Genomic DNA, 72,089 nt, shown 5'->3' with positions numbered 1-72,089 from the left:
GCAGGCTCAGCGGCGCGAGCAGGCCCCCGGGGTCCTGGGGGGGCGGGGGGCGATCGGACCCGGGGGGGTGCCCCCACGGAGGCCTGGCCCGCGATCGGGGCCCCCCGCTCACTCCGCGGGGCAGTGCCGTGGGGGCACTCTTTCTCCTTCCGCGCCGCCACGGCCTCCGCCATGGCGGACGCGGAGGAGAACCCCGCATCGCGCATGCGCCGGCAGTGACGTCAGCGGCCAGCTGCCGGTGACGTCACTGCCGGCGCATGCGCCTACCGCCGAAAGCCTTTCGGCCAGCCCCGCTTCCGACTGCGCCGGGTGTTTGCGCCAGTCTTCTGGGTCAAACTGCTCCGGCGCGGGGCTGGCCCCCAAAGGTGGGGAGAATTCCCCACCTTTGGGGCGGCGCGACCCCTGAGTGGTTGGCGCCACTCCCCTACGCCGGCACCCTCCGTCACGCCGGGTAGGGGAGAATCCAGCCCATGGTGTGTCCTTCCCTTCGAATCTGTCTTTCTCACTTGAATGTATCTTTTCTGAGTATACTGAAATATCTCCTTAAATGTCTGTCACTTCATCTCTACTGACCTGCCCCTGAACCTAAATTCCCAATTGACTTTAGCCAGCTCTGTCTTCACGTCCTCATTATTGTCCTTCTTAAATTTAAAATACTATTCTTAGGTCCACGCCTCCCTACCTCAAACTGAATGTAAAATTCAAACATATTATGATCACTGCTACCTCGGGGCACCTTTGCTATGAGGTCAGTAATTAATTCTGTCTCATGGCACATTATCAGATCTAGTTCTGCTCTCTGGTTGTTGCGAAAATGTGCTGCTCTAAGGAACTTTGCAGCAAACACTTTATGAACCTATGATCCAGGCTATCTTTGACAATCTAATTTGTCCAATCTAAAATCACCCATGATTATAGCCGTGCCTTTCTCACAAGCCATGTCACTTCTTCCTCATAGAATCCATAGAATCCCTACAGTGCAGAAGGAGGCCATTCAGCTCATCGAGTCTGTACTGACCCTCCAAAAGAGTACCCTTCCTCTGCCCACTGCCCCGCCCTATCCTCGCAACCACACAACCTAACCTACACATCTTTGGACTGTGGGAGGAAACCGGAGGAAACCCACGCAGAAACGGGGAGAAATGTACAAGCACCACGAAGACAGTCACCCAAGGTCGAAATCGAACTGAGGTCCCTGGCGATGTGAGGCGACAGTGCCAACCACTGTTATCCCATGCCGCCTTCCTGTATTTTTTGATGTGACCCCCCAGAACGCTGGTCCCAGTATGGTTCAGGTGAAAGCTGGCCGAAGGATACAGCTCCCACTTACCCCAGTACTGCTGCCCCATGAATCGAAATGCACACCAATATTTGAGCCATGCTTTTGACACTCTCTGATTTACTATACACCAAGTTTCGGGTAGCTCAGGCAGGAATCCAGTGATTATTCCCTTTGGGGCTCTGTTTTTCAATTTTGCCACTGTCTGCTCATACTTCCATAGATATATCCTCCCAGATATATCATCAGAAAATAATTTCCCAACCATTAATGCAGCATTATAGTTTTCTTCAACAAAGCAATATTGGAGCGTTATTTTGTATTAAAAAACTACATCACTTATTGTCGTTATATGGTGATAATACAGATAATACACGCCACAGATATAAAGAAAAGCTGAACCATGAGGCTAAAGGGCATCATTGAAATGAACAAAATAATTCATAAGTTGCAGTTTAGACATTTGCTTAAGAAATCACACTCTGTACAGAACTTACCACATGGTAGCTGACTCAAGCACATTGAACAGACAGGCGATGGTCATGAAACAGAAACAGCTACGAACAGAGTGAGTCATGTTGGTCTCTATGGAGTGAGCAGACTTCTTGTTCTATGTTGTTACCAGCTATCCTCCTCAGTGTTTCCACCTTTTTCGATTTCAGCTGTCCAAATTGGGGCTGGTTTAGCACAGGGCTAAATCGTTGGCTTTGAAAGCAGACCAAGGCAGGCCAGCAGCACGATTCAATTCCCGTACCAGCCTCCCCGAACAGGTGCCGGAATGTGGCAACTAGGGGCTTTTCACAGTAACTTCATTTGAAGCCTACTTGTGACAATAAGCGATTTTCATTTTCATTTCAATTGGTTCCATTAGCATTTGAACATATCAGAAAATGAGTAGGAGGAAGCAACAAAGTGCAGGGAGGTTATTGTTAAAAACTAAAGGAAGAAAAAGTGCTCTGAGGAGAAAGAAAGAGAGGGGGGGTTAGTTCGGACTTTTTTTTACTAGCGAAGTGCTGCTTTGTTAAGAAGTTATTGGATTTTTCAAGAAAGAGAAGAGACGCAAGGGACTGAGTTATTGGGAGCACTGAATAAATCCTTCTTCTTCTTAGGAATTCCTCAGTATTGAAGATGACTTGCTTCCACTCCGTGGAGGTGGGTTCTGCAGTGACTGAATAGTTCTATCCTGGATCTGCAGACTCTGCCACAGGTTTGCCAGGTGGTGTTTGAGAGGTGGGTGGATGGGACGCTCTGGATTCTGAACTCTCCTTCCACTTGACCTCCGCGTGTTCCACCCTATGACGCTCGATTGGCGCCTTTGCGGATGCTTCTTCTCCAGTTTGTGCATTCTAAGACAAGCAATTCCCACGTGCCGATGGGGATGTTGCATTTATTTAGGGAGGCTTTCAGAGTGTCCTTGTAGTGTTTCCTCTGCCCTCTGTGTGATCACTTGCCATTGCAGAGCTCGGAGTAGGGCCCTCTTTTGGGAGTCTTGTATCGGGCATGCGGCCAATGTGGCCCGCCCATCGCAGCTGGGTCGCACCTGACCCGTGCCTCGATTTGGGGATATTGGCTTGGGAGAAAACACTCACGTTGGTATGCCTATCCTGCCAGTGGATTTGCATGATTTTGCAGAGGCAGCGTCGGTGAAATCTCTCCAGAGATATGATGTGTCTGCTGTACATTGTCCATGTTCCTGATCCATACAGAAAGGTGGGAGCCACAGCTGCTCTATAGACCATGAGCTTGGTGCTGGATACATCAGGCTGCTATTGACTGTGCTGCGATTTTGTATCATTGATCAGTTAGGACAATCACTAAGTAGAGGAAGTATGGAAAATCTGTGGATGAGTGCAGAATATGTCACAAGGTAGAGGTTCTGTTGTATTTCCAACATGGTTTCAGCGAGGTTTATAAAATAAAACTACAGACTTGACACTTGAGGCAATAAATTTTGCAGCATAATAGCCAATTGAGATTTGTAATTCCGAATAACATCATTCTAATTTACATGATTTGCATTATATTTTGTCCTGTATGTCATCTACAAACATAACACCTTAGTGCTAATTATTGCCCATTCAAGAGGTGTCAGTGTGGTTGAATGTGCTTTCGTTAATAGTGTGCTAATTGAATAATTAGCGTAAGGGTGACATATTCAGAAGATGTACAGTATTGGGCTGAATGCGTGTTCCTTTTAAATTATTTATAAATGCAGAAACACTTATTCGACACTTAATTGGTGCTTCAATTTTATCACTTTTCCTTCTCCCAAGTGTAGTCCCTCTGGTAACTGCTTTGGAAATTGACTAATTCACCCTGGTGGCTTTATATCGGTTCTTATTGATTTCTTTCTGACTTTTCTCGATTGCCAAGTGTTTTTTTATTATAAATTTTGAATACCCAATTCATATTTTCCAATTAAGGGGCAATTTTAGCTTGTTCAATCCACCTACCCTGCACATCTTTGGGTTGTGGGGGTGAAACCCACGCAAACACGGGGAGAATGTGCAAACTCCACACGGACAGTGACCCAGAGCCGGGATCGCACCTGGGACCTCAGCACCGTGAGCCAGGAGTGCTAACTATTGCCAAGTTTACAGATCACAAAGCATAATTATTAAAGTAGTCCAGTGACACGGACTCCTTGAGGAGTGCAACAACATTCCTGAACTCAAATTACAATGCAGAAAGCTCTTGGTTATTTTAGAGAGAGACAGCAGAGTGAGGATTGTTCTATTGTTACGATCTAGTTAGAGAAGAGTAACTTCTGGTTCAAAGTAAACAAAGTTTGAATGGCCAGCGGAATTAGCTGTCGGCGGGATCCTTCAGTCCGGGGCAGCGCACCCATACCCACGGGCCTCCCGACGCGTGAGCTGCCCACAATGGGAACGTGGGGTTGGGAACGGAGAATCCCGCTGCCGACAGGGGTGTGCCGTGCCGGAAAATGCAGTTGGCGGGCCGGAGAATCCCGATTTATAAGGGAGTAAAGCCACAAGATTCTATAATTTGAAACATTAAAATAAACTCTACAAAATTAGGAAACTAAAACAATCATTGAACACTGGGCCCAGAGGCCAGATCCAGCCTGCCAGACTTTATTTCCAACCTGCAGAGCCACGGGCCAAACTACGGGGAAGTCAATGAATGACTTTGCAAGGACATGCTCCTCCTGTCTTTGTTGCTGATCACAGAATCATAGAATCTACAGTGCAAAAGGAGGCCATTCAGCCCATCATGTCTGCACCGGCCCCTGGAAAGAGATCCCGACCTAAGCAGACAGCTCCTAACCCCGTAACTCAGTAACCGCACCCCTTTTTTGGCAGGTCATGTTACAGTTGTATAAGACTTTGGTTCGGCCACATTTGGAATACTGCTTACAGTTCTGGTCGTCACATTACCGAAAGGATGTGGATGCTTTGGAGAAGGAGCAGAGGAGGTTCACCAGGATGTTGCCTGGTATGGAGGGCGCTAGCTATGAAGAGAGGTTGAGTAGATGAGGATTATTTTCATTGGAAAGATGGAGGTTGAGGGGGGACCTCATTGAGGTCTACAAAATCATGAGAGGTATAGACAGGGTGGATAGCTAGAAGCTTTTTCCCAGAGTGGGGGTGTCAATTACTAGGGGTCATGAGTTCAAGGTTAGAGGGGAAAAGTTTAAGGGAGATATGCGTGGAAAGTTCTTTACGCAGAGGGTGGTGGGTGCCTGGAACGGTCCTTAGAAAATTGGCAAAATTTTTAGAGGATCTGGATCGGCGCAGGCTTGGAGGGCCAAAGGGCGTTTTCCTGTGCTGTAATTTTTCTTTGTTCTTTGTGTGTGTGTGAGCGAGTGTGTCAGACTTTTTGAATGAGTTAGTCTGTGTGTCTGTGTGTATGTGTGAGTTAGTCTCTGTGTGTGAGTTAGTCTGTGTGTGTGTTAATCATTGTGAGTGAGTGAGTTAGTCTGTGTGTGTGTTAGTCTGTGTGAAATGAAATGAAAAAAATGAATGAATGAATGAATTAGTGTGTGTGTGAGTTAGTCTGTGTGAGTGAGTTAGTCTGTGTGTGCCTATTAGTCTTTGTGAGTGAGTGAGATAGTCTGTGAGAGGGAGTTAGTCTTTGTGCGTGAGTGAGTTAGTCTGTGTGTGTGTTAGTGTTAGTCTGTGTGTGAGTTAGTCTGTGTGTGTGTGTGAGTGTATGAGTTAGTCTCTGTGTGGGAATGAATTAGTGTGTGTGAGTTAGTCTGTGTGTATGAGTTAGTCTGTGTGTATGAGTTAGTCTATGTGTGTGTGTTAATCTTTGTGAGTGAGTGAGATAGTCTGTGTGTATGCGTTAGTCTATGTGTGTGTTAATCTTTGTGAGTGAGTGAGATAGTCTGTGTGTGTGAGTTAGTCTGTGTGTGTGTTAGTCTGTGTGAATAAATGAATTAGTGTGTGTGAGTTAGTCTGTGTGTGTGAGTTAGTCTGTGTGTGTGAGTTAGACTGTGTGTGTGAGTTAATCTGGGTGTGTATGTGAGTTAGTCTTTGTGAGTGAGTGAGTTAGTCTGTGAGAGGGAGTTAGTCTTTGTGTGTGAGTTAGTCTGTGTGAGTGAGTTAGTCTGTGGGTGTGTGCATGAGTTAGTCCCTGTCTGTGAGTTAGCTTGTGTGAGTGAGTGAGTTAGTCTCTGTGTGTGAGTGTCTGTGTGTGTGTTTATATGTGTGTGTGTTAGTCTTTTTGAATGAGTTAGTCTGTGCGTGTGTGTGTGTGTGCGTGTGCATTAGTCTCTGTGTGTGTGTCAGTCTTTGTGAGTGAGTGAGATAGTCTGTGTGTGTGAGTTAATCTGTGTGTGTGAGTTAGTCTGTGTGTATGAGTTAGTCTCTGTGTGTGTCAGTCTTTGAGGATGCCACCTCAGACGAAAGGGACAAACCTTTAAAACAGAGATGAGGAGGAATTTCTTCAGCCAGAGGGTGGTGAATCTGTGGAACGCTTTGCCGCAGAAGGCTGTGGAGACCAATTCACTGAGTGTCTTTAAGACAGAGTTAGATAGGTTCTTGATTAATAAGGGGGTCAGGGTTATAGGGAGAAGGCAGGAGAATGGGGATGAGAAAATATCAGCCATGATTGAATGGCGGAGCAGACTCGATGGGCCGAGTGGCCTAATTCTGCTCCTATGTCTTACGGTCTTATGTTCAATCTCCGAGACTCCTGAAGCGATCCCCGAACTTCCCCCAGCCCGAACACACTATGGGAGGGTCCCCGCCCTAAGACCCACACAGGACACTGTAGCCACCTGAGTTGGCCACTTCCCCACACAAAATGGAGAAACACAAAGACAGCAGGGAAAAATGGACAGTCTAACCAAACAAGCAGTTTTGCAGAGTTCCTGTGTATTCTGCCTGCAAAAGAAGCAGACAGCACTGAAACCAGCAGTTATACATATTGATGAAATGAAATGAAAATCGCTTATTGTCACGAGTAGGCTTCAATGAAGTTACTGTGAAAAGACCCTAGTCGCCACATTCCGGCGCCTGTCCAAGGAGGCTGGTACGGGCTGATGAGCGATCCCCGGGAACAATAGCTACAACAATTAGCTACATTTAAGACACTTAATAGCAAGTCAGACTCCTCGGCGCCAACGGGAGTCCGAAACAAAGGAGACAAACAAGCCAGAAAGAACTGCCCAGCGATCGAGAAACAGCCCCAGTATTGGGGAATTCAAACCAATCGATTGGTATGGGATCCAGTCGATTGAAAGTATGCTCGGGGTTTCCGCCCAAAAGGGTGAAAAGCCCCTGGGACCTATAAAAGACAGGTCCCAAGTTCAGTTCACTCTCTTAGCCGGCCTTCCCAGCAGAACATCTTAGCAGCTCTCGAAGAACTTGACCGTAAGAAGGAGAGGCCTGGCCTACTGCTGCACCATCAAGTAAGTGTCCAGTCAACGCACGCTACAAAATAGATGCTCCTGACCCCTTAGACCGTAGCTGGAAGTCTGCAGATCCAGTACAGAGCAAGAGGCCATTGTTCCCTGACCCAGCGGGTTCCCTTATCCAGATAAGTATTGGCCTGTTAGTGGTAGGAATAGCCTAGTCTTTTAGTATTGTATGAATGAGTAGCGATTAACTGTGTATTAATAAACGTGTTTTGATTTGAACCTTACCAATTGGTGTCTTGAATCATTGATCTGAACTTGAACTTGAACCTCGTGGTGGTATCATAAGGATACCTGGCGACTCTAGAGCTAAGTAACAAAACAGAGCCAATTGAGTGTAAAGCGTACTCACCAGAACGAGCAACAGCACTCCCGGCCCAATCACATGTGCACATAAAGGCAGTGCCCATGTCAGCTATTAATGATTGGTGAGCCAACAACCTCCAACACTTTGTGAAATTTAACATCCTCGGAGACTCCGAACACAAAGTAATTTAACCAGTTGATGAAGCTGGTCAGGGCGCATTTCACCCCAGACCCTTGATCATGGCTGCAGCGATATAAGTTCCACTTGGTTGTTAGGGACCTAGGAGAAACAATCTCCACCTTCGTTACCAGACTCAGGCAAATGGCCGAATATTGCAAGTTTGGTGCAGCATTCGGTGATATGGTGCATGATTGTTTTGTATGTGGTATTAACAATAGAAGTGTTCTGGCTGAGATGAAGGTTAACCTAGACAGGGCAGTTGACTGAAAGTTTGGGGAGCCCTGACGCATTCTTGCTTTGCATCACTGGTTACCCTGGTGGACATATTGCCGTAGATACGAAGATCAAACTCGACCTGGCCATTGCCTTAATCGCCCTGCTGTCTGGCACAGAATCCTGGGTCTGCTACCGGCACCACATCAAAGCTCTAGAATGTTTCCTCCAAACTCACCTTTTTTTTCATCCACGGGATGTGGGTGTCGCTGGTTAGGCCAGCATTTATTGCCTTTTTGAACCCCTGCAGACGCTGAGACGTAGGTAAATCCACAGTGCTGTTATGTAGGGAGTTCTCGGATTTTACCTCAGTGACAGTGAAGGAACGGCGATATATTTCCAAGTCAGGGTGGTGAGTGACTTGGAGGAGAACCTCCAGGTGGTGGTGTTCCAAGGTATCTGCTGCTCTTGTCTTTCTAGATGATAGTGATCATGGGTTAGGAAGGTGCTGCCTTAAGAAACCTTGGCAACTTACTGCAGTGCATCTTATAGATGGTACACACGGCTGACACTGTTCATTGGTGGGAGAGGGAGTGAATGTTTGTGGAAGGGGTAGAAATCATGCGGGTTTCTTTGTCCTGGATGATGTTGAGCTTCTTGAGTGTTGCTGGAGCTGTACTCATCCAGGCAAGTGGAGTGTATTCCATCACACTCCTGACTTGTGCCTTGTAGAAGGTCGACAGGCTTTGGGGAGTCAGGAGGTGATTTACTCACCGTCTGATTCCTTGCCTTTGACCTGCTATCGTAGCCACAGTATTAATATGGGTAGTCCAGTTCAGTTTCTGATCAATGGTAAACCCCGGATGTTGATTTTGGGGAATTCCGAGATGGTGATGTCATTGAATGTCAAGGGCCGATGGTTAGATCCACTCTTGTAAGAGATGGTCATTGCCTGGCACTTGTGTGGTGCAAATGTAACTGGCTACTTCTCAGCCCAAGCCTGGATGTTGTCCAGGTCTTGCTGCATTTGGTCATGGACTGCTTCATTATCTGAGGAGTCACGAATTTCATAGAATTTATAGTGCAGAAGGAGGCCATTCGGCCCATCGAGTCTGCACTGGCTCTTGGAAAGAGCACCCTACCCAAGCCCCTACCTCCACCCTATCCCCATAACCCAGAAACCCCACTAAGGGGCAATTTTGACCCTGAGGGCAATTTATCATGGCCAATCCACCTAACCTGCACATCTTTGGACTGTGGGAGGAAACCGGAGCACCTGGAGGAAACCCACGCACACACGGGGAGAACGTGCAGACTCCACACAGACAGTGACCCAGCGGGGAATCGAACCTGGGACCCTGGCGCTGTGAAGCATTTGTGCTATCCACAATGCTACCGTGCTGAACATCATGCAATCATCAGCAAATATCCCCACTTCTGACCTTATGATAGAAGGGAGGTCATTGATGAAGCAGCTGAAGATGGTTGGGCCTAGGACACTATCCTGAGGAGCATCATGCAAGATCAATGGCAGGATACATTGACAATGACGTCCTTAATTGTGCTGGGCTACAGTGCCGAAAATTCAACTTTGATGGGAAAACTATGAATCCCTCATGGGAGACTACAGAATCCCCAAGAAGATGTTCCATGGGCAATTGATGTATAAAATGCTCAGTACAAACGTTATAGGGACACCATAAAAAAGTGCTTTGCAAACTTCTGCATTGTGGATCACCTCGCTTGGAAAAACACTGCAGCCAATTGGCAAGCACTGAAATTCGGTTCAGCGTGTTTCAAGGACTAGCTTCGGGAAACTCACAACATCCAACATGCTCATAAAAAGGCCAGAGGTAGCAGACGATTCTCCCAAGTACTTACAACAACATGACTGCCAGTTCTGTGGATATCCATGTCCACATGAACTCTTCAATCAAAGAGGACCCACAGAAGGCAACAAACTCACAGCTTTAAAATACTCTTATGCTCTTATGCTTATGCTTATGTCGGGGATGCATACTACCTCTTTGTGATGTGCACAATCATGATGTGCTCTGGAGTCTGCTATTTTAAAAATTCTATGCAGGAACTGGCTTCGCACAGATTCATGAAGAGCAAAGCTGCATGTCTACTGTTCTTCTGAGAAATGGGCCGCGTTATGTTTCTTTCAAGACTGCCGTTGAACAAACCATATTTTGCTTGTTCTCAGATTTAACTGAAGAAATTCTTATCGGTTTATCAGCCCTTGTTTCCTATCACTGCAAACTGTCGGCTCTCTTCTCTTATCAGGTCCCCAGGGTTTGTTTGCTTTCGAAGGTCTTGTAGTTTCGCAAAAACTCCACTCAATCTTGCTGACACATACTTAACGTTCCGAACATCCGGAAAAAATAAGCTGACAGACCTGTGCTCTTTTACCAAGTAATGCAGGGTTTCAAATCTACTCTTTTCCTCAAAAGCAGGTATTAGAAATTCATATCAAAAAGTCCAAATGCCCTCAGTAGCGACTTTACAAACTGTGCTGCTGGCAAGGAGCCTCACCCAACGGCAGCACATAATAGGACTGTGCCCTGCACCATCTTGCACTTTGTTGAATTTATTAGAGCAGCAGTAACTGGCAGGACATCAGATGTGACCTACTTCCCACCAACAGCAGCAGTGACTTACGACGTTACTCTTTACGTTTTGACATTTCTTTTTTTGCAATTATTACAGTCATTCCAAACTTTAATTACTAGTCTGGGTGGGAATGGACTGGCTAATTAGAATATGCAAATTCCTACTTCATAACTATGTAAATAGGATGCGTCTGATTTCCTGTCCCTCTCTGAGGCCATCAGTTCGATGGAGAAACAGAAGTTTTATTGCCTAGCTATTATCTCGTGATAGAAGCAATTACTGTGGATTAATGATGCTCTGATCTTCTCAGGTTTACAGTCTATTTAATTTATTATCGTATCAAGCCCTCAAAAGATCACCGGCCATCTCAATAGAGGGACTCTGCTTATCAGACACACTCTTCAGCCTGGACTGAGAGCTCAATGACAGGCTTTGGCGTTGCTGAAACCTGTTTTTGACTGCTAACTCTGCACTTGTCTGCCCTGGGTTTAAATGTGGCACACTTTTCCTGGTTCTTGAGTTCCCACTTTGACACGCTGTTATTTGTGTGAAATCAAGTGGAGGATTCCGCGACATACCTTTCTCACGTAATAGAGTTATTCGTAAAATTCCATTCCCTATCTTTCTTCCCAGGCCTTGTAATATCTGTGAAAATACGTTTTCTCTATTTATACAATCAAAGCCGTTCACCATTTTTAAAAAAGAAAATCTTGCCTCCCGTTAACCATTTTTGTTTGAAAACAGCAAAAAGACACAGCACCTTGCACAACTTCAGGATGTTCCAGGGCGCCTTGCAGCCAATGATGTTCCAGTGACAGCATCTCAGATTAATTTGCACGCAATGAATGGCTCAAGAGGCTAAATTGCCTGCTCCCCCTCCTCGTTCTTATGGTCCAAGAAATAACTATTCTGTCCAATTCCACCATCCAGCTCTTGATCTGTAGCCCTGTAGGTGACAGCACCTCAAGCACAAATCTGGTGTTCTTGATCAATAAGGGGATTTCTTGATTAATAAGGGGATCAGGGGTTTTGGGGAGAAGGCAGGTGAATGGGAATTTGGAACACATCATCCATGATCGAATGGCGGAGCAGACTCAATGGGCGTGTGGCCTCATTTTACTCCTATATCTTTTGGTCTTATGGTCAGTGTCACGTTTTATTCAAAGGCAGCATGGGGGCAGTAGATATTTTTGCTTTGTGTCTTATCAGGAATTGAAATATTTTCAATCTTTTGATGGGTAGCACTCTGAAATTACTGTTCTTAAAACCCAACGTTGAATGATAATAGGGAAAGGGCGAGATTTATGGGACTGAAAACAAGTTTACGTACAATCGCTGAGCCCCTCTCGCATCCAAAATCCTTCATACATGTGATCACCCTTTTCGAGTTTGAATGCCTGCAGTAATTTCTTAATTGAAACACTAATGCTGCGGAGGCCAGCAATGGCTCACACTAATACTGCAATCCCATTACAAATAAAGATTAACAGCTGATATCAGAGGACACAAGTAATTTACAACAGGAGGTTCACAAGGAAGTGTAAAGTGGTTTGCCGATATTTAAGTTTAAAATATTACTGTGTTTGACACATGGATGCAGGTAAATGTACATTTTTTTTTAAAGTTGGAAAGGCTTGTCTTCTCTCCGCAGAGTTGAACTGAATTCGAAGGATGGGGAAGTTTTTTTCTGTATAAGAAAATGACAGAGGAAAAGCAATTTAATACACTAGCAGTTTTTGCTGCAACTGCCTGGCAGGCTTTAGTGAGAGAACCTTTTGCTAGCAAGGCAGTGTCACGCTAAGGAGATAACGAGATCTCTCAAATATATTAGAAAATAGACTGCAGAATGAACCTGACCCCTGTCAAGACTCTGACATCTGGTCATGGAAATGCAAGTTACATCTAGCAGCTTAAGGTGGAATCAGTCGGTCACTTTTTTGCAGTGTTTTCCATGTGTGATGCACTCTCTTTGGGATTCCGATTGATTTAATGGACTGGGAAAATAAGCTACAATATTAACCCAGCGAGAACGAGTTCGCTCCATGGGTCCCATTTTCAAATGTGCTAATAGAGAACAAGACCTCTATTATTCCCTTGGAGATGAATGTGAAGTGGTCTGAGTTTACAACATTACTTAGAAATGATGGCCCAATTCCATGTCTCTTTAGTAAAAGCTGGAATATTAAACCTTTTTTTTTATCTCCAATGAAACATTAAAGGCACGATTTGGTGCCACACCTGTGTGTTAACGGCTTTGACAAATTGAGGTGTTCGTTTACAAGGGGCGGGATTCTCTGGTGGCCGACGTCGGAATCGTGAATCGCGATCAGGCTGAGAGTACAGCGTGAGCCGGAAATCGAGGCTGGCGCCAGGCGCTCAACGGAACGCCATGCTCCGCCGCCTCGATAGCGGTATGAATGCGGATGGTCCACGCCGCACGCCGGTGTGGACATGCAAATTGAACAGTGGTCATTTCATTTACATCTCATTATCGGACCCGACCCAGTACTCTTTGGCCTCACGTAATGTTCTACCTCCGGCAGGTAGAAGTGACGACGGCGTGGTTCTCTTGTGGTACTTCAAATTGGGAAAGAGGTGCCATAGCTGTGAAGGGAGAGAGAAGAGGCAGGCAATGTCCCTGACAGCGCAACAGTGGGCTAACAGTTGTGCCGCTTGCTGGTGGCCATTACTGGGGGAGTAGCGGGGGTGACCAGAAGATGGGCCTTGGAATCGGGGTGCCCCCCTGGGATCAGGGTATCCAGGCACAGGCTGGCACTGCTGCGGCCTGCAAGGCAGCCATCTGATTGTGCACCCTACTGACTGCGTACCCCACCAGTGGCCACAGGCCATCCTCCTAGAATCCCACAGACCCCAGCCCGCCCATTCACGGAACGGGCGTGGTCCAGCCCAGCCCGTGGCCCACCAGGTATTGGCACACCTGCCTGCACAAATGCCACCAAACATGGCGGCAGTCAGTGGCACATTGAGCCCACCCTCCCACAACCTGGTTCCACCCTGCTGGAGGGGTATCACATGGCCCACCCAAGGAGGACCCCCTCATTAGACCCCATGGGAGGGAACAGGCGAGGGCCGCAGGCACTGATGGGGCAAGGGGTGTGGTGTGGAGGGCAAAGTGTCAGGGGGAACGGTCGAGGGTGGCGGTGGGAATGGGAGGGGGAAGGACGGACATGCAAGGGCAAGACAGCAGTTCAGGCCATGGCCACCAGGCAGCCCAGAAGTGTGGACCATGCTAACTGCCCGTTCCCTCCTGCAGACAATGGAGTTCGGTATTCAATCAGTAATGGTTGGAATCTGCTTGGCCGCCGCGGCCCTTGCGGCCCATTGAGGCTGCACGAGTGGGAGTTACTCAGGGAGTACCCTGTTTTGTTATGCTCTTGACGTAGCATAAGCTGCTGCCTTGATGTGCACTCTGACAAAGGAAGGTTCAGACTTGGAGATAGCTTTAACACATTTATTAAACTGTTAATGAATCTCCTACTTGGATTCGACTCGCCTGTTAATCCTGCTATAGCTACTCAGACTGACAAACCAGTCTGCTACAATCCAGGTGGTGGGTGTGATGTGTTCAATCAACCTTGTGTACTCACTAAGTGTCTCCACTGGAAAGAGAAAGATCGTGTGCGCTGCGTCCTTATATATGGGTTGATGTAATGCCCTCCTGTGGTACTGTCTTGAATGCCCATTGGTCGTGTCCTATCTTACTGGCCTATTGGTTGAATGTCTGTGTGTCATGTCTCTGGTGCTCCCTCTAGTGTCTATCTAGTCTACATGTATTTACATTAACCCCTTGTGTATTTACAGTGATGAATATCACCACATACCCTGCAGGTTAGGAGCTTGCCCCAGAAGAGCAAAGCCAGCCCGTGAGGATGGATACCCGGCTATCCAATAGGCCAAGGAGGAGCTGGGAAGGTGGCATCGCATCAGGCATCGTGTTGGTTTAGTACAGGGCTAAATCGCTGGCTTTGAAAGCAGACCAAGGCAGGCCAGCAGCACGGTGCAATTCCCGTACCAGCCTCCCCGAACAGGCGCCGGAATGTGGCGACTAGGGGCTTTTCACACACCCACGACAAACTGGCAGCGGTACACAGCCATCCTCCCTAGCCAGACATCTAGGTAGTACCTTTGGAAGTGCTCATCATGTTCAGAAATGACGTCACCTACTGCAGGCATCTGAACCAGCACCATCGACCACCACCGGAACCCATGCATCCAGCCTGCAATCCAGGCCCTCTACACCAATGGAAATGGAGGCTCCCCCAGGGGCCCATACAGCAAGCCCTGCAGCCACTGGGAACACTGCGAGGATGCCTGATGCCATTCACACTGAGGACATCAACCCAATAGCATCTCCAGCACAGCCAACTGGCACAATCACATACTCAGAGCCTTTGACTGAACCAAATAAAAGGTTAGAGGACTATGTCATGGACTAGTCTGAGCCAAGTCTGTGCTGGGAGGCACCTGCTAATAAGAGTATTGGTGCTCAAATATGAAGTATTTTAGCACTGGTGGGGCTGAGAGTGCCTGCTTAAGTTTGTTGAAAGCAGCAGTATGATTCTCCTGCCAACACTATTTAACACTTTGGTGGAGGAGCTGACAAGGGGTCTGGTGACCTCACTGTAGCAGGGAATGATCTTGGAAAGATAATACATCGGGCAAAGGAAACGCTGCAAGCATGTTTATTCACTGAAATGGACATCTGTTGTGTAGCTATTTTCTTGTCTGGATCAGGCTTCACACCATTGGTGGTGAGTAAGTGACCCATGTCGGGAACCTGTTAGACCCAGAATCTGCATTTAGCAGGGTTGAGCTTTAACTGAATGGTTTTTATTCTGTTGAGCACCAGACAAAGACGTGCATCATGTTCTTGTGCTTTACCACCACTGACCAAGATGCCAGCAATAGTGATTTTGCAGGTTTGTCCTGCAGGATTGCTCCATGCACCATTGGAAAACTTCACTGCCAGTGGTGATTCCATAAGACGGACGGAGAAAATTACATCTGCCTACTGAAGACACAGATGTGTTGAGTTTCAAGGATTCTTCATCCAGCCGGATTTGCCAGAACCCACACTTCACATCCCAGATGCTGAACACCTTGTCATTGGCCATGTCTGCTATAACCTGTTCAACTGGAATCATCGGGTGATGAGGTCTGAGCATCACCTTGTTTAAGTCGACTGGGTCGATGCAAATCTTGACCGTGCCAGTTTCTTCACTGCAGCCGCCATTACTGAAACCCACTCTGTGGCCTCATCTATGGGGGCTATGGCACCCAATGTAGTCATTCAGCCCAGATCATTGACTGACGACCTTCTGCTCCATAACTAAGGGTACTCTTCTCAGAGCACAGACTGTTGGCATTTCTGTGTCATCTCGGCTCATGTCGTATATTACAGGTAGCCTACCTGTATTAGCACATTAATGTAAGCCTACTTGTGACAATAAAGATGATTATAAAAATAAGTTTATTCCGTACAGAGTGATAGCCAATGGCCAAAATTTTCTGATCGTTGCGATTCAATTTTCCTGCCGGCAGTGCAGCCCACCAATGGTTTTGGCGGCGGTGTGAGGTGGTTACAATGGGAAATACCACTGAATGGCGAACGGCGTGTGACTGGGAAACACACAGCTGGGAGGAGCGGTGAAACTCGCCCAATATCGCAGAACAGTGACAGGTAGCATCGTGAAAATCCAGGAAAGTGGTCCTATTGGCCGGAGAGTTCTTTGCGACATCTTGAGCTCATGAAAGATGCAATATAAATGCATGTTGATTTTTTTTAATGCACTTTTGAAGTTTAGATTTTTATAAATATTTATATGTAATTTGCCACTGTAATTTCAGAAACGTCGGAAAGTAAGTAATTCCATTTTTCTGAGGGGTTTGCTTTGATTTTATTATTCAGGTTTGCTTTCAGTGGCCCCCTGCACATACAAGATGATGCTTATGACAATAGTGACTCAGTTGAATCTCAATTTCAGTTCACTTTCTTGTCCACTTCGAAATTCAATTTGGGTACATTGCTCATTCTTTACAAAAATGCACAAAAATTAATAATAACAATAAAAAGAAAGTGAGTTTAACTTTAGTTAAAGGACGTTTTAAAAACTACTCCAGTGCGTTAAAATAATCCGAGTCCGGGCAGCAGGGTGGCACAGTGGTTAGCACTGCTGCCTCACGGCGCCGAGGTCCCAGGTTCGATCCCGGCTCTGGGTCACTGTCCGTGTGGAGTTTGCACATTCTCCCCGTGTTTGCGTGGGTTTCGCCCCCACAATCCAAAAATGTGCAAGCAAGGTGGATTGGCCACGCTAAATTGCCCCTTAATTGGAAAAAATGAATTGGGTGCTCTAAATGTTAAAAAGATTTTTTTAAATCATCAGAATCCCACCAGAGCGTGGTGTCTATAGGGCTCAGACAAGTTCAGGAACCAATTTGTCCTACATCTGAGGGATTGTTGCCTTTTCCCTGAACGCAACCAGCGGTGATGCTGAGACAAGTGGGTGACTCTCATTGTTTATGACACTCTTAACTTTCATCAATATTCTTTGAGAGCAGATTTCACCAAGAAAGATAATGCTCTTCAAGTGTCCTTCCTGCCTGGTTCAATAATCATTGTACCCTTAAAAAGTCAGCTGTCCTAAGACAGCAGCATCAGGAGAATAATTCAAAATGGTTCGAGCTCTCAACGCCAGTCATATGGGAGAGAGTTTCCTGTTTGTGGCATCTACTTGAGTTCATGATCTAAATGTCCCTCCTGAGCCTTAATTGTGAGTACTGGCAGGTTATTTAATGGTATATTTTGTGAGCGGGGAAGGGGGATGTGTGTGTCGGTGCAGTTATGCCTCATTTGTTCTTCACTCAAAACTATGCAAAGCTTACAATTGCATAGTGATGTTAAGCGCTCTCTAACTTGGAGGCAGTAATGTTAACATAAATCTTTCACTCCTGTCCTGCTCACATTAGTTAACCCAGCGCAGATTGGCATCCAAATCTTGGTAACAAATGAGATTCAGCAGCAGTGTGCAGCTGCTAAACTACAGAGGGAGCTCCTTGATTGGCTTTACAGGGTAATATATGTTACTCATTTGTTTATGCCGAGTTGAACTTAACTTTGATGATGAATACTCAAAGTAGTCCAGTGATAACAAATAATTTATTGAGTAACTAATCAATTTACTTGTGAGTTCGATTCTTCAATACTTTTACAAGTAGTCAAATTAAACAAGATAGAATTAGAACACTCTGAGCTTACTATACTTCTTTTCTCTAGCTACAACACACCTGAAGAGAGTGAGAAAAAGATTGAGCTTGTTTTATACTCCCTGTTAGTGTTGCCCTCTAGTGATCATCTGACTATACTGACTGCACATTAAACCTTCATGTATTTACATACACAGAGATCACTAAACAGGGTATTTAAAACAGATAATCCTTTCATTTAATGACGATACAAGGTGTCTAGTTTTATCCAGTTATGTACTAGCTACATATAGAAACATCTATATTAGTCTTAAACCTTATATATGTTTTTAATTTAGAGTACCCAATTTATTTTTTTCCAATTAAGGGGCAATTTAGCATGGCCAATCCACCTACCCTGCACATCTTTGGGTTGTGGGGGCGAAACCCACGCAAACAGGGGGAGAATGTGCAACCTCCACACGGACAGTGACCCAGAGCCGGGATCGAACCTGGGACCTTGGCGCCGTGAGGCAGCAGGGCTAACCCACTGAGCCACCGTGCTGCCCCATCAAAAACCCTTTATAAAACAAAGATTAAACATGACCCTGACAAGCAATAAGCAAGTTATTTACTGTAAATATATTTCACTGTATTTGTTCTTACATAAGATTACATACATCAGATACATGACACAGATATGTGCTATTCAGCTGAATCACTCACTACTGGTGCGTGTGCTCCACTCTTTCTGCCGTTCTTCATCTAAATCAACCATCCCATCATTCTGGTCCTTTCTCCCTCAAATGTCAAACTTTAGTTCCAAATTCTCACCACTGCCTGGCTGAAGACGTTTCTTCTGAATTCCTTACTGGATTTCTTGGTGACTATTTTATATTAATGATGTCTCGTTATGCTCTTCGTTCTTTCTACATCCACTCTATCAAGACCTTTCATCATTTTATGCATTAGTTCACCACCCCACCCTCCTTTTTGTGAGAACAACGCAACCCAGCCTGTCACTCCCTTCCTGTAATTATGAATTTCTGCATCTGTAATCAAAATTTAAGAGCAGTGCGGCGAATGCAAGAAATTAAAATGATCTATATTGGGCAATTTAAGGGTTAAACGCCTGGGGTGAGAGTGTGTTTGACTGCCGTGGTCATATTTTTAAAAATTAATTTGGGTTTGCAGGGTCTGGGAGATTTTAGCAGCCAGAAGGTAAAATTAACCAGAGGAATGTGCTTTTCAGTCTGGGTTAATGCACTGTGGTTTGACTGAGCACTGGCCCTGAGGTGTTTTGTGCATTTAGACGGAATATTATTTTGTTTTTTCAGCTTGGGGAGATGATGCCATTGCAGGGTGGAGCTAAGAGAGAGAGAGAGATTCTGAGAAAGCTTCTGGAGAAGAGTCAAATTCTGGTAACTCCTGTTTTGACCATAAGTAAAAGCACCATTTTCCCCCGTTAGGATTGTTTAAAACCGAGTAATAATAGTTAAAGCAGAGCAGTCTCATCTGAAGACAAAGAAGAGGCTGAAGTAACCCAGTCGAAGCAGCTATTTGAAGACATTCAGTCGGAGTCAGAAGGGGTTCGAACCAGAGCCCAAATCTGTTCTGCAAAGTGAGCATTACAATATGCCATGCTGATTTTAAGCTGGATTGAGAGCTCTATGTTTATTTGCTTGCTGTTTAATGGGGAATTAAGTAAAGTGTTTCAGTGGGATTTGCAAGCTGTCCTATTAGGGTGTGCAGTTAAAGAGTTTAATATTGTATTCAAAAGAAAGTTTTGTTTTAAAATACCAAATCCCAAATTTTTTTCATGCAATCACTCCTGGAGCAAACAATTCTTTCCACACAGTCTTACAAAATAAACTAAAATATTAGGGTTTTGGTCTAGTATCGTAGCTACTGTTGGGGTCTGATCTGCGATCATAAAGTAGATTATTTGGCACTAGGACTCTGCTCTAAAATTCAACAAGATCATGACTAATCTTTAACCTCAATTCCACCCAGCCCTGCAATCCCTCGTCCTTTAATTCCATTAGTACTCAAATGTTTATCAATTATACTCAATTGCTGAACATTCACAGTGATATGGGTATTAGTGCTTTATTAGCAAGCGTCGTTAGGTGCTTTAATAGTTTTTATGTAAATAACAGCAACTATTTCTGGAAGTAATTTGAATCTGTAATAGATAAAAAAGCACGAACTGGTCATATATGCACGCTTTACATTGCTGAGTGCTCGAACAATAAGAAAGCAAAACGTCAAAATTTTTCAAGAAAACTTGCAAGATATTATTGATTTCCCTGTAAAATATTCCTTTAGCTGGCTGGAGAAATTGTATGTTTTGACAAGTCATTAAATGTAAAACGTGAAAACAAAGCATGTCAACCTTTAGCACCATTGATTACTGAGTGAGTGCTGTATTGTAGAATGTGCAGTCTTTCAGACAATATGTTACACTGAGGTCTCCTGAGATGCCTCTGGGAGAGAGAGGAGAGCAGGGCTGCAGCCAGGAGCTGGGATTGAAGAATGGTGAGGAAATGAGGCCACAAATAAGACAAGTCTTGACTACCAGCGTGTGTTCTTTGTTAAGCTTTCCATTGGTGAGTCTATTTCGTTTTCATGCCAGTGGAATAAAGCAATTTATTATTGACCTTAATGCAGTCCATGTGCTTAAATCCCAAGTATCGATGTCAGATGTGAGATGCCACAATTCAGGCTTCAAGTCATGGCAGATGAAATAGAAAGGAGCCTGACTGAGAGGGAGTGAATGGGTGAAAGAACTGAAATTGGTGCTGTCAGTGCGGGAGGTCAAAATAGATGCTGTTCTAGAAAAAACACAGACTCATAGGATGAACCCGAGAGTCAACGCAATGACCAGAAAAGGGTTTCCATAACCCATTACTTCTCCACTTTTCATCGGACTATCTTACCTCATCTTACATAATGGCACACTACTCCTCTCACTGTTAATTCCACATATTGCACCTTTTCTGGCAATACTAGTCCCAAACTACATATCTCTTTATCATTCACAATTAAAGAAGTAACAAAGCAAAGGGAAGGATGGAGCATTCCATCATGGTATTCTACCTGCTGACTGGTAGGCAACTGGGCAGATTTGGGGGAGCCTCTGCAACGCCCAATGACCTGGCAGCCAAGGACTAGATCGAGGACACACAGATGGCCATATCATCCAGGACCTCAATGGAAGTGAGAAAGCAGCAGTTGTGATGCAACATTCGTGGTGAAAAACTGACTGAGAAGTACTGGGAAGAGGTGAAGATGTTCAAAGAAGCCGGTGGCGGACCATTGTCTGTGTGGATCACTGTCTGTGTGGAGTCTGCACGTCCTCCCCGTGTGTGCGTGGGTTTCCTCCGGGTGCTCCAGTTTCCTCCCACAGTCCAAAGATGTGCGGGTTAGGTGGATTGGCTATGCTAAATTGCCCGTAGTGTCCTAAAAAAGTAAGGTTAAGGGGAGGGTTGTTGGGTTACGGGTATAGGGTGGATACGTGGGTTTGAGTAGGGTGATCATTGCTCGGCACAACATTGAGGGCCGGAGGGCCTGTTCTGTGCTGTACTGTTCTGTTCTATTGAGTTCCTGACATGTGTTTGTGGGAACAGCAGTAGCTGCAGCTGAGGTTATATGAGTACAAGCAAGCTGAATTAGAGGACCCCATCTCTGCGTCCCTGGAGCTGATGAAGCCTAAAGCCAGAAGTTTAGACATCTAAGGAAAGAATCAGATCAGACATACATAGAATTTTAAAGAATTAAACAAAATAATTTTGATTGGTGGATAAGAGCATTAAAACTAGACCAAATGTATGATGCTCTTAATAAATTATTATTTTGGAAGAATTTAAAGATTCACTTCCAGCAGTAGGGAGAATTCATGTGAAAGGGTAAAATTTAAAACTGCTAGACTTGCAGCAGGGGTGGCAGATGATTTTGAATTTGTTCACAAAGCCCAAAACTGGTTTTCAATCTCAATTACCTATGATAGTGGAAGAGAGAGAAGAAAACCTAACTATTTTCATTGTAATAAAATTGGACACATGCTGTTGCAGTGTAGGTGGCTTAATAAAGGTACTGGGAAGGCATACGCATTAAAACAAGATAAGCCAGTGGGGTTTATTAAAGTGGGAAGAACTATTGTTCCAGTGGAAGAGGTGCAACAGAGTATACGGCCTGTTCAGAGGTTGGGGGACAAGCAGTCGACAGATCTTTTTAAATATTTTATTTGTGAGGGTAGGGTTTACTCATGTGTACAAAGTGGAGTGGGTAAGGAAATCAAGATCCTAAGGGATACAGCAACATGTCAGCCTTTAATTGTGAAAGATAAAGAGACATGTAGTTTGGGAGTAGTATTGCCAGAAAAGGTCCAATATGTGGGATTAACAGTGAGAGGAGTAGTGTGCCATTATGTAAGATAAGGTAAGAGAGTCTGATGAAAAGTGGAGAAGTAATGGGAGGAGTAATAGAGAATTATCTTTTTCAGAGGTGCAATTTATCCTGGGTAATGATATAGATGGATCATAGGTGGGATTGATACCTGGTGTGGTTGAAAAAACAGTGGAATGACAAACAACTGAGGCATTGCAAGAAATATATCCTGGGCGATTTCCTGATTGTGTGGGGCAAAATCACAAAGCCACAGTTTGAGACAGGAGGAAGAGAACTCGAGCACTGCGGATAGAGTGGTTGAGGTGTAGTTGTCAGAAACTACGTTTGATCAGAAGGTTGATCAGAAGGAGCAAGAGTTGGTGATGGATGAAGTGGCCAGCTTCAGTTCAAGGAAGTTGGTTGAATTACAGTTAATTCAAAGATAAAGCAGTTGTATCAGAAAGCATGCGCAGGAATAGAATCTGAGTGTATACCAGAGTGTCACTACATTAGGAATAATGAATCAGTGAGATAATTGAGACCATTACATATTTAAGCAGATGAGAAATGGACAGAGGTTCATCAAGTGGTATTACCAGTGGATTGTAGAAAGGAGGTTTTGCCGGTAAAGCATGAGATGCCAGTAGGGGTCATTTAGGAGTACAGAAAATTCAAGTAAAAATACAAAGACCTTTTTATTCGCCTGGACTGCATAAGGAGGTAGTGGAATTTTAAGGTGCATGTCACACATGTCACACATGTCACCTGGGGCTGTTTAGCTCACAGGGCTAAATCGCTGGCTTTGAAAACAGACCAAGGCAAGCCAGCAGCACGGTTCGATTCCCGTAACAGCCTCCCCGAACAGGCGCCAGAATGTGGCGACTAGGGGCTTTTCACAGTAACTTCATTTGAAGCCTACTTGTGACAATAAGCGATTTTCATTTCACATGTCAGGTAATAAGGAAATCTCAAGTGGTTATCAAACCAGCATCCTTAATACCTATTCCAGTATTTGAGGAACCTTTTACTGGGGTCTAAATTAATTGTGTGGGGCGCCTGCCTAAAACAAAAAGTGTGAATCAGTATTTGTTGACCATAGTAGATGTGTCTACTAGATTTCCGGAGGCCACTCCATGGAGAAACATTACTGCGAAGAGGGTTGTAGAGGAGTTAAAACAATTTTCTACTGGATATGGATGACCAAAAGAAATTCGATCAGATCAGGGATCCAATTTAATGTCGATGTTATCCAAGGAAGTTATGGATAGCTCAGGACTAAAGCAATTTAACTCAACTGCGTATCACCCAGAATCACAAGGGCATTAGAAAAGTGGCATCAAACTTTAAAGGCCATTTTGAAGGCTTATAATCAGAAGTATCCAAAAGATTGGGATAAAGGAATATCCTTTGTACTATTTGCAATTAGAGGTGCACAAAATGAATCAACTGAATTCAGTCCATTAGAATAGATTTTTGGTCATGAGATAAGAGGATCGAGTAAATTGATCAAAGAGAAATTGATTTTTGGAGACTATGCTGTTGGACTATGTGTCAAACTTTAGGGAGAGATTAACTAGGGTTGGTGAGCTGTCTAGAAAGTATTTAAAATGTTCAAAAGTATTTAAAATTGTCACAACATGTGATAAAAAAAAGGCAGATAAGAAATCAAAAGTTTAGTTTTGTTAATGGGGAGAAAGTATTAGTATTCTTACTAATGGTAAATGAACCATCCAAAGCAAGATTTAGTGGGCCTTATCAAATTGAAGGGAGATTGAGTGAGGCGAATTATTTGATAGAAATGGCAGATAGGAGGAAATATCACAGATCCTGTTAAAATGCTCAAAAGGTATTTTGGTAGAAAAGAAAAGAAGGAGGAGGTGATAATCATTGCAACTCAGAGAAAAGAGGTAAATCCAGATGATTCTGAATTTGACATTCCTCAAATTCAATTGGACAATGAGAAACTGATAATAAATTGGAATAAATAATAGAGTTACCTTCCGGAGGAAAACCAAAACGACGTAAAAAGTTATTACAGTCACAGAGAGTGTCAGGTGGGAATAAATTGTGAACTACAAAAATAATTATACATGATCTAGATGTAGGAATTGCTACAATTAAACAGCTTCAATGATTGTTCAATCCACTAAAGATAGCACAGGTACAAAAGGAGCTTTAAAGCATGTTTAAGAATTATATCATCAAAGTGAGTTGCAGCGATTGGAGCTCACCTATTGCGATGGTACCAAAACCAGATACAGGCCAATTATTGGGGGTGGACAATCGAAATGTCAACACAGTCACAAAGTCAGATTCGTATCCAATTCCTCATTTGGAAGAATGAGCTGTGTGGGTGGTACAAACATGACTCTTGTAAAGAAAATTAGGAAGTACCTTTATCAGACAGGGCAATGGAAGTTTCAGCTTTTTTGATGCCAAATGGTCTGCACCTGTTGAAAGTTATGCCATTTGGACTGAAGTATGTACCAGCAACATTGAAAACATTAACCAACGAAGTCATTTCCAGATCACACAATTGTATTGTACATTGACGGTGGTGTTTAGTCCAATGCGGAAGAAGCATTTGCAACATTTAAAGGAATTATTCAATTGACTACAGGAGTCTGGAGTTTTGGAAAACTTGGTTAAAAGTGAATTTGTGGTGTACAGGGCACACCTCACGAGGGCAACGATTAGCCGATTATTTGAAGGGGTAGAAGATGTGTGTGAACGTTGCGGGGGGGCCCCGCTAATCACGTTCATATGTTTTGGTCCTGTCCAAAGCTTGGCGAGTACTGGAAGGAGGTGTTTAGGGTAATTTCCAAGGTGGTGCATGTGAAGCTGGACCCGGGTCCCCGGGAGGCCATATTCGGGGTGTCGGATCAGCCAGGGTTGGAAACAGGTGCGGAGGCAGATATCGTAGCCTTCGCCTCGTTGATTGCCCGAAGGCGGATCCTGCTGGGATGGAGAGCGGCCTCTCCACCCTGTGCCCTGGCGTGGCGGGGGGACCTGTTGGAATACTTGACCCTTAAGAAGGTTAAGTTCGAACTGAGGGGAAGCTCGGAGGGGTTCTACAAGTCATGGGCACTATTTATTATGCACTTTCAAAAACTGGATAACATCGAACATTAGTTGGCGGGGGTGGGGGGAGAGGGTGGGTGAGGGGCGGGGGGAGGGGGGCTGTGTGTGTTGAAGATGGCTATGGGTAATCCTTGATTCCTTTTTTTTTTCTTTGTCATTTGTTCATGTTAACATGCAGGCTGATGTCTGGACATGGTGGGAGGATGGGATCGTTGTTACTGTTATGGGGTTTGAGATATTTGTTGTTGGTTATAGATTGTTGCTGGGTGTAAAGTCGGGAGAAAAATTGTGAAAAAGGAGGAGAATAAAAATATTGTTTTTTAAAAAGAGGAAAAGAACAGGACAACAGCCAGGAACTGCAGCAGTTTAAGCTTGTGTGTGTCACTGTGTTGAGGAGCTGAGGCCCCAAATAGGACAGGGGTGCAGAGCATCAGTGGTAAATATCTTCTGTAAATAGCTTGTTTCTTGAAGTTACACTTTCACTTGAGAGATGATACAATTTTGGTGCCGGTGGAATGAAAAGAGTGTTGTTAACCTTTGTGTAATCCGTATGCTTAAATCCCACATTGCACGAGGCACAATTGTTATTTCTGCTGAGCACACAATCTTTAATTGCTATTAAATATAGATTGAGTGGCCTTATGTAAAATCAATTAACGACTGCAGCTGTTTAAACATTGGCATTCTCAGTTACGGGGGGGGGGGGGTGGGGGTGGGGGGGGGGGTTCTGTCTTTGTCTCAAAATGTTTCCAACTGTCTTCATGCATTGATGAATTAAGAGGCTGTGGATAATACTCTCCATTTCAAGAAGCAGATCCCAAGACCCAATAAAGTCAGTTAAAGATGGCCAGGAAATAAACTTCCTTCCACTCAATGATGACAAAGTCAACTTGCAAAAGATAATTAATTACTGTGTCATAAATTACTTTGTTTTGGATGTATGAGACCTTCCAAAGGCCCACATTGGAAATAGTAATGGTACTCAGCAGACCGGTTTTCCTACTGAGCATATCGGGCTTAACTGAGAGAATTACAGGGAAATCCTTGTAATGTGCTTCCAAATTGCCGGTTCCATGTAAATGAGGTGGACAAAATGATCTGCCACTCCGTGTTCAGCATTTCAGGAGCTACTTTCGAAGGATCCAGGTTCCACATGCAAATTCACCAGGCGGGACTCCCCCATCCTGGCAGCCCCGTTTTCCGGCGCAGCGTGCCCCGCCGGCAGCGGCCTTCTCCGCTCCCACAGCCGGTCAATGGGGATTCCCATTGTGGCCACCCCATCCCGTCGGGAAACCCGTGGGCGTGGGTGCACTGTCGGAGTAGCAGAGGCTCCCACCGACGGAGAATCCTGCTGCCAGGGCATTTTACCATCACTGGGGAAGGTGGAGGACAGCCATCTTACCCAAAGGCCAGTTGGGCCATTTAAGTGGACAATTATGGGCCTCGTCCTGCCACCGCTGGCATTTTACCTGCAGTTAGGGAGCCCTTTTGCCAAATGAGGAGACCCCCTGGTAAACCCTAGTAGCCACCCTGCAGGCTTTGCTGTGTGCCCCCATAAGCAGGCATGCCGTGGCATATGGAGAACCCCCTGGCAGCAATGTAGAGAAGGGAAATGTAAGCAATCTGTGAAGTTCCTTTGGAACATTCTGTAATGTGATAGATAGTCCCAGCATATTAATGATTTAACAGGGATTTAATATGGAATAGAATCATAGAATCCCTACAGTGCACAAGGAGGCCATTCAGCCCATCGGGTCTACATCAACCCACCTAGGCCCACTCCCCTGTAACCCCATAACCCACATAACCTTTGAACACTAAAGTGAAAAATAGAATGGCTAATCCACCTAACCTGCACAATTTGGATTTTCTTTAACATAAGTCATCTCAGTATACCCCGTGTTGTAGTATGCCTTTAAGAATAGCAGCATGTCATCATTTTAAGGGACATGTGTCACGTGTTCCAGCCTCTATTTCACTTCGACCTGGAGGAGTATACAGACACAGCTCTGTGGTGCTGATGTCCTTAAACTTTATGACCACGTATACATTTTCACATGTGCCCAGAATACATAAATGAACCCGTAACATGTTTGTAAGAATATTTTTGAGTGGCCGGTGCCTTTATAGCATTAACAAATGCAACACCTGGAAGGTAGCACTCGGTGTGAATGGTGACTTAGAAAGCCTCCAACTACACAGAGCACAAATTAAAAAATGCAAAGAAAATGGAGCTGTAAAAATTTACCAGGGTCACAGTTGAAAATGAATCTCTTATCTTAGGCATTCATTATTTTTTATGCATTGTAATCTAGGAAAATTATCAGTTGGCTGCTCTATTCAAACATTCCATGTTGGGGCGGCACGGTAGCACAATCGTTAGCACTGCTGCCTCACGGCGCTGAGGGCCTGGGTTCGATCCTGGCCCCGGGTCGCTGTCCGTGTGAAGTTTGCACATTCTTCCCGTGTCAGTGTGGGTCTCACCCCCACAACCCAAAGACGTGCAGGGTAGGTGGTTTGGCCACGTTAAATTGTCTCTTTTTTGGAAAAAAAGGAATCGGGCATTTTAAATTTTTAAAAATCCACGTTGATGAATTCCTCCATAAATCAATTATTTTCACTCCATTTATAAGATTTATTTTTCCAAAACTATTGTGCCTCTTTCCAACAATCTACTTGTCCAGGCAAATTCAGTAAACTTTCCTTATGCTGAAGAAGCTGTTTGCCTGTGCCCTTGAATCTAAATCAGGACCATTAGACCATACATTACCCCAGTAGAGTTTAAACACATTTCAGAAGACAATGATTAGGATGAGATAATTAGAGAATAGATTGCAATATGGGTGTATTAAAGTTCAGAGAGAGAGAATGCTTTAATTCCATTATCCCTCTCCATCTGTCTCTCTAATTTTCTGTCTTAATTTAATGGTCATCAGTGTGGAGGGTGACATTGCTGAACAGCAAAATCATTTTCTATTTCATACAGGTTGCTAATGTGGCGAAGGCAGAACATGCCCACCTTTAGCAACATTAATGTGTTGAGATTCGGCATGGCAGAAATGCCGGCTTTCTTAATGGATGCAACAATTACAAAAAAGTGCTTTTGGGAAAAGGGAAATGTGTTTGGATCCAGAGAATAGGAAGAGGACAAGGTAAGTTGCAAAATGTAGAATGCTGCCCCCATTGAAAACGCAGATAATATGCACACATTTCTAAACAGCACAAACAAAAGAAAATGCATCATTTCACACAATGCTTCAAAGATGTGCAGTTTAGGTGGATTGACCATGCTAAAATTGCCCCTTAGTTCCCAACGATGTGCAGGTTAGGTGGGAATGCAGGGACAGGGTGGGGGAGTGGACCTAGGTCAGGTGCTCTTTCAGAGGGTTAGTGCAGACTCGATGGGTTGAATGGCCTCCTTCTGCACTGCAGGGATTCCATGAAAGTCTGGGATTTCTTTCAATTAGCTGGTTACACAGCAGGGCATGACTTTGTCCTCTGACTGTACACTGAATTTCACCCAGTTGCAGATATAGGGCATGTTCGAAGCAATGCCATCTTTCATCATTCCATGATCGCTGATGGAAGGGAGGGAAAAGTGGTGCTGTGGTACACAAAGTACTCTGACTAATTAAAGGGGGAAGTGGCTGCATTTTTGGAGGGCAGCAGCAGCCTTGAGGTCAGCTGCAGGAGGGCTCCCATCCTCACTGATCTGCCAGTATGTATTTTAATGGCGACACATAAAGGTTGGATCGGAAGAGCTATTGGAGATTGAGGGCAGGAAACCCATTAAGACGGTTTGTCAGTTTCTATGGAAGGCGGTTTCTAAAGCAATAATGTCACCTCTATCACTCAAAGAACTGCCATACAATCAGGGAGCATGTCAATGGCCTCACAAAGGCTGCTATGATTGCTCTGATGCACATCCTGAACAAACAGTAGAGATTCCAGTGCCTCTTTCACTTCTCAAAGGCTTTCTGCTTTGTCACCTGTGTGATGGCAGAAACTGAGAGGCTGAATAGAAACTCTTCAAGCGCCATCTTATTGCAAGCACTATTTATTTGAAAACAAATACCACTGTGCATGCAAACAAACAACTGTGTCCCTTTTTCGTATCATATGAAATACTTTGAGGAAGCACGCCTGGTAACCAAGTGACCATCCAAGTGCTGCCAGATTTGCTGCTACTGTCACATCCATGTCCACAGCTTCTGGAACATCCTCCACATCCATGTCATGGCATTTGACCTACTACGGAACCAGTAAAAACATACCCATTTGGGAAGAAACAATTATCAAGAAGGGTTTTCAGTGGCTTGTGAACCAGGTAGTAGTGAGCACGAGGATCTCGGAGTTGGAAAGGGGTGCAGTGCAGTTCCTTAATGGGAATTGGAAAGATTTATTTTATAAATTTAGAGTACCCAATTCATTATTCCAATTAAAGGGCAATTTAGCGTGGCCAATCCACCTACCCTGCACATCTTTGGGGTTGTGGGGGTGATACCCACTCAAACACAGGAAGAATGTGCAATCACCACACGGGCAGTGACCCAGAGCCAGGATTGAACTTGGGACCTTGGCACCATGAGACAGTAGCACTAACCACTGCACCACCGTGCTGTCCAGGAAGTGGAAAGATGACTCCTCGGTTATATATTACAATTTCGGACCAGACTCCAACAGTTGTTAGGATACTGGACAGAAAACCCAATATTTTATTTAATTTGTAAAACTGTGAGGAAAGGATAGTTTGCTCCAATAGTGACTCCGTGTATAAATAGGGATATAGTATATTCAAGCAAACTTTATTATTAACACAGTATTAAACTAACTTTGACATCTTACAAGAAATAGCTTACGATTACTAAATAAAGAATGCTTAACAATAAAATGAAACACTTTAACTCCTAACTGATATGTTTTTATCCCCAAACAAGCAAAACCCATCTCAGGTCAAAATCCACTTTTAAATAGAGTCAACAAATCCAGGAATACTTGCTCTATACAGATATCTTGGAGAGACTACCTTGGGAGAGAGATAGATCCTTCAGTAAACAGCCTGAAGATTCTTGCCACTGTCAAACTATTGTTTAACTTCCCAGCATTTGGCAAAAAGCTCCACTTCTGTTCACATCCCCAATCTAAACTGAAACTCAACACCTGTCTGCTTCAGCCCCTGGCTCCCCTCATGAACTACATCACCATTATCTTACTAACTGGGTTATGACCATCTTACTGAGGCTACCCACAACTCCTCAATTATCTAAACCCCAGAGATCGTCTTCTTTATAAACAAAGTTCCATTTTCTCTATTTGAGTAAACACTTTACATGTTTGGAATTATTGATGATCTTGCTTTGTCATGATTCAATTATCACTTCTGTAGCCCCAGTATCTGCCTAGCCTTTAAACCAGGAATTTTAGAACACTTATTTCCGTAAATACATGCACACATTAATCCAGGTTTTTAACCATTACTGCACTGGATACATATAATACAATATTTATTTAAAATTGTTAATCACATATGGAACCTCGTTACTGACCATCAATCTCATAAACAGTCTTCTGTTATGCATTGCAAAAGTTGAATACACTTGAGGAGCATACAACTCAAATCTGAGATCATCAGCATGGGATTGGAGAATTGCAACAGCGCCATACCCATTTTTCTGGGTGAGACTCCATTCTCAGTGCTCGTGAGCTTTGCACACGAGCAGTGGGAGAGAGTCCACGTCTGGTGAGAGGCCACAGGCAGAGCGAGTTTTAAACTTTAAGTTTTAAGCTGGAATTTGAAGTAGAGCAGGGATTGAATTGGTAAGTCTACTCTTTTTCATTTTCTATAAGTTTCAATTTCTGTAAGTTTCATTTTCTGTCAGTTCAGTTATCCAGTTAAAAGGTTAATAGTGGTTAACCGTTATTGGGTGTCCGCGAGAAAGATTAGGCAGTCAGTGCAGGAATCCCCACATGGCTGTCCCTCTCTTTAATAAGTATACCATTTTGGATACTGTTGTGGGGGATGGCCTATTGGGGGAAAACAACAGCAGCAGCCACAGCAGTGGCACCACAGCTGGCTCTGTTGTTCAGCAGCGAGGATCAAAGTGCAGAAGTGCAATAGTCATAGGGGACTCCATAGTCAGGGGCACAGATAGGTGCTTCTGCCATCATGATAAAGGCTCCAGGATGGTGTGATGCCTCCCTGATGCCAGCGCCTGGGATGGCGCTGAACGGCTGTAGGGCATCCTGAAGGCAAAAAGGCAGAGGTCATGGTACAGGTTGATACCAATTACATAGGTAGAAAGAGGGATGAGTCTTGCATCAAGAATTCAGGGATTAGGCAATAGACTAAAGAGCAGGACCTCTCAGGTTGCAATCTATGGATTAATCTCAGTGCCACACGCTAGTGAGTACAGGAATAGGAAAATAGCACAAATGAATGTTTGGTTTAAGAGTTGGTGCAGGAGGGAGGGTTTTAGATTTCTGGACCATTGGTACGTTTTTGGGGAAGGTGGGACCTGTACAAGCGGGACGGTCTGTACCAGAGTGGGACTAACATCCTTGCTAGTGGGTTTACTAGTGCTGTTAGGAAGAGTTTAAACTAGCTTGGCCTGGGGGAGGGGATGCAGACTGATAGCAGAATTGGGACACAGTATAACATAGAAAAGCAATCAGGTCAGAGGGAATACAGCAGTAGTCGGTTTCAAGAGAGTAAGACAAGGCTGGATGGCCTCTAATTTAATGCCAGGAGTATTAAAGATAAAATGGATGAGTTACGGGTGATGATTGATGCGTGTAATTATGATGTAATAGCGATCACAGAGACAACGTTGTGCAAGGGGCCGAATTGACAGCTAAACATCCCAGCATATAGAATCTTCCGGCAAGATAGAGGAGGGGATACAAGAGGAGGAGGCATTGTATTGTTATTATTCATTAAGGAGGCCGTTACTGCAGTAAAGAGATGATATCTTGGAGGGGGTATCAAATGAAGATTTGGGGGTCGATCTTAGGAATACAAAAGCGACAACTACATTGCTGGGTGTTTATTATAGACCCCCAGATAGACAGTGGGAAATTGAGGAGCAAATCTGTGCGCAATTCGCGGAGGGGTGTAAAAATAATAAGAGGGTAATTATATTAGATGATTTCAACTTTCTCAAAATTAATTGAGATAGCCATCATGTAGACGCAGTAGAGTTCTTAAATGTATACATGAGAACCTTTTAGCTCAATATGTAGAGGATTCAACAACTGATGGTACAGTGCTGGACCTACTTGTAGAGAATGAAGCCAGACAGGTGGTTGATCAGTTGATGAGGGAACATTTTAGTGATAGCGACCACAACATCGTTCAGTTTAAATTTGTTATGTACAAAGAATTAGACAAGTTGCAAAAAAATGTTTTGGATTGGGGGACAGTAGATTTTAACAAAATAAGGCAGGAACTGGCCAAGGTGGACTGGAAAGAGTTACTTGTGGGGAAACCTACAGAAAAGCAGTGGGGAGGCATTGAAAGATGAAATGGGCAGGGTACAGGCCCAATATGTTCCCTCGAGGGTAATAGAAAGGTGTAACAAACCCAGAGAACCATGGATGACCAGAGACATTCAGGATACAATGAGAAGGAAAAGAGTTGACGTTTAACAAGGATAAAGGGAGCAAGCCTGCAGAAGCATTTGTGGAGTGCAGAAAGTGCAGGATGGAGTTTAAGAAATCAATTAGGAGAGCAAAGAAGGGATATAAGAAAGCCATACCTGGTAAAAGTAGGTGACAGAACATCCCAAGATGTTCTATAAGTATTTCAGTGGGAAGGGGATATCCAGGGAAAGGGTAGAGCCCATTAAGGAGCAAGAGAGAAATCTGTGAATGGAGCCAGAGGACATTGGTAGGGTGTTGAATGAATATTTCAGATCTGTTTTCACCCAACGGAATGAGGAGGCAATTATGGAACTCAGAGAGAGAGATTGTGAGGTTCCTAAACAAATTTTCACAGGGAGTGGCAAGGTATTGGAAGTATTGGTGTGCTTAAAAGTGATCAAATCTCCAGGTCCGGGTGGAATTGTGTCCCAAGCTGCTATGGGAGGCGAGGGGGGAGATTACCGGGGCTCTGATCTAAATTTTTAGTTCTTCTCTGGCCATGGGAGAGGATCCAGAGGACTGAAGTACAGCTTATGTGGTCCCACTATTTAAGAAATGTTATGGAGACAAGCCAGGGAACTGCCGACCAGTAAGTCTTATGTCAGTGGTTGGGAAACTACTGGAGAAGATTCTGAAGGAGAGAATCTATCTCCACCTGGAGAGCAAGGTTTGATAAGAGATAGTTAGCATGACTTTGTCAGTGGGAGGCCATGCCTAACAAATTTGATTGAATTTTTTGAGCATGGAACCAAGTGCAGAGATAAGGGTAGTGCAGTTGATGTAGATTACATGGATTTCAGCAAAACCTTTGGCAAGGTCCCACACGGGAGACTTATTAAGAAGGCTAATTCACATGGGATACAGGGTGATTTGATAAGGTGGATTCAAAATTGGCTTAGCTGTAGGAGACAAAGGGTGAAGACAATCAGCTGCTTTAGTGACTGGAAGCCAGTGTCCAGTGAATACCATGCTAGGTCCCCTATTGTTTGTCATTTATATAAATGACAAAGATGACTATATGGGGGGTAGGATCAGCAAGTTTGCGGATAACACAAAGATTGGCCGGATGGTTAACAGTGATTGTCTTGGACTTCCGGTGGCGGCGTTGAAGGGGTAAGTCACACATTTGGTGGCTCCCGCTCGGGTCGGACTTTTGGACCTTTTCCCCCGATTTTTTACCGGACTTTATTTGAACAATTGATGACAGAGGCAATTGTGAACTGAATTCCCACGTCGGTGCATGGGGAGGAGGACTGGGAGTGCTCACAAAGGCAGGAACAGAAGGACAGAGAAGGCTTGGCCTGAAGCTGCACCGAGAAGAAGTATGGTGGGGGACCAGACCTCTGGCTTGTCGACCCAGCGGTCAACGGAGCAGTTATCCAGGAGGGCTTCCCCAAGCAGAAGCAGGACTGCTTGGACCCGATTAAAGAGGCAATTTTGTAACTGGAAATAAGATTGGATGCCCAAGATTGGGGGATCCAGAAAGTAGAGAAGGTGCTGGCTGATCAGGAGGAACACCAAGCTGCAGTGGAGTTGGAGGTGGGGATGCTAAGAGAACAGCAGAAAAGGCTCCTGGAGAAGGTGGAGGACCTAGAGAACAGGTCCCGCCGGCAGAGCCTGAGGATTGTTGGGCTCCCGGGGGGATCTGAAGGACGCTGGGGCATATGTAGCGGACATGTTCGAGAAGCTGCTGCGGGATAGGGCATTCTCCCGACCCTTGGAGGGGCTCACAGACCGCTTGCGAGGAAGCCACGAATGGGAGACCCCTCGAGGGCAATGGTGGTGGGATCTCACAGATACCTGGATAAGGAGCGTGTTTTACAGTGGGTCAAGCAGACACGGAGCTGCAAGTGGGACAACAGTATCCTACAGATCTAGCAGGACCTGAGTGCGGAGGTGGCCAGGAGAAGAGCGGGATTCAATCAGATCAGGTCGACCCTTTTCAAGAAAAAGGTGAAGTTCGGGATGTTGTCCGCCTCTGGGTCACACACGAGGAGCAACATTTCTATTTAGAGTCGCCTGAGAAAGCGATGGACTTCGTGAATAGGAAAGGACTGGTGTCGGACTGAGAACTTTTAACTTTGAATGTGGCTGTCACGTTTATGTTTTGCAAAGAAATAGTTTCTTGTTTCTTGTTTTTTTTTCAGATATTATTTGTAATGCCTGCTGGATAGATCTGGGACCAGCTGCAGAGCTGAGTGAGATAAAAGTTTGCATTTGCACTGTTGAGGGATGGAGGTGTGTGTGTGCAGATGCTGGATCTTTTGTTTGACTTTTTCTTCTGTTTGAGTTCAACTAGGGTTTTATTTTTCATCTCTGTCGGACAATTGTGTTGGATTTGTTTTTCACTTGAATATGTATGAGTTGGGGGAGGGGGGTAAGGGACAATAGGTGGGAGATTGTCTGGCGCCAGAGGCGAGGGCCACCAAGCTAGCTGGGTGGGCTAGCTTACGGAAGCGTAGTGGGGTGAACAGATGCTAGGCTTATCAAAGGGGTTGATTTATTTTGTGCTGTTACTGGGGGGGGGGGGGGAATGTTCTGCTGACGAGGGAGGGACTGTTGCTAAGGGACAGAGAGGAAGTTGGGGGCGGAGGCTGCCTGGGGTCGGGCCGCTGGAGGCCCAGGACATGGGTTGGTGACTGGCCCAAGAGAAGGGATGGCTGATTGGTGAAGGGGGGGGGGGGGGGGGGGGGGGACGATGAGCCCCCCAACTGGACTGATCACCTGGAATGTAAGAGGGTTCAAAGGGCCGGTCAAGAGGACACACGTGTTTGCGCATCTGAGGGGACCGATGAAGGACGTGGTAATGCTGCAGGAGACACACCTTAGAGTAGCTGATCAGATTAGGTTAAGGAAAGGTTGGGTCGGAGAGGTTTTCCACTTGGGACTGGACTCAAAGATGAGGGGTCGCGATTCTGATCAACAAGTGAGTGGTGTTTGAGGCGGGTACAATAGTTTCAGATGGGGGAGGCTAGTACATTATGGTCAGTGGGAAATTGGAGGGGGTGCAGGTAGTATTAGTAAAAGCATACGCGGCAAACTGAGACACTGTGGAGTTTAGAAAGAGTATGCTGGGGAAGATACCGGACCTGGATTTGCATAAGCTGGTCATGGGGGGGGGACTTCAATACAGTTATTGACCCTGGTTTAGACCAGTCAAGCTCAAAAACGAGCAGGGTGCCGGCAACGGCTAAGGAGCAAAAAGGGTTCATGGAGCAGATGCGGGGGGGGGGGGGGGGGGGGGGGGGGGGAGGAGACCCATGGATATTTGGGCAGCCAAGAGTAAAGGAGTTCTCCTTCTACTCACACGTGCATAAAGTGTACTCCCGGATCGATTTCTTCATTCTGAGCAGGGATTTGCTGACAGGGGTGGTGGACATGGGGTATTTAGCGATCACAATCTCAGACCATGCACCGCACTGGGTTGACCTACAGGTTAGTAAAGACAGTAATAAGCGCCCGCACTGAATTGAAATGAAAATGAAAATCGCTTATTGTCACGAGTAGGCTTCAATGAAGTTACTGTGAAAAGCCCCTAGCCGCCACATTCCGGCGCCTGTTCGGGACGTTACGCTGGAGTTTTGACATGGGGCTTTTAGAGGTGTGCGAGCGGCTGAGGAAATGTATTCAGAATTACCTGGCGGTCAATGACACAGGGGAAATTTCAGCAGCGGTGGTCTGGGAGGCATTGAAGGCAGTGGTTAGAGGGGAGCTGATCTCAATACGGGCCCACAGGGAGAATGTAGACAGGACAGAAACGGACCGACTGGAAAAGGAGATACTACAGGTCGACAGGAGGTATGCAGAGACCCCAGAGGCAGGGCTTCTAAGGGAACGGCGGGGGCTACAGGCGGTGTTCGGCTTGTTAACCACAGGGAGGGCAGTGGAGCAGCTGAGAAAGGCGAGGGGGGCGATCTATGAGCACGGAGAGAAGGCCAGCAGAATGCTTGCACAGCAGCGTAGAAAGAGGGAGGCAGCCAGGGAGATAGGGAAAGTAAAGGATGGAGATGGGAACCTGGTGGGAGACTCAGCAGAGGTGGATAAGGCGTTTAAGGAGTTTTATAGTCAGCTGCATGGATAGGAACCCCCACCGGGACCAGAGGGGATGAAGCACTTCCTCGGGGGGCTGAATTTCCAGAAGGTGGACGGGGAGCTGGTAGAAAGGCTGGGGCCCCCGATCGGGATCAAAGAGATAGTGGAGGGTCTAAAGGCCATGCAGGCGGGTAAAGCCCCGAGGCCAGACGGGTACCCAGCAGAGTTCTATAAAAAGTTCTCTGGGATATTGGGGCCGCTGCTGATGAGGACATTCAATGAGGCAAGGGAGAGAGGGGTGCTTCCCCCAACAATGTCACAGGCCACGATCTCGCTGATTCTGAAGCAGGTTAAGGATCTAGAGCTGTGTGGGTCCTACAGGCCGATATCCATATTGAATGTGGACGGCAAACTGCTGGCCACAATTTTGTCCTCTAGGATTGAAGATTGTGTTGCGGGCGTGATTGGGGAGCACCAGACGGGGTTCGTTAAGGAAAGGTAGTTGGTGTCCAATGTAAGAAGGTTACTAAATGCGATCATGATGCCCAGAAGGTAGGGAGGTGGAGGTAGTGGTTGCAATGGTCGCAGAGAAGGCTTTTGATCAAGTAGAAGGGAATATTTGTGGGAGGTTCTGGGACGGTTCGGATTTGGACGGGGCTTTATTGACTGGGTCAGATTGCTGTATCAGGCTCCTGTGGCGATCGTCCGGACAAATAGGACGGTATCGAACTATTTTAGACTGCACCGGGGGATGAGGCAGGGGTGCCCCCTCTCCTCACTGTTGCTCGCGCTAGCTATAAAGCAGCTGTCAATTGCGCTGAGAGCTTCAAGGAGCTGGAAGGGGTTTGTCCAGGGGAGAGTGGAACACAGAGTCTCACTTTGTGCAGACGACCTGCTCCTGTATGTGTCGGACCCAGTGAGGGGATGGAAGAAATCATGAGGATTCTGGGAGAATTTGGCCGGTTCTCGGGGTACAAACTAAATATGGGGAAAAGCAAGATGTTTGTGATCCAGGCAAGGAGACAGGAGAGGTGATTGGGGGAACTGCCATTTAGAGTGGTAGGGTGAAGTTTTAGGTATCTGAGCATCCAAGTGACGCAGGAATGGGAACGGTTGCACAAACTTAACCTGGCCCGTCTGGTGGACCAATTGAAGGACGATTTTTGGAGGTGGGACGTCACTGTCTGAGAAGGCCAGACGGTGAATAGTCGACTTGAGTTTCGCATACCACCAGCTCCCTATCCATCCGGCGGTCCGCCAATACACTGCCTTCGAGGCAGATGGCCGCCTCTACCACTTCCTCAGGGTTCCCTTCGGCATCACCAATGAGGACTCGGTCTTCCAAAGAGAAATGGACCGAATGGTTGACCAGTACGGGCTACGGGCCACGTTCCCGTACTGGTACAATGTCACCATCTGCGGCCATGACCAGCAGGACCATGACGAGAACATCCGGCGCTTCCTCCACACCGCTAAACTCCTGAACCTAACCTATAATAGAGAAAAATGCGTCTTCCGCACAACCTGCCTTGCCATCCTCTGCTACGTCGTGGAACACGGAGTCCTAGGGCCCGAACGCGACCACATGCGCCCCTCATGGAACCCCCGCTCCCCCACTGGCCCAAGGCCCTGAAGATATGCCTGGGGGTCTTCTCGTACTAGGCCCAGTGGGTCCCCAACTATGCGGACAAGGCTCGTCCACTGATCAAGTCGACCATTTTTCCCCTGACGGCTGAGGCCCGACTGGCCTTCAATCGCATCAAGGCAAATATTGCCAAAGCCGCGATGCACGCTGTGGACGAGTCCATCACATTCCAAGTGGAGAGCGATGCGTCGGACTTTGCTCTGGCCGCTATACTCAACCAGGCGGGCAGGCCCGTGGATTTCTTCTCCCGTACCCTCCATGCCTCCGAAATTCGACATTCTTCCATCGAAAAGGAAGCCCAAGCCATTGTAGAAGCTGTGAGACATTGAAGGCATTACTTGGCCGGCAGGCAATTCACTCTCCTCACTGACCAACGGTCGGTTACCTTTATGTTCAATAACACACAGTGGGGCAAAATTAAGAATGTCAAGATTCTGAGGTGGAGGATCGAGCTCTCCACCTACAGCTATGATATTGTATCAACCTGAAGCTCAATACACCCTGCGTATGCCCTCGCCCACGGTACATGTGCCAGCACACAGCTGGAACGTCTCAGGGCCCTACACAACGACCTCTGTCACCTGGGGGGTCACCCGCGTTTTTAATTTCATCAAGACTCGCAACCTGCCTTACTCCATCGAGGATGTCAGGACCATAACCAGGAACTACCAGGTCTGCGCGTAGTGCAAACCGCATTTCTATCGGCCAGACAGAGCACACCTGGTCAAGGCCTGCCGCCCCTTTGAGCACCTCAGCATTGATTTCAAAGGGCCTCTCCCCTCCACTGACCGTAACGTGTACTTCCTCAACATCGTTGACGACTACTCAAGATTTCCCTGTGCCATCCCCTGGTCTGACATGACCTCTGCCACCGTCATCAAGGCCCTGCACAGTCTTTTCATCCTGTTCGTGTTCCCCACCTACATCCACAGTGATCGGGGCTCCTCCTTTATGGGCAACGTGTTGCATCAGTTCCTGCTCAGCAAAGGCATCGCCTCCAGCAGGACGACCAGCTATAACCCCCGGGGCAACGGACAGGTGAAGAGGGAGAACGCAATGGTCTGGAAGGCCGTCCTTCTGGTCCTACGGTCTAGAGGTCTCTCAGTCTCCCGCTGGCAGGAGGTCCTCTCTGACATGCTCCACTCCATCCGGTCGCTCCTGTGTACAGCCACCAATGAGACTCCTCATGAAAGTATGTTTGCCTTCCCCAGGAAATCCGCCTCCGGGGTCTTGCTTCCCTGTCTCGCTGACAGTCCCAGGGCCCGTCCTTCTCTGGAAACATGTGAGGAGCCATAAAACCGACCCCCTCATCGAGAAGGTCCTTCTCCTCCATGATAACCCCCAATATGCCTACGTGGCACACCAGGATGGGCGGCAGGACACGGCCTCCTTTCAGGATTTGGCACCTACAGGTTCCCCAGCGACCATCACCACCACCTCCCACCCTACACTGTCTTCCCCCACCCCTACCCACCTCCCTCGCGAATGGTGGCAGGCCCACCGGCGACAATCACTACCACCTCCGCCCATACACCACCCCCCCCCCCCCCCCCCCCCCCCCTTCGCCGACTCAACATCTGGGTGAAGAAGACAACACGCTCCCGGATGCGCAGGTCTCGACACCGGCGCGCACACCACAGCCGGGACTGAGGCCTTCACGGCGGAAGGTCAAGCCCCCAGACAGACTCGGCCTTTAAGACCACTTCACCCCCGCCAGACATTTTAAACAGGGGGTGAATGTGGTAAACCATGGTATTGCATTGTATGGCATTGTATTGTATTGTGCATGCCTGGGCTTGTCCAGGCTGGCTCCGCCTATGACCCCCCCCCCCCCCCCCCCCCCCCAAAAGCCTAAACTGCACCTTCTACAGAGCTAGCTCAATTTGGCAAATCTTGAGTACTCGTCAACGATGTTGAGGAAGCATACCTTACGGTCAGTGGAGGGGAGGGGCCCTTTGAAATTGGGGCTGACTGTTCAGAACATAAAATGGTTATAACAAAATTTAAATCAAAATAACACGAGCCTGCAGCACCAATGAGGAAAATGGTCACCTTGCTACAGTTACCTGACCACTGATGGCATCGCCACTTGAATAGTAGCAGCATCAATTTGTGTCAGATGTGGGACAGAGGTTTAATAAAATGCATTGAGAACTTTGGTCATGCACACACTGCGAATGAAAAAAAACCAGCAGACCTTTCGGAGATATTTCCCAGTCTGGTTTTCAGTCAGATTGTAGGGCTCACTGTCCCAGTTTACTGAGTTAGGTGTTCATAGTACCCGGAACGTTTGATAATTCTATTGAAATCCAACTCAACAGAGATCCACAAAGGTTTACACGTTTTCAGAATTAGATTATGGATAACGTCCGATTACTTTTTTTCAGTTCTGAACTTAGACAAATGAAATAATGACCAAAATTCTCCATTGGGAAACTATGGGCTGTATTCTCCGATATTCAGGCTATGCCTGGAGGATCCATGGCAATTTACGGGAAAATCGGCGCTGCCCCAGCACTTATTCTCTGACTGGCAAGAGGCCGATATAAAAGCCGTGAATTGCCGGGTCTGTGGCCGTGAATACGTATGGCGACGTATGCAGTGGTTGCGCAGTACGACATGGCGCTGGTCCGTGCACGAACCCGAGCTACCAGAAGGGCACCCCTGGCCAGCCCCCGGGCCACCCCCCACCAGTCCCCCAAGCCCTCGCCGAAGCCCCCCCCCTGGGCGCAGGTGGCAGAGGGGGTGAGCATCATCAGTAACATCATCTGGACCGGCCAGCAGTGCCGTAAAAGACTGAATGACCTCTTCAGGTCAGCCAGGATGAGGAGGCAGCACTGTGCCCCTGGCACCAACCTCGGTACCCCAAACTTGTAACCCCACCCCGCCAGCAACCAGGAGAGCAGCCGGACCCCCACCCTGCACCACATGCCGGCACCCATATCGGCTGCCATGGCTGGGTGCCTGGCCACTGAGGCCACCAGCTACCCACCCCTCGGGCTGCATGCGTTGGACTGTTTAGCACTGTTGCTTTCTTTCCTAACCCCCCTCCCTCCCCTCAGGAGAAGGCTGCCCAAACCATCAAGAGTGGGAGAAGACAGGAGGGGTACCACTGGACCTGCGGCCCCTCACTGTGGCTGAGCAGAGGGCCCTGAATGTGGTTGGCGGGCCTGAAGAAAGGGAATTTGCCGGGGGTGGGGGGGTGGGGGGTGGGGGAGGTTGGCCACAGGCAAGGGATTGTGTCCCCGCTTAGTTGCAGTTCCCTGTGACACATGTGTCATCCCTCCAACACCATCCCCACCCTCACCACCCCCACCCTCACACCCCCTCACCACCACCCTTAGCCTACCCTCACCATCACCCTCAACCCCACTCCCCTTTGGCCCACTGTCTAATCATGTGTCATGGCTTGTGCCTTGTCGGACCTGCTGGTGATGGGGCGGGTCCTCTGCCCCCACCCAGTTCCCTCCACAGCCGGAGCCCTCCCATGAATCGAGCAGCAATGTGAGTGGCAGCTTGGATGGCAGATCTCCATGTGAGACCCAGGATACCCCGGAGCTCGAGTCCTGGGATCTCACAGATTTACCGTCACAGCTGTCTCCAACACCCTGCACCAAGCCAGAGGCACTCACCTCGGTTGGGCACTTTGGTGAAGAGGCTCCTGGGACACGATCAGGTGCGCGCCACACAGCTGCTCCGTTACATCCAGTGGAGGTAGGAATACCCAAGGGGGTGGACGGTTGGAGGGTGGTCCGACCCCAGGAACTCGTTGCCGGCCAGATGGGTTTCGGGCTTTTGGAACCGACAGTCCCATTGATCGTGGGGATCCAGTTGCAAAGCCGGAGACTACAGGAGGGGTTATCGGCAAGCATCCAGTCCCTACAGGTGTAGTTGGACGAGTCCAACAGGTAGTGGTGCCGACCATGCATGCCACCCAGGTCAACATCGCACGGGTGGCAAGCCTTGGATGCGAGGGTTTTGGCTATGAATCAGCATGTCCAAGGCCTGGGCATTCTGTGCAGGCGATGGCAGAGGCCCAGGACAGGCCCACCTGTAAATTGCAGGGGCACTTCTCAGTGTGTCCCAGTCACTGCGAGCCATGGCGGTGAACGGTGGCAGCATTGCCCAGGTGCTGGCCGACATGGCGCCGACACAGAGGGAGATGGCCCAGTCCCAGATGTAGGTGGCATAGTCACTGACTGATGTGACACAGATCCAGAAGGTGTTGGCACAGTCAAGAGGCGATGTGGCGCAGTCCCAGACGGTGATAGTCCACTCCCTGTGCTCCATGGCCGCAAGCGTGCAGACCCTGGTCGAGACCAGAGCGGGCCTCCAAGACTGGCAGTGCCAGGTGACGGGGGATCCTCAGGGGATAGCTCCGCTCGCAGCCCCATCCCATGGAGTAGCCCAGGGGCCATCGTGCACAATGCTGGGTTCACAAATTTTAAAACACAAGTGAACCGCGCTGTTGGGAATTCGGCCCATCAGAGGCGGTGAATCGCTGAGGCCCTGGAGAATACCAGGTCAGGCCAGCCAATGATATGCAAATGGCATTTACTGTATGTGCATTCCAAACCGCATGGATGCCACTGTAGAGGCTGAGGTGTGGGGGAGGGTCCTGAGATGAGACCGCTTAAAACTGGATAGCTAGGATAACACTAAAATTGCTCTACATAAGTTAGTTTATTGAGGATTGAAACCAATCATGGAAAGTATACTCAGCAATCATTATTAACTATTAAAAATGTATTCTTAGAACAAAGCAGTACAAGTATTTAAACTCCAGCTAACAGTAGTGGCATCAATGTATGATGGATTTTAAGCTAGTTAACTTGACCACATTCCTACGACAGACAGAATCAGACACACCATGGTACAGGCAGGAACCAACTGTGATAAGACAAATGGGAGTAGGGGAAAGCAAGAGATAGCAGATGCAAGGTTCGTGAAAAACAACAGATGGCCAGGGATCAGGATAGGGCTAAATCATGAGTGGATCATGCAGTCACCATGCTGCCGAAAGTAAAATTCATTGGTCAAGGTAAAATCAACAGCTACAGGGATTGGATCAAGTCCAATTGGGGTTGGCTACTGATTTTTGGAAATTGTATAATTGTTGAACCTGAAGCAATGTAAAACAGTGTGGTTTTGTCATTTACCAAAATCACTCTCCCTTGTACGTTGACCAAGCTTGGAAAATGAAGCCATCTTAACCAGAGTTGCTGTCTCCGCGGGTCTTTGTGTTTAGCTGACCCGTAACTAAGAGGGAGGATCCCCACATAAAAGCCAGCTCAATACTCAGTCCCTGAAAACGCTCCTACAGAGGCGATGGAGAATTGTGATTTGCCGTGAAATCAGCGCCCGCTGCGATTTCGACGTCAGAACTTATTTCCTGCCCAATCAAGCTTCCCGATTCCGTCATCAGCCGACAGAGAATCCCGCCCCTGATGTTTAAAATAGTATACAAACTGGTGGAGAGGTTGATAAATATAGTAGAAAAAAAAAGGGAAAATAATTAACTGAATAAAATAATTAATTTTGTTCATTACAACACATCAGGAATGGCAGGAGAGGTGATGTGTGACATCTGCAGCGTGGACGAGATCATGGATACCAGTGTGATCCAGGGCAAACATGTCCGTAGTAAGTGCTTGCAGCTCGAGAAGCTTTGGCTCAAATGTATTTTGCTGAAGGCCGAGCTGCGGACGCTGCAATGTATCAGGGAGGGGGAAAGTTGCCTTGGCTCTTTGTACCGGGAGGCAGTACCTATGGAGCCCAACGCGATTAGGAGGAACAACACCTCGAGTGGAATTTTCTGCCCCCTCCGCAAACTGTTTTGCAGCGGCTGCGATGGCTCGCCATTGGCCGATGGCAGGATCGTCCAGTCCCGATGCTGTCAACTCTTTTCCCCATTGTTCATGCCCTCCGCTGCCGCAGAACCCATGCCAGAGAGGGGGTTGCCGTCAACCTGACCAGAAACCCCTACCAGTGGAAATGGTTGGAACATTTCCGCCCTGATCTTATAATTAGGCACATTGGAGCCTTCTGGACTCATCATTGAGTTCAACAACTTTGGACTCTGAACTTTCTCCTCCACCTTTTATTTGTTGTTCCCTTGGTTTGTTTCAATGCAAATATCCCCCCCCCCCCACCCCCACTCCCACCCTCCACAGGTCCATATGTTACTTGTTCTTCAGTTTACTTTCACTGAGCACTGATCTTTGTTCTCCTCTTCACACATTCTGTCATCTTACCTTTACGACACTTTCAGCACCTTTTTGTCCTCAATGCCACCATTTGTCTTGTGTCCATGACATTTTGTCAATCTCTCCTTAGCCCTGACCTATCCCTGACCTTCTATTCCACCCCACCTTCTCCACTCCCCTGTCCAACGATATAATTAATCACACTTCTACCCCCTCTTCAGTTCTGATGAAGAGTGTTATGGACTCGAAACGTTAACTCTGTTTCTCTCTCCACAGATGCTGCCAGGCCTGCTGAGTTTATCCAGCGTCTTCTGGTTTAATTTCAGATGTTTATGTTTAGAGAGCTTTTGTAGGCTGTGTCCACTCACAGCAAGTGTGCTTCCTGTTGCTGATTAGTCACAGAGCCCGACTTGATGTCCTGGAGGAGCATATTTTCTTTTTCATCTGACTTCCTCACCCACGCTGAATAATAACTCTTAATCCATTCTAAATTTTACATACATAATCGAGCTGACATTTAATTACATGTACCTCTCTGTACTTTAAAACACTGATAGGTAGAATTAAATTGCAATAACAGACATACAAAGAATTCTAACTTATTTGTAGGCCAATTTTTTATCGATTGTACTAAAGAATATGCTAATTGATTTCAAATAACCAGATTTATTCCTCTGTTAATATAGTGGATGATGCATTACTTCATTATAATGTGTTAATGCATTAATATCACAATGTTCCAGTTCACCTCGTGAATAATGTCCTGATTTACACGATATTACATTGTAAGACCTCAGTGGAGGCACAACGTTCTGAGGCATTCACACATGGAGAAAGTTTAAAAGAAAAATTCAAATTTAAAGGATTAATGGGCGGGATTCTCCATCCCGAAAACGGGTGCGGTGCATCCCCGCTGGCAGTGGGATCATCCGTCCCGGCAGCCAGCCAATGGGGTTTCCCATTGTGAGCACCCGCACGCCATCGGGAAATCTGCGGGCAAGAGTGCACTTCTGGCAAAGTGGAGGATTCCGCTCCAACTCTTTTTTTTTCCAATTAAGGGGCAATTTAGCAAGGCCAATTCACGTACTCAGCACATTATCGTAGAATTTACAGTGCAGAAGGAGGCCATTCGGCCCATCAAGTCTGCACCGACTCTTGGAAAGAGCACCCTACCCAAGGTCAACACCTCCACCCCCTCCCCACAACCCAGAAACTCCACCCAAAACTAAGGGCAATTTTAGACACTAAGGGCAAGTTAGCATGGCCAATCCACCTAACCTGCACATCTTTGGACTGTGGAAGGAAACCGGAGCACCCGAAGGAAAACCACGCACACACGGAGAGGATGTGCAGACTCCGCACAGACAGTGACCCAAGCCGGAATCGAACCTGGGACCCTGGAGCTGTGAAGCAATTGTGCTATCCACAATGCTACATCTTTGGGTTGTGGGGATGAGACGCACGTAGACACGCGGAGAATGTGCAAACTCCACACAGACAGTGACCCAGGGCCAATATCAGACCAGTAGTGCTAACCACTGCACCACCATTGTGTCCAACACACGGAGAAAGTTAAGACTATCTTTACCTGTTGAATGGGCATCTGAATGTAGGGAACAATCTATGGTGCTGCTCTGTGAGTGCTTCCATTATAATTTTTTTTCCCCATATCTTTATCTCCACCTTTCTACAACATATTCTTCACCTTCCCACGTTAGCATCGTCAATTATTCAAAAGCCACAAAACCAGGGCTCATGCCATGGTTTTGCTACAGCACAGGGCGAGGAGGCTGGCCCCACGTCTATGCAACCAGAACTGGAATTGAACCTAGCAATCTTGATGTTACGCTGAACCATATGCTAACTGACTATCTAACTGTGTTAACCAGCTCCCCAGAAATGAAATTCACTCGTGTCGCTTACTTCTAATGCAGGCAGCATGCCAAATTCATGCTGCCTCATAATTAACATGATCAAAGTGTGTAGCTAGCGTTAATTGAATTGTTGAGTGGCTGCACACCTCAGCAGAGGGCCCACATCGTGAGAAGCCAGCACCAGCTGAAGTTAACCTGTGTTACTTAAAGTGGATGTGCATTCCGGGTGGAGCTGGGGCTGGAAGACAGTCCATATCTGATTCTGCCTGGGAAACAATAGAAGGATGGCACAACACGGAGCGGCCATGCTTTAAGGTTTTCCAATGCTGCATTGGTCAAGGGGTTGCAGAGGAGGAGAGAAGCATCCTATCCCCAGAGGGGATCCGTACAATAAAAATAATCCTTCATTATTCTCACAGAAAGGGCATTGAAAATATAAGAAATGAAAGCTTTTGATTAGTACACATTCGAAGATGAAGGAATGAAGAGAAATTATAATCTAACTGAAACACGTCTTACAAAGCACCTGTGTTCATTATACAATACTTTCAAATTAATTCGTAATTTCACAATTATTATATCAACACCAAAAGAAAAGCTGTTCCACAGAGCAACAGCTTTCGAACTGGAAGCAGGAATACAACCTGCAGTTTGTTTGTTTGCACATCTCGTTAAGTAAAATATTTTAAGTCATTTTCTTCCATGCTTTTTGAGAGTAAAGTCATCGATGATGTCCTCAAATGGTAAGCTACAAAGTTTCGCACTTTCAATTCACGTTGTGCTCAGGGCAGATAGATTTCCTTGCAGCATTGTTATCAGTGCAGTTCATTCTTGAGGGATGTCAGTCCTGAAAATGACCTTTCCCCTGAGCAGTTTGTTATCATTAGACTCAGAAATAGCCTCAATGTTGATTCTAATTATGAGAATGTCAACTGAATCTTATCTTGGATGATGACTTGACATATGTTCTGCTGGCTTAAATGTCCTTTATCTGCATAATGTTCTGGAATATAAAAAGGGAAGTGCTTTATTTCCCAATTGGATAACTTCAACATTTTCTGGATAATCTTTCTTCACAAGTTTTACACAGCTGTTTTTCCAATGCACGTAACTCAACCAAAAATGAATAATTGCTGAAACATTTTCAGATATGCTTGCTCTATTCTTCAAGTTGGTTCCTTGCTGTGATGAATGTGGGGAATTGATAAATATTATGATTCATATTTGTGGCAGTAATCCTATTAAAACCCTGGTTAAAAATACACACAGGCAGTATGTCAGCTAAAGCTGTAATTAAGGTGTCGTAAAGGGGGATCTTATAGAAACATATAAAATTATGAAGGGAATAGATAGGATAGATGTGGGCAGGTTGTTTCCACTGGCGGGTGAAAGCAGAACTAAGGGGCATAGCCTCAAAATAAAGGGAAGTAGATTTAGGACTGAGTTTAGGAGGAACTTCTTCATCCAAAGGGTTGTGAATCTATGGAATTCCTTGCCCAGTGAAGCAGTTGAGGCTCCATCATTAGATGTTTTTAAGATAGAGTTGGATAATTTTTTGAAGAATAAAGGGATTAAGGGTTATGGTGTTTGGGCCGGAAAGTGGAGCTGAGTCCACAAAAGATCAGCCATAATCTCATTGAATGGTGGAGCAGGCTCGAGGGGGCCAGACGGCCTACTCCTGCTCTTAGTTCTTATGTAAAAGAGTGAGATAATCATTCATTCTAGCCACTTACCTGATTACAGATCAAGGTCTAATGGAATAGTGTTTATATTTTGGATGGTTCCCTGGAGTGTTGATAATTTATGGGGATTGTATTTATTCCAAGGTAAGCAGATCATGGAACTTAGTGCGTTACAGATTATGTAATTAATAGAAGAGCCAGGTCTGTCTGTACTTTTGTAGTTTGTTATAAGATTTTAAGTTGAAAAGCAGTTTGACATAGGATTTGAGACTGACAAGGCAGAAGTTTACTGAAGCTGCTCTTGAAAGGGTCTTTCTCTAAAAGTATCTACACAGATAAGCAACTAACCTATTTTGTTAACTTTATTTATAAGTAAGAAGTCTTACAACACCAGGTTAAAGTCCAACAGGTTTGTTTCAAACACGAGCTTTCGGAGCACGGCTCCTTCTTCAGGTGAATCTTCAGGAGCCGTGCTCCTGAACGGCTTCTTCAGGAGCCGTGCTCCGAAAGCTCGTGTTTGAAACAAACCTGTTGGACTTTAACCTGGTGTTGTAAGACTTCTTACTGTGCTCACCCCAGTCCAACGCCGGCATCTCCACATCATGGCTTATTTATAAGTGACATTTGAACTGTATTGGGTTGCTCATCTTGAATTAATAGGTTTCAGTAGTAAGTTCAAGTTTTCCCAGAATCTTCTGGTCCTGCCATTGTCAGCGAGGTTTCTGATTGAATGCGCCCCTCGGTGCCAGGAAACCTATGCCGGTGGTGTGGCGTCGACGGGAGCTTTCAGAATCTGTTTCTCTCTCATAGATGCTGCCACATCTGCTGAGCTTTTAGGCATTTTCTGTTTTTAATTTCACATTTTCTGCATTCGCAGCACTACGGTACAGTGATTGATGACCTTTCTTTAATAATCTTTGATAATCTTTATTATTGTCACAAGTAGGCTGACATTAACCCTGCAATGAAGTTACTGTGAAAATCCCTTGGTCGCCACACTATTGCGCCTGTTCGGGTACACCGATGGAGAATTCAGAATGTCCAATTCACTTAACAAGCACGTCCTTCGGGACTTGTGGGAGGAAACTGGAGCGCCCGGAAGAAACACACGCAGACACGGGGAGAACGTGCAGACTCTGCACAGACACTGAACCAAGCCAGGAATCGAACCTAGGACCCTGGCGCTGTGAAGCAACAGTGCTAACCACTGTGTTACTGTCATGGGAAAATGGAGAATCTGAGGTACACATGGGACAGCAGGGAAAGGAATGCCTGGAAAGGGATTACCTGACAATCTCTAAAACCCAAAATCATAGAGTCATAGAATTTACAGTGCTGAAGGAGTCTGCACCGGCCTTACAAAGAGCTCCCTACTCAAGCCCACGTATCTACCCTACCCTATCCCCGTAACCTTTCCTATACCCTATCCCACTTAACCTTTTTTGGACACTAAGGACAATTTAGCGTGGCCAATCCACCTAACCCGCACATCTTAGGACTGTGGGAGGAAACCGGAGCACCCGGAGGAAACCCTCGCAGACACGGAGAGAATGTGCAGACTCCGCACAGACAGTGACCCAAGCCGAGAATCAAACCCGGGGCTCTGGAGCTGTGAAGCAACTGTGCTAACCACTATGCTACCGTGCTGCCCAAAACCTGGACAAACGCAAATTAGCATACTACACGCAGCCATATCTCAGGTAACACATTTCATTGCCTACAAATCGAAAATGTTCAGCCTGGCTCCTGAATGTCTGGAAGAGGCACTGTGGACCCACCCATGTATCAGGGATACAGGGCACTCACCACCACATTACGGGCTGATTGTCTAATGTACGTTCCTTTGTGTTGCAAAGCAGATGGACAAGATGTGTCCACTGAACGATTAAATATAGAGCATGCCAGACAATGTGTCCATGTCATCTAATCAGGGAAGTGACTGTAACCTCATTAAACTGCAGGTATCGATAATCCATTGTATTGTAGTACTTTGAATTACTGTGTATTCCTTTGAATTAGTCCAGACTATCCAAAGCTGTATAAGATGTGTGAGACAGCTTTATGGGCCAGAGCGACTTGGACCGAGCTGTAGTTAAGCCAGCTGAGTTTTAGCTCTCCCGCATGCATGTGGCAAATAATGCTATTTTGTTAAAGTTTCGTACGGTCTGAAGAACTCCACTCATTTAATTCCACTAACAGCTGCCGTGCCGCCACTCTCTTCACACAGATACTGCCCCGCTGTGTGTTTCAGGCATTTTCTGTTTGTTTTTCAGGTTTCCAATATTTGTAATATTTGGATTTTGAATTCAGAAAGTTTCCGTGTTTGGATGGGGAGAAGAGATCAAGGTCTTGAAGTTGCACTGTGTGAAGGTACTTGCTGAGTTCCTGCGAAATGTCTTTGTAGAGTGTTCAATGGGGCATTAACTCATTTTAAAAGGACAGAGAAGGAAGGTGAATTTGAATACATATATATATGCTAATATTTGCTCAGCAGGTATGAAAATACTGACTGGTGATTAATTTATAGCTCAGTAATATGGTGAGGCAAGGATGTTTGCATTTAATTGCAGGCAATCGAGCTAAGTGATTGAAATGTTCCTGTGTAATCCTGTACATTGTGAAATGGCATGACTGCACACAGAATTGGAGTAACCTTGTGATATTGGTTAATATTTGGCAGAAGACAAAGCACAGGGATAAAAGATTAATTTCTAATTTGTAGAATATGACAAGTATTACTCCTCAGGGATCTGCCTTATCTTGTCATTATGTCCACATAACTTTTCCTTTCTGTCTCTTTATTCTCCTCTGTCTCTTAATCCAATCCCCCTCCCCTTCTGTCATTTTGATTTCTATACCTGATTGGCATTGACTGCACCCACTCTGATTCATCATCCTTCTGTTTCTCCATCTGTTAGTCTCATTGGTGGAGGGGCTGGTTTAGCACAGTGGGCTGAACAGCTGGCTTGTAATGCTGAACAATGCCAGCCCCGAACAGGCGCCGGAATGGGGCGACTAGGGGCTTTTCGCAGTAACTTAATTGAAGCCTACTTGTGACAATAAGCGATTATTATTATTAGATACGATGATTAAGTTGAATTAGAAAACGTGTGTCTATGGCCGGGGGGTAGGTGAATATTACAGCCGAGAACAGGACTGAATAAAGGTTGGCAGCTAACAAAGAAAGGGAGGTCTACATCATGGCAGCTGAAGCGCTAGGAAGACACGGCAGGCAGGGGGGGGCACCACGTGGTCATAAACCCTCCGTTTCTCTGTGTAGCACCTGAGAGCCCTGTTGGAGGCTGTGGCAGCCAGTAGGGACATCCTGATACCGAGGGATGTAAGAATGACGTCCCCCCCCCTCCCCCAACGTCACCAAGAAGGCTTGGGCAAAGGTGACAGCTGAAGAGGTGGAAGCTGAGCTAAGCAGGCACGACTTGGTCTGGCACACAGGGATCCAGTGGCAGAAAAGGTTCAGAAAACTTCTGCACTTGGTGAGGGCGAGCTTCGAGTTGTCATTGTCCAGTGTGGAGAACAAAGGAGTGGGCCCAAATATCGTTATAATCAAGCGTGTGGGTTTCAGGAAGTCTCAGAACACACATCTGCCCGCGCATCTCAAGGCTGGAGAGACAATCTGAATTCTTGGGCCCAAAAGCCTCGTGGGGGTGAAGTGGTTTGGGGGACAGCGTGGTTGTGGTGCTGGAGGTGGAGGGTTGCTACTCAATGGAGCTTTGCACCTACTTACAGCAGAAACGTAGCCCTAACTGAGAGATCTGCCACTGGTAATAGGGTACCTGCCAATTCTCACCAGCCATGATCTGGGAGCCCTGGAGCTTGGGTGCAAGTGGGGAAGAAGGTGATCAGGTGGCCGGTGAGGCTGGCATCTTTGAGAATGGCAAGAGCCCAGTGGCCTAAAGGGTAAAAAGAACGTCTGGTTGTATTTGTCCCTCAGATGAGTCATCCACCAGAGTCCGCCAGGAGGCCGACGACCCTCCTTTGGCACTGGAGCAGGCAACAGTGGAAGGTGCGCCTCCGACACACCCTCTCTCAGCACCAAGCACCAATACAAAAACTGGCATTGAGACAAAAGCATGTCAGCTTGGTTGTTAATAAGCAGCAGGGAGGGAACAACATGCTCACTGGAGCAGATGGTGCAGGCAGGGATAGCCCACGGCACTGCAGTCAGAGGAGTGATGGAGACCAACACCATGCTGAGTCTGAGCCTCAGGAGTCGTCAATCAGGGGCAGGTTTAGCTCACTGGGCTAAATCGCTGGCTTTTAAAGAAGACCAAGCAGGCTAGCAGCACGGTTCGATTCCCGTACCAGCCTCCCCGGACAGGCGCCGGAATGTGGCGTCTAGGGGCTTTTCATAGTAACTTCATTGAAGCCTACTCGTGACAATAAGCGATTTTCATTTTTTCATGTCCAGCGGGACGCACAGGGAGGTCCGGTGGAGATCTCTGAGGATCTGTGTGCTATGGTCTCAGTCATAGAGGAGTCCTTGTGCAGCATGAGCGCTGTGTTGACCCATAGCTCTGAGTGCACAACTGAGAGAGAGAGAGACGACTCTCATGGAGAGGCAGCTCAAGGATATCAATGAGGGGTTCATGGGTTTAGGCTCGGACCTGAAAAGTCTCCCACAGGCACTGACCTCAGGAACAACCAGTCTCTCAGATGGGTTCCCATCCATCCATCAATGTTGAGCATGGAGGTCCAGATGCACCTCAGAATGGCGGACATGTTGGCTATTAACTCTGGGGCCTTCTCTTACGGAGCTCCGGGCGAAGGTGGCAGCTCCTCTGCCTCTTTGCCAGTCACCACGCAATCCTCCAAGTCTGTGGCAGCTGAAGAGTTCCCAGTCATACCGCTGAGTGCACCCTCTCAGGTGCGGCCTACTCATGACCCGTTGGCCAGAGGATGATTGCCAAAGTCATCTACGCCAATGTGGCACCACAGTCTGCCTCCAATGCCGCTGTCAGAGATGATGGTGAGGAGGGGAGCATCTAGGTATAGAACCCACCAACGTAAACTTAAGCCATAGTAAGCACAGCAATGGGTTTGCCCTAGTGGCTGATGTTCTTTTTGTAAATATCACATGTGCTTAAATGAATTCTTTTTGGAAGTTCTCTGTTATCTTCACTTCAATGTCACAAAGAGAAATGAGTTTGTTGCTCACAAGCCCCAAGCGTCCTGTTTATTTAATGGGCTTTTGTCTCATCAATACCTGGAGAAATATGTTTGAGGAAGCTTTATTACTGAGACAGTGATGTGACATTGGGCTTCTGCCATGGTTTTGAGTGGAATGTGTGAGAAGGAGGAGGTGCCCTTGGTCTCAGACAGAAGTCAAACCTTGGCAGGCTCGCTGAAGGAACTCGGAATCAAGGCCTCCCTGGCGACCCTACCTTGCTGAAGGTTCCTCATTTCATCCTCATCATCCTTGTCATCGGTCTGCCAGGGCTCTGCATGTGAGACGTAATTGGATTCCTCCTCTGAGACAGCTGAGCCTGCTTCAGTGTCCTCCTGGTCCAGGGGTTCCTATCTAGACAGAGCAAGAATTTGCAGAGCCCAATAGACATCAACGATGAGCGACACTGACTCAGGCGGATACAGCAGGGAGCAGTCCAGGCTTCAGAAACTCACCTTCAGCAAGCCATTGGTCCCCTCCACAATGGCCCATGTGGATACATGTCAGTGATTGTAACTCTTCTCCACCTTTGTCCTCAGTTGCCTGAGAGGCTTCATTGGCCACCTTTTCAAAGGATAACCCTTGTCACCTAGGAACCATCCATTGACGTGAGCTGGAGCTGCGAACAGGCTTGGCACTTATAGGTGGCACATAGGTGGTATTTGAACATTATAGGAGCTGCCATGCTACCTTGCACAGACCTATAGAATCTGGGCATTTTAGTTACAAACTACCTGAAATATTCATGGAGTGAATGTTGACAAAGGCATCCGGTCGGCTGGCTGGCACCTTGATGGCCACATGGGTGCAATCAATGGCACCCTGGATCCGGGGGAAGGCTGCGATTGCAGCAAAGCCTCTGGTCCACTCAGCCAGGCTGACTTGATCTGCCCTGAAATGAAATGTTCTCACCCACCTGAAAAGAGTATCAGTCACCGGATTGACAGAGCTGTGTACAGCTGACTGGGAGACTCCGCAACAATCACCCATAGAGCCCTGGAAAGATCTGGCAAAACATTAAGTGTCACAGTGACTTTGAGAGTCACAGGCATTGGGTGTCCACCCACACAATTGGAGGCTATCTCTGGATCAATCATTTGGCAGTTGGTCGTCGTGGCTTCCCTTGAAAGCCGGAGCTTCCTGTGCCATTAAATCTCAGAGGTATCAAGGTAATTGGATCACTGCCGGCACATCCTGGCAGCTGGATAGTGGCGTCTTCTGTGGGGACATTCTCCTTGCCCTCCCTGCTAACCATGAGCACCTTGTGCCTGTGATTCTGCTCTGAGGTGATGTTTATGACCACCGAACCTCCTCTCTCTTCATCCCCTGTCCTCGGATGAGTTACTCCTTGCTGAATACATTACACACATCTGCAGAAATGAAAATTGGGCTGACCTGTGCACGGAGAGTGACAAAGGATCGCAAATCTCAGATGCCACAAGACTGAAACTTCCCAGAAAACATCAGTCTAGATGCTCAAATGTCCAAAGGAAGGAGTCAAAATTTTTACAAGACTCCAGACTAAATCCTCACCAAAGTCCCAGTAACCCCGAACGATTCAGCCTGAATTTGCTCCAGCCCCCTTTGACCCTGCCCCTTTGACCCTGCCCCTTTGACCCTGCCCCTTTGACCCTGCCCCTTTGACCCTGCCCCATTGAACCCACCCTTGGATGAGATAACAGCAAAACTGATTGGCCGCCTGCCTATGCTGTCCATCCACTGACTTAAAACTCGCACCGGTAGCGTAATTTTTCAGTCAATAGATCTTTTAATCATTTCAATAAGCTCCCTGAGTGTCGGCGTGCATGCATCCAAACCATACTTGCGTCCGCCAACCAATGTATCACGCACATGCACGGTGACATCAGGATGTGCGCCCAACATCTTCTCACATGGTTTCACGCGCTTCTGGGTCTGGTGCACGCCTGTCCAGGCACTGTAACAGTTTGTCACTTTCATTCAAAATCCTTGACACATTCTGCCCACCCTCACTGGTCAGGGAACCAGAAAGCAGGATGTCAATACTGCAGCTCACCTCACAAGCTTGAGTTTTCAATGAGTTCTCAACCCTTTAATGGTCCCGTCAATCTTTGCAGAGACGAGATTGAAAATTCTGTTCCCATCAACCCCCAATTTTGCTACCCACTTACAAGCCTTTTGAGTACAGTGATGGACAATCCATTCATTATTTACATGTGGTCTTGACACAGGGCACGCACATCACCACATTTATGTTATTCAAGTTGAGATACCCTCAATCACGACACAGGAGAGAAGATAGATGATTCAAAGGCTTTAATCATCTGAGAACTGTACAGCAGTCGAGAAGTGTGCTCATCACATGTTGCCTGAGTGAGCCTTTTCATATATACCGTTTCCTGGGGGTGGAGCCAGAGGCGGAGTCCCCCAGGGTTCCAAGCCCGGTCTTAAAGGGCCAATGCATTAAAGGTAAGGTACCATTATATCAGCTACTGATAACATTCATCACACAAGTCTTTAAATGTAATAGAAATTTGTCAAAAACAGGCACCCAGCAATAGGCTCGCCTGCTACCTCAATAGACTTACAGCCTGTAAGTCCTCCTTTAATTGTCCATTTCAGATTCCATTGATTATTTACACAACACAAGTTTGTCTTACAATTTTGATAAGAAGGTGTCCACTTGATTTATAAAAGTGTCACTCATTTTCCAAATCACTGCGTCGGTGTTTTATCTACTTACCTATGTGGCTACCAGTGTTTTATGTAAAATCAATCTTGCAGCTTGAAGATGCTTTCTTAATCTCCTTTTCCCAAAGTGAAAACTTAAGCGCTGAAGCTTGTTAGCTGGCTCGCTGACTCAGTGAGAGCGAGAGAGAGAGAGCAGAGGTGAAGAAGTCTGGGCAGACTGCTCACTGAGCTGCAAAGCAACAAAGTAAAGAATCAGCAGAAAATGAATGCGAATGAAGCCATCAAGTAAACAGCATGTGTGGAGCTAGCTATAACCGGACAGGCGCCTGCGTAAGCAGGAAATGCCGCAACTCAACAGGCGCTGCTTGTGATTGAAATGGGAGTCTGTGAAGCTCTCATCTTCACCGTGGCAGCTAGTTTATCCTCTTGGTCAAAATCATTCTCAAGCATGAAAATAAAGTTAGAGAATTATAAAATACAATTACTCAATCCATCGGTCCTTTTCTTAGAGTGCCGCCATGGGGAACATTTTATGTTCGTGCTTCCAAATGCTGTCATGTTTTTTAACACTTAGTGCCATTTAATTCGACTTCAGAATTTTATCACAGAATCTTTAAAGTAAAAACGCCAGCTCACAAAAACAGGAATTATTAAAATAATAGTTTTGTATAGGTTTAAGGTGCGAGGGAGGGCAAGATTTAGAGGAGATGTATGAAGTAATTTTTTTACATAGAGGGTAGTGGGTGCCTGGAACTTGCTGCCAGAGGAGGTGGCGGAAGCAGGGACAATAGTGACTTTTATGGGGTATCTTGATAAATACATGAATAGGATCGGAATAGAGGGATACGGACCCTGGAAGTGTAGAAGATTTTAGTTTAGTCGGGCAGCATGGTCGGCGCAGACTTGGCGGGCCGAAGGGCCTATTCTTGTGCTGTACTTTTCTTTGTTCTTTATATGATGAAAGAAAATTTGTCGCTTATAAACGCTCTTGAGTCTGTTTTTGTTCTTTGATGTTTACCAATGAAACAGTTGCAATATATTCAAGAAGGCCCTGCCTTCTCAACCCAGCCACTCGCCGGAGGTGTGGTGATCCTCAGGTTAAATCACCATCAGTCAGCTCTCCCCCTCAAGGGGGAAAGCAGCCCATTGTTATCTGGGACTACGGCAACTTTGCATTTTACCTTATTTGCAACATTACACTCTAAGCTGTTGTCTTCTTGGCACCCTTATTCAATTACAAATTACTCTTGCAATGGCACAAGCCATTTCATGTCTACATTATACACTGGCAATCTTTGTGGTGTTATGGGCCAGGGTTTAGAAACTCTAAATTGTATTATGAAATTATGTTGAATTTGGCTAGGATGAGCACAAAAGCCTTCGCCGCAGGTGTGATTCATCAGACTTCCTTGACAAGCTAATAAAAGCAAGGTTTATTCTAAGAATATAGTTGACACATATATATCTATAAACACAGCAAGAATTTTTAACAATTATAAACATAAAGACACCACACAGCTACAGTTATCTATGTATGTAACACTTAATGAATTCCCCATTAGGGTTGGTTTAGCACAGGGCTAAATTGCTGGCTTTGAAAGAAGACCAAGGCAGGCCAGCAGCATGGTTCAATTCCCATACCAGCCTCCCCGAACAGGCGCCGGAATGTGGCGACTAGGGGCTTTTCACAGTAACTTAATTTGAAACCTACTTATGACAATAAGCAATTATTATGAGCAACTTTCATTTCATTTCATTTTCATTTCATTTCATTAACTGTTCCAATTCAATAACAAAATCCAATAAACCATACCCCTTTTCAAGTGTGTGGCCCAGCATACTGCATTCTCACTTGAATGGGACTGGTCCTTTCCCTGAGATTCTGATCCAGTATCAACCAGCAGATTAAAACTCCTTCCGTTGTCCAAAATAGTCAAACTGAAACTGAAACCTCCTCTCACCTCACAGCCACAGCCTAATGTGTTACCTGATAAGGGACTAAACCCTTCTTAAAGGGACACTCACATGACAGTGGAGACCAATAACTTTTAAATAGAGATTTGAACTTCCAGTCAACAGCTGAAAGAATGACCTGACTAGATTTCATAATTTTAAACTTTTGCTGGAACAAATTATCAAAATAAACTATTGACTAAACACTTTGTCAGCAACTTATAATTGAATCTACAGAAAGGAACGTTCCACTTTTATGCTGAGCACCCATGAAGCTCAGCACAGAATTGCAGTCCCTTTAGCAAATAGTGCACAGTTTCTCCTAGCTTACAATGGGTTCCGGCATCCCAATTTCACTGAGTAGTGACTTCAAGTGACCAAGGCTGCAGGATGTGCCTCTTCAATGAAGGACCATCTTTCTCCCCCACCCAGCTGTGGTTGTTTGAAAAGTCTAGCACCCTCTTCCCTCTGCTCACCACAGAGAAATGATTTTTCTGCACCTGTGATATTCATTGACTTGTAGGGAAGCCTGTAACCCAGCGGTCTCCAACATTTTTATCGAGTGTGATATTTGGACTTGATGTCATCTGGGATAAAGTAATCTCACAGAGACATGTGGAACCAAAATAGGCCTTCACTTTGAGTTCACAGGGTGCCAGAAGAGGATATTGTTTCTGTGTTTACAAGTCTCCAGAAGTCTTTGTTCCTTGGCCAGGTTTTCTGCTCTATGTCATTTTGCATGGTGATGATTGCCATGTTAAGTCCGCTTCTTTGCTCAAACACTCACTGAAAGTATGCTGGCCCCTCACTCATCATTTTGTATTCATCCAGCTTATTCCAAGTTTTGGCACCTGCGAGAATCCCGTTGCCTGAGTCTCAATACAGGTTTTGGTGCGGTTCCGCAGGCATTGAGGCACATAATTAAAAGAATTCAGAGTCTCGTGGATTTTCGGCGTGGTTCGGCAAGCATAGACTGATCCAGTTGCCATTTTGTCTTCAAGAGAATCCCGAGGATCGTGAATTTCTGACACGGTTCAGCAGGCAATGACATCACATCTTTGAGACTCTGGGATTGACTATTTGGAGACCATGGCTGTCACCTGAACTAAAATAAATGGCTTCCTTTGTACTCTTCTCCATATGAAATTCATCAATCTTTAATTCAGTCAGAAATGCTAATTGAGTTTGCACTCAGGTAGAAATTCTAACCAGTTATTATGATCCAAATTCTCTTTCATCTCAGATGTAAATGGACAATTTAAAGCAGTTTCCAATCCAATACCAGCACCGTCTTTCTGGGACTTTGGGAGACAAGGAGCAGAGTTTTCCATTTTTAAGACTGACTGCGATGGTGGGCGGTTTTGGCGGTGCCCATCATGTTGGCCAGATTGGTGAGAACCCACACCCGACTCTGCGCTTGGAAGTTCTTTAATTATCCATAGATAGCTAGCAGACCGAATCACCTGGCAGGTTTGGAGCTCCTCCGTCTACCTCCTGTCAGCTGGTAGGGCTGAAGGTCCGGCCATCATATTTAAATGCCAGTCCAACATGTGCAACCACTCCAAAAACGTCATCCGGCAGGCGAAGAGGATTAATGATCTCATTCACTCCACCAGGTTCCAGGTTCCTATATGCGTTTGATGACTCCCAGAGCCATCATCCTGTCTAACTTGGCCTTCAATTTGTCCTTCAATGGAGCTGGTACACGTCCCGCCGTGTGTATGACCGCCTTCGATTTCTCCTTCAATTGTGTGCGGTACGTAAAAGGCAGAGTGCCAAAGGCTTGAAATATCTCCAGAAAGTCCTATGTGATGGATTCTATGGATGCATGTTGACATTTTGCACTGTAAACCCACATAACAAGCCCAAGCGCTTCACCCGCTTCCAGTCCTATGAGGGATTTGCGCTCTATCTCCACTATGGAAAGTTTTATTACACATGTTCTGGCTTTTACAGTTATTGCAAGCTCACGTGCTCCTAATGTTGTGATCTCATTACCATTATATTCGTGCAGTAGTACTGATGGATGAACTATTTTCAGTTTAGTTTTCAGCCCTTTTAAAGCTGACAAAGAGTTAACGCTGGCCCTCGCTCCCGTGTCGAGCATGCATTTGATTAGTCCGCCATTAATCATCAATGGAATCGTCCATCGATCTTCTATAGTATTTATATCCGCATCACTATGGCTGCAAATTGTGAGGAAGATCAGACGATGCATGTCGTCGGTCAAAATCATTTCAAGAGCAGCCAGGTCTCCTGTGCATATCCCATTAATTAAGCTCACTGGCCCTGTTTGGTCCATTGATGGACGTGAAAAGCATTGCCTAGCAAAGCAATTTGTTTTTCCACACTTGGAACACACCTTCCCCAACGCAGGACACTGTCGCAGTAAATGTCGATTGCTGCATCACTGGCACAAAATGGCGGATCCGGTTGCCCACTTAAAATGGTCGCCCACACTGAAACTCCGTTTCTTCTTTCACTGCATCACAATGCTTATGGGGCTGACGTCTTCTACCGCATTGGCGCCAAAATATTTCAGATTGGCAGCACGACACGTAGGGCAGCACGGTAGCACATGTGGATGGCACGGTGGCTTCACAGCACCAGGGTCCCAGGTCCGATTCCCGACTGGGTCACTGGCTGTGCGAAGTCTGCACATTCTCCCTGTGTCTGCGTGGGTTTCCTCCGGGTGCTCCGGTTTCCTCCCACAGTCCAAAGACGTGCAGGTTAGGTAGATTATCCATGATAAATTGTCCTTAGTGTCCAAAAGGTTCGGACGGGTTATTGGGTTATGGGGATAGGGTGGAAGTGAGGGCTTAAGTGGGTCGGTGCAGACTCGTTGAGCCAAATGGCCTCTTTCTGCACTGTATGTTCTATGTTCCATACTGAGCACGCTAATCTGCTGTGCAGCAAGCTCACTTGCATGACAAATATTGATAGCGTTTTCTTGCTGGAGCTCCTCTTCCCTCAATAACCTCTCGCGCTACGCGTAGCTTGTCATTCGATATCCCGGACACTATCTGATCGCGGATCATCGATGACTTTAAATTACTAAAATTGCACGACTGCGCCTTCAACCACAAAACGGTTAGAAAACTATCGAAAAATTTGCCCACCTTCTGAATACATGTGCGAAAGATAGAACGCTGAAACGTTTCATTTTTTTTGGGGAGCAGGCAATGTCGATCAAAATATTTTATGACTTTATCGAAGGCTTGAGGGCCTGCTACCATGAGCAGAAATGCAAAGTGCCTTTTGTCAGGCTGTTCCTGCAGGCCAAGGGCTGCAAGATAGAGTTTGAGTTCCTTCTTAAAAACACGTCAATTCGCGTCTACATTACCGGTGACTTGAAGCTGGTGGCATGCCTTCAGACCTTCCATCTCGAACTTCCCAGTCTTTCCGTGCATTGAGCTCCAGTTGCTAGTAGTTTACCAGGTAGGTGAAAGAATTTTCTTTTTTCTTTCTTTGGACTGTTTCGTCCCGTCTTCTCCATAGGTTTCTTCAATTGTTCAACACTCTTGGTATCATGTTATGTTCCATGTTTTGGCCGTTGTAATGATGCCCATAGAACATCTAGTTCTTTACTAGTAAGATTGTTTATTGACAAAATGAACACATGGAAAGATAACTAACAAACTATAATATAGGTGGTAACGAATAAGTGAATTCTCCTGCAGTTATTTCGAATGTGACTGTCCTCCAATACGACTTACTAGCAGCTGCCGATCTGAGGAGTCACCTGTTGGATCTCTATTGCCACCTGCTGGTTGGAAGTCATATAGATAATTATATACATTAATAGAGGATTAGATACATTACTGTGCATATGCATATCACTGCACACGGAACATCTTCCCCAGCACTGCAGCGATTCAGAATGCCAAAAATGAACGGACAAGTTAATGTGTGGGGTCTACCAGGCATAAAGGCCTGAAATTAAATTTAAATGTATTAAAATGGGATCCCACTGTTCAATGGTTATGTTTTTGGTGGGGATCAGGGAAATTCCACTAGCGTAAAAGCCATTTTGGGATTCCTGTGGGATTCTCCACCACGCCGTCATTCTTGCCCTCCCGGAGGTGGAAAACCCCAACCAGGGCCTCTGTAGTGATGGGCTTTGGATGACAGACTTTGGATGCAATCAAACCAAATTTGTTCTAAATGTGGTAGAGAGCGGGAATTGCCGGATGTATCCCGAAGCCCAATCCGGCGAGGCTGTCACAGATATTTAGCATTAATTAGGCCATTTAATGAACCCCCACGGGCTTTCCGCCGCAAATGACTGTCCCACCAACTGATTCACCAGGACCGTGCCCGGCAGCTACCTACTAATGAGGGGATGAAGGACTTAAACTGATCCAATAGAGCACGCAGACATGCCACCGCGTAGAGCAGCTCCGAGATTCGGGAATGCCGACCTGGCCAGGCTCATGTATGCAGTCGAGTCCGTGAGAGATACCCTGTTCCCCCGAGGGGATAGACGGGTCAGCCACAGGTCAACCAGTGCCGCCTGGGAGCCAGTGGCAACAGCTGTTAGCGGGGAGTGTGACCATGAGTACCGCCACACAATGCTGCAAGAAGGCCAACAACCTGCACCGGGCTGCGCGGGTGAGTTGGCATCGGCCCCCTGAACCGGTCCTGCCTGACATCCCCAGACCCCCCTCAATGACCCTGTGCCTGGCACTGCCACCCCCAGAAAACTACCACACCCCAGCATACGTGGCACCCACCAGCGCACCCCACTCATGCCCAGCAGTGGTGCCCACACCTGTCCCCAGCCACGCCACTCCCCCCACCCGCCTTTTATGAAGCATTTGGCTTAGATCGTCCCCACCTGCAGGAGACGTTGATGCACAATCGATGGGAAAGGGCCAAGACAGGCAGCGGGGTGCCGGACATTAGTGTCCTCGCCACCTATGAGGAAGGAGCCCTGGAGGTCGTGGGTGTGGTCAACGATAGATCAGTCACCAAAGTCCAGCTTGGCCTGTGCCAAGAGGTGAGGATCCACTGCCCCCCACCCAGATGCCACAAGTCCAGGGTTCCCGATCACCCGCGATCTAACCACCCGTTCATTTTTGCGACTGGTGGTGAGACAAGGCCAATAGATCGCCCTCATTGGCCGGAATTCTCCATCCTTTCATGTGGCTGGATTCTCAGATTCCGCTGCAGTGAATGGAGTTTTCGCTGAGCGCCAAATTCCCCTTTCTCACTGGCAGCGATGGCAGGGCAAAATAATATCGGAGAATCCCGACTATTAGCTCTGGCCCTTCCAACCGGCCGGACCTTCCAGTCCCATCGAAGGAAACCCCGCACGGTGGGTTTCCAGGCAGCAGGGCGGGCGAGCCATACAAAATGCCAGAGACTTCAGGGGGACAGGAAGGTCCCGCCTACAGCCAATGGCAAACCACCTTCACCACAGGAAAACAAGCCACAGGGCAGCGGGTCCAGAAATCCCTGCCCTCTGTTTCTCTCTCCACAGATTCTGCCAGAACGGCTGATTTGAAACCGGATTTTCTGGTCATGCCCTCCCCAAGACTATACGTTGTCGCCTGAGGTCAATGAAGCTTTAAGTGGTCCGTGGAATTTTCTGTTCCACCCACGAATATTCCCGCAGTAGTAGAAACTGGAAACTTTACCCCCATTAAACTTGTTTCCCCATATTTCATTGATTCAGAAGACAGTGTAATAACCCACACAAGGCCCATAGAGATTCACTAATCCATCTCCCCATTGGACTCGTGGAATATGAGCTTACCTGCCAATGGGGTTAAGCACATTCAGATTTCTCCGTACCACCGTCCTCAAACGGTTTAGCGGAGTGTGCAGTTCAACATTCAAATAAGGCATGCAGAAACAGACTAGGGTTCTCTTGATACGAGGCTGTTCCATTATCAGACCGTGCCTCACGTCACAATAGAGGTAGTACCCGCATAGCTATTAATGTGCCGACATCTCCAAACCCATCTGGGCCTGACATTTCCAAGTCTCGGCGGGATAGGAGAGTCAAAGCAGGTTGTTCAAAGCAGGTAGCACGACCATCGAATACCTGGGAGAGGTTTTAAATCAGGCGACGCTGTGTACGTCCAGAATTTCGGTGACGCTGCCCATTGGGTCCCTGGAGTCGTGTTCGAGAAAGCAGAGCCCGTGTCGTACAAGGTCAGGACCTGAGAGAAGACTCTGCGGAAACATGTGGGCCATCTCAAGGCCAGGAAACACACCTCAGAGGAAGCCACGCCAGACACATGAGTGCCTCCCCCGCTTTTGGGACAGCCACACAGTCGAGAAGAACAACCAACCATGGAGCAGCATCCGGACTGACAGGATGTTGGCGACTCGGCCTTGGAAATGGACAAGGATTGGCATTCTGGTGGTCCTGAAGAGGACTTATTGTGTGTGTTAATGGCGCTGTGGCAGCCGTTTCCTTTGACCTTAAATAAATTACTGTTTACTCAACTACTCGGACCCCCTGTGTATTCATATCCAGCAATGCCACAAGTGCTGCCAGATCTGGTTTTCTTTAATTTCCTCTTTTTTTTTTCCCAGCCTGGCTCCCAAACCATGGACCAAAATTATGTCTGCCTCTCCTTTAATTTACATAAGTAAGAAATATCTTAAGCTGGTTTTGGTTTGTTGATAGCTTGATGAAGTCATCGGCAATGTTAAAAGTTCAATCTGAGAAGTAGAATTAATAATTCGCCGACTGACTTAATTTACCTTCATTTCTGACACACTGTGACCCCCAACATGGCTGACACGAAACTTCACACATGATACAAGTAACACAAAAAGATGTTTGACCAGTGCAATCAACCCATTAGTGCTCGAATCCAAAAAGGGCAGATGCTGATGAATTGACAGGCTGCAAAGTAATACTTCTGTAAATGAAGAGACTAATTAGTTTTTTTTCTATAATCCTCTTCCTTATTGTATTTGTGAGATGAGCTCTGGAACATTATTCCGACAAACAATTCAACGGCTGTCATCTTCTGGTGTTTTGTTCCTGTAATTAGATTAAACTCGCTGACAACTGAATTTCTAATGTTTCTGTCCCATGACATCTACAGATTATCACAAGAAGACATCCTGCAACGCTCAAAATGAATTTAAGCTGCAGAAAGAGACAGAAGCGATACCAAAAATATATAGAACATAGAACACAGAACAGTACAGCACAGTACAGGCCCTTCAGCCCATGGTGTTGTGCTGACCATTTATCCTAATCTGAGATCAACCTAACCTACACTCCTTCAATTTACTGCTGCCCATGTGCCTGTCTAAGAGTTGCTTAAATGTCCCTAATGACTCTGACTCCACCACCTCTGCTGGCAGTGCATTCCACACACCCACCACTCTGTGTAAAGAACCTACTTCTGACATCTCCCCGATACCTTCCTCCAATTACCTTAAAATTATGTCCCCTCGTGACAGCCATTTCACCCTGGGGAAAAGTCTCTAGCTATCCACTCTATCTATGACTCTCATCACCTTGTACACCTCTATAAAGTCACCTCTCTGCCTTCTTCACTCCAGTGAGAAAAGCCCCAGCTCCCTCAACCTTTCTTCATAAAATATGCCCTCCAGTCCAGGCAGCATCCTGGTAAATCTCCTCTGTACCCTCTCCAAAGCATCCACATCCTTCCTATAATGAGGCGACCAGAACTGGACACAATATTCCAAGTGTGGTCTAGCTAGAGTTTTATAAAGCTGCACAAAACCTTGCGGCTCTTAAACTCAATCCCCCTGTTAATGAAAGCCAACACACCATACGCCTTCTTAACAACCCTATCAACCTGGGTGGCAACTTTGAGGGATCTATGTACGTGGACCTCAAGATTTCTCTGTTCCTCCACACTTCCAAGAATCCTGCCTTTAACTCTGTACTTAGCATTCAAATTCGACTTTCCAAAATGAATCACTTCACATTTATCAAGGTTGAACTCTATCTGCCACTTTTCAGCCCAGCTCTGCATCCTGTCAATGTCCTGTTGTAACCTGCAACAACCCTCAACACTATCTACAACTCCACCAACCTTCGTGTCATCGGCAAACTTACTAACCCACCCTTCCACTTCCTCATCCAAGTAATTTATAAAAACCACAAAGAGCAGTGGTCCCAGAACAGATCCTTGCGGGACACCATTGGTCAACGACCTCCAGGCGGAATATTTTCCATCCACTACCACTCGCTGTCTTCTTTTGGCCAGCCAATTCTGTATCCAGACAGCCAAATTTCCCTGTATCCCATGCTCCCTAACGTTCTGAATGAGCCTATCATGGGGAACCTTATCAAATGCCTTACTGAAATCTATATACACCACATCCACTGCCCGACCTTCATCAATGTGTCTCGTCACATCCTCAAAGAATTCAATGAGGCTTGTGAGGCATGACCTGCCCCTCACAAAGCCATGCTGACTATCTTTAATCAAACTATGTTTTTCTAAATAATCATAAATCATATCTCTCAGAATTCTTTCCAATATTTCGCTCACCACAGATGTAAGACTGATGGTCTGTAATTCCCAGGGATTTCCCTATTCCCTTTCTTGAACAGGGGAACAATATTCGCCTCCCTCTAACCATCCAGTACTACTCCAGTGGAGAGTGAGGACGCAAAGATCATCGCCAACGGCGCAGGACACTCCTGCCTCGCTTCCTGTAGTAACCTTGAGTATATCCCATCAGGTCCAGGAGACTTATCTATCCTGATGCTTTTCAAAATTTCAAGCACATCCTCCTTCTTAATATCAACCTATTTGAGTCTATTAACCTGGTTCACACTGTTCTCATGAGCAACAAGGTCCTGAAGTAAAATACTGAAGCAAAGTATTCATTTAGGGCCTCCCCTATCTCTTCAGACTCTAGGCACAAGTTCCCTCCACTATCCCTGATCGGCCCTACTCTCACTCTGATCGTTCTCTTATTTCTCAAATAAGTGTAGAACGCCTTGGGATTTTCCCTAATCCATCCCGCCAGGGCTTTTTCATGCCCCCGTCTAGCTCTCCTCAGTCCATTTTTGAGTTCCTTCCTGGCTACCTTGTAACCCTGTAGAGCCGAGTCAGAGCCTTGCTTCCTCAACCTTACGCAAGCTTCCTTCTTCCTCTTGACTAGAAGCTCCACTTCTCTTGTCATCCAAGGCTCTTTCACCTTACCATTCCTTCCTTGTCTCAGTGGGACAAAACAATTCAGCACTCGCAGCAAGTGCTCCTTAAACAATCCCCACATTACTGTTGTGCATTTCCCCAAGAACAATTGTTCCCACTTTATACTCCTCAGCTCCTGTCAAATAGCAGTATAATTTCCCCCTCCCCCAGTTAAATACCTTCCCATACCGTGTGTTCCTATCCCTCTCCATGACTATGGTAAAGGTCAAGGAGTTGTGGTCACTGTCACCAAAATGTTCTCCCACCGAGACATCTGACACCTGGCCTGGTCCATTGGCCAGCACCAAGTCCAATATGGCCTCCCCCCTAGTTGGCCTATCTACATATTGAATCAGGAATTTTTCCTGGACACACCTGACAAAATCTGCTCCATCCAAACCATTAGCACTAAGGAGGTTCCAGTCGATATTAGGGAAGTGGAAGTCACCCATGACAACAACTCTGTTGCTTCTGCACTTTTCCAAGATCTGACGCCCAATCTGTTCCTCTATCTCTCTGCTGCTATTAGGGGATCTATAGAAAACTCCCAATAAAGTGACTGCTCCTTTCTCATTTCTGACTTCCACCCACACTTACTCAGTTGACAAACCCTCCTCAACTACCTCCTTCCCTGCAGCTGTGGTGCACTCTCTAATTAACAATGCCACTCCCCCTCCTCTTTTACCTCCCTCCCTATTCTTCTTAAAACATCTAAACCCCGGAACATCTGACAACCATTCCTGCCCCTGTGAAATCCATGTCTCCATAATGGCCACAACATCGTAGTTCCAAGTACTGATCCATGCTCTAAGTTCAACTCCCTTATTCCTGACACTCCTTGAATTGAAACAGACACACTTTAACCCATTTCACCGAGTGCAACTTTGCCCTTCCAACTGTCTATCCTTCCTCACAGACTTGCTGCATATCATTTCTGCCTGTTCAACAGCTACCCTATCCTCTGATCCATAGCTCTGGTTCCCATCCCCTTGCCAAACTAATTTAAATCCTCCCGAAGAGCTCTAGCAAACCTCCCACCCAGGATATTGGTGCCTCTCCAGTTGAGGTGCAATCCATCCTTGACGTACAGGTCTCACCTTCCCCAGAAAATATCCCAGTGATCCACATATCTGAAGCCTTACCTCCTGCACCAGCTTTTGCAGTATTGAATTGACAATAGCTGAATGAAACCAGAGCTCACATCATTTTAATTTCTGTCTGAGAAGCGATGAGAATGAGAAGCCAAGATGGTGGGCACAGGAGTTACTTTCTTTGCAAGACCACACTTTCCATAAGTGGGTCTGGCCTCAGCAATGCCTGATTTAAAAAAACAAATGTGACTGTCTCCACCAAGTACTTCCTTCAGCACACCAAATAAAATCAGCCAGTTGCTTAGCGCAAAGCAAACAGTAGGACAAATAGGATAGGCATGCCAACTCATTCATCATTTTGAGGCTGGTTGTGAATCTGACATCATTATTTCCGGGCCTGTGTGCTGTTTGGCATGAATGAACGCTGGATGCAACAGAGGTTGTTCAATTGTTATCAATGACTGTCACTTATTTTGATAAATGGATGGGGAAATTTCCAGGCCGCACAGCACACATCCCAATCTGGAAAACTAGCAGAAGTGAATCAGTAATAGTGACAAAGAGAGCTCTGGACTAAGACTGGATATAAACCTATTAAGACATGTGAAGACCCGATGCAGGAGACGGTGCAGGATTTCAATGTTACAGACGGGAGGGCAGGGGTTGTGTTCTTTCATCGAGACAAAAATTATTTTATTTCCTTTACACACCTGATTTGAGTGCATTTTCTTGCATTTTTTGCAATGTCTATAATTTTGATTAAAAATCTAAATGTAATTTTTTTTACGGAATTTAGAGGACCCAATTCTTCTTTTACAATTAAAGGGCAATTTAGCATGGTCAATCCAGCTACCCTGCACATCTTTGAGTTGTGGGGGTGAGACCCACACAGACAAGGGGAGAAGGTGAAAACTCCACATGGACAGTGACCCAGGGCCGGGATTGGACCACTGCGCCACCATGCCACCCCCTAAAAATGTAATTTTGAAGCTAACTTCCAGACCTTGATGATTTTACAAGTACAGTAAACTTGGAAGACTCAAATCACTGCCCATTACTAGATACACAAAGGGCAAAAGAGTGACTAGGGAGTGGGTAGGGCCTCTTCAGGATAAACGGGGTCATTTATGTGCAGATCCACAAGGGATGGGAGAGGTCCTAAATTAATATTTCTTGTCAGTGTTTACTGTTGAGAAAGGCACGAATGTCAGGGAAATTGGGGAGATAAAAAGTGATGTATTGAGGAGTGCACATATTACAGAGAAGGAGGTGCTGGAGGTATTAAAGCGTATCAAGATAGACAATTCCCCAGGACCTGATGAAATGCGTCCCAGGATGTTGTGGGAGGCTAGGGAGGAAATTGCCGGCCCCCTAGCTGAGATATTTGAATCGTTGACAGCCACAGGAGAGGTGCCTGAAGACTGGAGGGTAGCAAATGTTGTGCCCTTGTTTAAGAAGGGCTATAGGGATAAGCCAGGGAACTACCGACTGATGAGTCTTACTTCTGTAGTGGGTAAGTTGTTGGAAGGTCTTCTGAGAGACAGGATCTACAGACATTTAGACAGGCCAGGGCTAATTCGGGAACGTCATCCTGGCCTTGTAAGGGGAAAGTCATGTCTCACGAATTTGATTGAGTTTTTTGAAGGGGTAAACAAGAAGGTAGATGTGGACAGTACAGTCAGTGTTGTCTGCATGGACTAGGGCAAGGTCTTTGACAAGGTACAGCATGGTAGGTTGTTGCAAAAGGTTAAACCTAATGGAATCCAGGGTGAGGTAGCCAATTGGATACAAAATTGGCTTGGCGACCGAAGCCAAAGGGTGGGTGTGGAGGGTTGTTTTGGAAACTGGAGGCCTCTGGAGCGGTGTGCCTCAGGGATCGGTGCTGGGTCCACTGTTATTTGTGATATATATTAATGATTTGGATGCGAATGTAGGAGACATGGTTAGTAAGTTCGCAGATGACACCAAGATTGATGGCATAGTGGACAGTGAAGAAGGTTATATAAGACTGCAACAGGGTTTTGACCAATTAGGCCAGTGGGCCGATGAATGGCAGATGGAGTTTAATTTGGATAAATTTGAGGTGATGCATTTTGGTTGACCAAATCAGAGAAGGACCTATTCAGTTAATGGTAGGGAGTTGGGGAGAGTTACAGAACAAAGAGATCTAGGGGTACAGGTTCAGAGCTCCTTGAAGGTGGAGTTGCAGGTGGACAGGGTGGTGAAGAAGGCATTGTACCTGCTAGGTTTTATTGGTCAGAATATTGAATACAGGAGTTGGGACATCTTGCTGAAGTTGTACAAGACATTGGTAAGACCAAACATGGAATACTGTGTTCAGTTCTGGTCACCCTATTATAGGAAGGATATTGTTAAACTAGAAAGAGTGCAGAAGAGATTTACGAGGATGCTACCAGGGCTTGATGGTCTAAGTTATAAGGAGAGGATGGATAGGCTGGGACTTTTTTCCCTGGAGTGTAGAAGGCTCAGGGGTGATCTTATAGAGGTTTATAAAATAATGACGAGCATCGACCAGGTAAATAGTCAACATCTTTTCCCAAAGGTCGAGGAGTCTAGAACTAGAGGGCATAGCTTTAAGGTGAGAGGAGAGAGATACAAAAGAGACCAGAGGGGAAATTTCTTCACACAGAGGGTGGTGAGCATCTGGAACGGGCTGCCAGAGGCAGTGGTAGAGGTGGGTACAATTTTGTCCTTTAAAAAGCAGTTAGACAGTTACATGGGCAGGATGGGTATAGAGGGATTTGGGCCAAATGCAGGCAAATGGGACTAGCTTAGTGATAGAAACTGGGCGGCATGGACCAGCTGGGCCGAAGGGCCTGTTTCCATGCTGTAACCATCTATGACTCTATGATTCAAAATGAATGAATGGTTTGCAACTAAATGATTTGAGGGGTTTCGACACAGTCCACAGTTGTTCTCTTTGCAGGAATGCACACATGGTGATTCCAGGTAAGCATTCCAACTGTAATTTGTTTCATTGCCCCTGCCTGGACTGCTCTCTAGCTTCCAGACAGGGCTCTCTTTTCTGGTAGATGGGGTGGGGGGGGGCTTTAATTATGGGGTCTCTGGGGTTCCTTTAATTAGGGGGTCTCTGTGGGGGTTTCCTTTAGATAGGGACCACGGGGGGGGGGGGGGGGGTCCCTTTAGTTAGGGGTCTCTGGGGACATCCCTTTAGTTAGCGAGCCCCTGTGGGGGGTCCCACTAGTTGGGGGATCTCTGGAGGGGTCCTTTTTAGTTAGGGGGTCCCTGTGGGGTGTCTCCTATCTCGGGTATCTTTGTGTGTGTGGGGGGTTCCTACTTAAGGGGTCACTGGGGATCTTCCTATTTTAGGGGATCTCTGCGGCGGAGCGGTGGTGGGACGGTCTGGTAGGGAAGGAGTGGGCAGGCAATGCATTGTGGGGGAGGGGGTGGCCCTCGGATGGACATTAGGGGCAGCTCCCATCGTGCCGTCCACCACATCAAGTTCACATTTGGTGGCATCTGTCGTGAATCCCGCCCATATGATTCCCAGTCCAGAGGACTGGAGAAACACACAGGCCTGGAGATTCTGATGCTCGGCTCTTAAGTGGAGGCAAATGGGTCATTAGGACCCATGTGCATCCATTAACATTCTCCTGCTGCCGCCTGGGGGTAAATCCCGATCCCACCACCAGCGGGACTCTGGAGCATAGCAATCGGATTAGTGCCTGGCTCTGATCCCGATTTCTCCCCATATCCCTGATTCCCCACTGCATCGGGGACCCCGCTACCAGTGGGGGCGGTGAAGAATCCAACCCAACATCTCTTAATAAACC

The sequence above is a fragment of the Scyliorhinus canicula genome, chromosome 9, assembly GCF_902713615.1.
Source record: "Scyliorhinus canicula chromosome 9, sScyCan1.1, whole genome shotgun sequence".
Taxonomy (NCBI): Eukaryota; Metazoa; Chordata; class Chondrichthyes; order Carcharhiniformes; family Scyliorhinidae; genus Scyliorhinus; species Scyliorhinus canicula.
This window is presented reverse-complemented; position numbering follows the sequence as displayed.